This window comes from Hyperoodon ampullatus, assembly GCF_949752795.1.
Source record: "Hyperoodon ampullatus genome assembly, chromosome: 10".
Taxonomy (NCBI): domain Eukaryota; kingdom Metazoa; phylum Chordata; class Mammalia; order Artiodactyla; family Ziphiidae; genus Hyperoodon; species Hyperoodon ampullatus.
In genome coordinates this window covers 43,180,337-43,231,482 of record NC_136923.1, presented here as the reverse complement: position 1 = coordinate 43,231,482, position 51,146 = coordinate 43,180,337, and the positions used below count along the sequence as shown (strand labels likewise).

Below are 51,146 nucleotides of genomic sequence, written 5' to 3'. Positions count from 1 at the left end.
AAATTCTAAACTCTGTACAAACAAAAACAAACAAACGAAAAGCTGAAATCCCATTATGACTCAAAAGCTGATGGAAACTCAACATTTTGACAACCTCCAAATGCAAGCATTCTCTTGGTTTTTCCTGCTGCCATACTGATTTGTATGCATATCATCTATGTCCCCACGATTGCTATTTAAGTTCTAAACCAATAGTTTTATTGGACCACAGCCATACTATTCGATTACACATATTATATTCTCTGTCTTTTCTGCAGGGTTGAATAGTTGTGATGGAAAGACCCATTAGCCTAAAGTATTTCCTCTGGCTCTTTACAGAGTTTGCTGGTTCTAGCTAGTTGTCACCCACAAAATAAATACAGGCACACCTCGTTTTATTTCTCTTCACTTTATTACACTTCGCAGATACTACTTTTTTACAAATTGAAGGTCTGCGGCAACCCTCTGTTGAGCAAGTCTATTGGTGCCATTTTTCCAACAGCATTTGTCTCTGTCACATTTTGGTAATCCTTGCAATATTTCAAACGTTTTCATTGTTATTATATTGTTATGTGATCTGCAATCAGCAATCTTTGATGTTACTATTTGATTAAGCTTAGTGAGAAAGGCATTTCAAAAGCTGAGACAGTCCAAAAAGCTAGGCTTCTTGCACCAAATAGTTAGCCAAGTTGTGAATGCAAAGGAAAAGTTCTTGAAGGAAATTAAAAGTGGTACTCCAGTGAACACACGAATGATAAGAAAGCGAAACAGCTTTATTGCTGATGTGGAGAAAGTTTTCGCGGTCTGGACAGAAGATCAAACCAGCCATAATATTCCCTTAAGCCAAAGCCTAACTCAGAGCACGGCCCTAACTCTCTTCAATTCTGTGAAGGCTTTGAGAAGTGAGGAAGTTGCAGAAGAAAAGTCTGAGCTTATTAGCAGAGTTTGGTTCATGAAGTTTAAGGAAAGCAGCAATCTCCATAACATAAAAGTGCAAGGTGAAGCAGCAAGTGCTGACATGGAAGCTACGCCAGCAAGTTATCCTGAAGATCTAGCTAAGATAATTCATGAAAGGTGGCTACACTAAAGAACAAATTTCCAATGTAGACAAAACAGCCTTCTATAGGAGGAAGATGCCATCTAGGACTTTCGTAGCTTGAGAGAAGTCACTACCTGGCTTCAAAGCTTCAAAGGACAGTCAGACTCTCTAATGCAGCTGGTGACTTGGAGTTGAAGCCAATGCTCATTTACCATTCTGAAAATCCTAAGGCCCTTAAGAATCATGCTCAATCTACTCTTGCCTGTGCTCTATAAATGGAAATGAAGTCTAGATGACAGCACATCTGTTTATAACATGGTTTACTATTTTAAGCCCACCGTTGAGACCTACTGCTCAGAAAAAAAAGATTCCTTTCAAAATAGTACTGCTCATTGACAATGCACCTGGTCACCCAAGAGCTCTGATGGAGATGTACAACTAGATTAATGTTTTTTTCATGTCTGCCAACCCAACATTCATTCTACAGCCCACAGATCAAAAAGGCATTCTGAGTTTCAAGTCTTATTTAAGAAATACATTTCATAAGACTACAGCTGCCATAAGCAGCGATTTCTCTGATGGATCTGGGCAAAGTCAATCGAAAACCTTCTGCAAAGGATGCACCATTCTAGATGCCATTAAGAACATTTGTCCATGCCACTCTCTGATTCACTTTGTTATAAAGCAGAAACTAACACACCATTGTAAAGCAATTATACTCCAATAAAGATGTAAAAAAAAATTTGTGACTGGTGGGAAGAGGTCAAAATATCAACATTAACAGGAGTTTGGAAGAAGGTGATTCTAACCCTCATGTATGACTTTGAGGGGTTCAAGACTTCAGTGTCTCAAGGAAGTCACTGCAGATGTGGTGGAAACAGCAAGAGAAGTAGAATTAGAAGTAGAGCCTGAAAATGTGACTGAACTGCTGCAATCTCCTGATAAAACTTGAATGGATAAGGAGTTGCTTATTATGAATGAACAAAGAAAGTGGTTTCTTGAGATAAAATCTAATCCTGATGAAGATGCTGTGCAGATTGTTGAAATGACAACAAAGGACTTAGAATAGCACATAAACTTAGTCGATAAAGCAGCGGCAGGGTTTGAGAGGATTGAGTCCAATTCTGAAAGATGGTCTACTATGTGTAAAATGCTTTCAAACGGCATTGCACACTACAGAGAAACTGTTCTTGAAAGGAAGAGTCAATCAATGCCACAAATTTCATTGCTGTCTTATTTTGCCACCTCAGCCTTCAGCACCACCCTGACTAGTCTGCAGCCATCAAGGCAAGACTCTCCAACAGCAAAAAGATTATGACTTGCTGAAGGCTCAGATGATGGTTAGCAATTTTTTTTTTTTTTTTTGCAGTACACAGGCCTCTCACTCACTGTTGTGGCCTCTCCTGTTGTGGAGCACAGGCTCCGGACTCACAGGCTCAGCGGCCATGGCTCACGGGCCTAGCCGCTCCGCGGCATATGGGATCTTCCTTCACCGGGGCATGAACCCGTGTCCCCTGCATCAGCAGGTGGACTCTCAACCACTGCACCACCAGGGAAGCCCGATGGTTAGCATTTTTGAGCATTAAAGTATTTTTAAAATAAGGTATATGGGAATTCCCTGGCAGTGCGGTGTTAGGACTTGGCACTTTCACTGCCATGGGCTCGGGTTTGATCCCTGGTCAGGGAAGTAAGATCCCAAAAGCCATGTGACACAGCCAAAAAACAAAAGGAAACAAACAAATAAGGTATGTTCATTGTTTTTTAGACATAATGCTATTGCACACCCAGTAGACTACAGTAGAAACATAACTTATATGCATGTGATTTGCTTTATTGCAAAAAAAAAATTCATGTGACTTGCTTTATTGCAATTTTCACTTTATTGCGGTGGTCTGGAACTGAACCTGCAACATCTCCGAGGTCTGCCTGCTTCCCCTGCAGAACAGCTCAGTGTGACCTAGATGGTCAGTAACGACTCACCCCACCCCAAACCACATCTGTGGCAGTGTATCCTCCTGTCATCTGCTGCCTGAGGGTCATCTCACCACAACCTGTGTACTCCATTGTTCTTCAATTATCATAAACTGTGTGGTTTTCAGAAATGGATAATCACTGAAAATAAATTTTAGAGCAATGCTCTTGTTTATGTACTTCCAGTGATCACATTATGCTCATGGTGTATCTTCAGAGTAGCTGACTGTATTCCATCTGTCCTCTGACAATTGCTCATTCTTGATTGTACATATGGCAATGAGTTGACTAAACTTGAGTTGTGTTTCATAGGTGTGGTTTTCCTGAGGAATAGGCCCTTCCACATAAGCAAATTTCCCACGTAACTGTGGCTTGTTCCTAAGCAGAAACACATTTTAACAATTTGGATGGTTAAACTGGAAATATTAAAAAGTAAAATAAAAACAACAAAAAAGGGATATTATAGCTCTTCCTGTCTTAAGTACAATAACCATCCATTTCTTCGTAATGATTTAAAGTCATTACCAGGAACATCAGTTAATGGAGTGTGTTAGGTAATGATGTCCTCAGGGGGTACAGAGATTCACTGGGCTCTCGGCCTCACACCAACTGGCCTGTGCAGACTATTATAATTGTAATTCTGGCATCTCCTTTGTGTGGTTCTTTGTCTTCCTCCTCCATTCCTGGCTGTCAAATTTCTGTGTCTACAGCTACCAATCTTCCCAACATACCCTCTATTTACTACTGCTAATTGGCTGTGGACTGGAAAAGCAAATAAAACTAAATCTTGTTAGATTTGTTTGTAAAAGAAAGGTATTCATTTTAGGTAACTGGCCTTTAAGGAACACCAGCTATGTTCTCCTACCACACAGTCCTTGAGGGCTGGGAGCCCTGTCTTTTCATTAGCCAGTGCCTGGCATGTAGTAGCCACACACTATCTGTGTTCATTACATGAATACAGGAGTAAAATGCCATGAGCTTTGTGTTCCCCGGCCCACCTCTTGGAGCCCTTGTTTGACTACTTTCAGGGCTGTGGTCATATTTTAGATGGCGAAGGGTGCCCCCAATAGGATTGTGAAATAGGTGGACTGTGACTCTTACTCAAGTTTCCAGATGTTCCACACTCAGACCACGTGAGACCAAAGGGTGGACAGAGGAGCTGTGTTTTCCCACTGCCCCTCACTGGTGAGTGAGAGCCTGTGATCTGGGAAAGAACCCAGCCAAGGGTGTCTGGCAGAGACAGACACTAAGGGCTGAACCGAAGAGCATGTTCCAATCCACGCTTCAGAGTTTCAAACAGTCCAATCAAAACCAAGGAAGGCACGCTGCTCTAAAAAATGTACTTAACCCCCAGCTCCCCCAAAAGCAATGGAAGTAGCTTTCCTTACATTAGCCAAATCTGAAGAATATGGGGGAAAACCCACCTTGAAACAAACTGTACAAATTCCCTTCACTCTGTCCCTAGTGATAACAACAGAAAAGGCAAATATTGACCTCTTTTCCTTTTCGAATTAGGGAAATTCCAATCCTTGGGGTTGAGGCTCTTTGCCAAGGACCCACTCCTGACATGAGTCCTTGCGTGAGAGGAGGTGCGCAGAACTGGCTGCTCAGCCTCTGGGGCAGGTCCACAGGGAGGTTGGTCGGTCCCAGAAGCCTCAATACCACTCTTGCCAGCCCGCTCATACCACTGTGGGGCAGCCTCCTCCAGTTTCCCTCCCTACCTTCTTCATCCCATGCCCTTGCCCTGTTTGCTTTCTCAAGCCCCCTCTCTTCAATTCAACTCAAAAAGACATGCATGAAACAGCCGCTAAACACAAGGAACTGTGCAGGGCACTCACACCCAGGGATGACAATAATGTGTGTGTGCTGCCCTGGTCAGGCCCTGCCCTTCCCTCTCCGAGCTCCCAATCTGGTAAAACTATAGGAGAAAGAGATTCGCAGGACCAGAGGTGTTCTGGAGCTCCCTAGAGAAGGTGATCCTGATGATAAGGCAGAGATGGTGTCCAGAGTGACAACCTGAGCTCTGTGGGGAGCAGAGTGTTGGAAATCTAAGAAAACCATCTAGTCTTCCTTCTTAGAGTTTCAGAAGCAAAAACCAAGAAATGACTGAAATTAGTGCTAACTTCCAAAAAACGCCACTGCTTCTGGTCCAGAGAATTGCCTCCAGATCCACCTATAACACACGTGCTTCATTATGCCTGACCACAATCATGCCCTTCCACTAATCCAGATAAGCAGACAAAAATGTATTTAGTGAAGTGCCATCTAGAGTCCTGTGAGCCCCAGGGACTGGGGTTCTGGATCGGCCTTGCAGTACATCACTTATGACTCAATTCCCATGCTGCCTATCCATGGCTGGGCAACTGAAAGGGTTTGAAAGTGGTGATTCTAAGGCCAAGCTCAGAGGCCCCATTCCACTATGGCCCATAGATGGTTGTTGGCCAGGCTAGCCTCCTGGCCTGGCCTCGTGTTGACAATTAGTGATGGGCAAAATCCAGCTACAGTGACTGTAGTTAATCATTACTTGTTGAGTGGGGGGCAAACCCTTATAAATCCATCACCTGGCCTAAGAAAATTGACCAAAAGCCCATGCTTTATGAACAAGGGTCAAAGGCATGACCATCACATAAAAGTTCAGTACTGGATGTATTAGAACCCCCAAATCCCACTGTTCTCAGTCCAGCGAATGTCCCAAGAACCCCAGATCCTCTCAGATTGCCAGCTGCTTTCCTGAGAGAAGATACTACACTAAAGTCATGGGTGGCTCAGCTATATCTAAAACCAAGTCCTTAAAGGCATCTCAAAGGACTTTGTGAAGATTACTTTCCTAAAACAGCACACCCACTCACATTCTCACATCCACACATGCATTCATGCACAACATACAAGCAGATCTTGGAACTGTATAGATTCAAAACTTCTCACGTTTTAGGGTGATGGACTTCAAGTATTCACAAACCAGCCCCACAGATTTACAGATGAATAAATGGCCCATTCCCTGGAAGCTTTGGAAATAAATCTGATCTAGGAAAAAATGAATTTATCTGAGTTACAAATCTCTTAATTTGTGTAAGGATCCAAAAGGATTGTAAATTTCATACCCATTTTTAGATGATTCTCAGAAAAAGAGAATGAACCATGAATCACTGTTTGAAATGTTTCATAAAAAACCAGAATGAGTCACTCAGCTCTTTCCAAACGGTAAGGGTGTGGTCCAAAGGAAAGGTGCCTTATCTTACCCTCTGCACCACACCTTGCCAGGCAAGGAAGGTGTCCAGACAGGCAGAGCTGCTGGCCTGTGCTAGAAGATCTTTACCAAGGAGTCTACATTGTGTCTCTCTCTACAAGAGGGTCTGTCTCCCTCTGCCTGCCTGCTGTCTCTGTCATACTTAACCTTCAACAAAAAACAGGAAAAAAAGAAAGGAAGGGAGGGAGGGAAAGAGAGAGACAGAAAGGAAGGAAGGAAGGCAGGGAGGGAAGGAGGGAGGAAGGAAGGAAGATATAACATGCCCAAACCAAATCCTATATATATTAAAATTCACTGAGGGAACCAGCAAGTGGTCAGTAAGCGAAATTTGCCTTCTTCCTATAAAACCCACTCATGTGCAAACTCAGACTCCTAACAATGAGTCTCCATTTCAGAAAAAAGTTTGGGGATTTGGAAGCTCATGGAGGCTAACGGTTCCTCCATTTACTACAACTGACGATTATAGTACTACAACTGGCTAGTTTACCACCTCCTAGCTTTCTAGATCTATTAAAAAAAATACACACCCACATATAGGATGACATATGTCACAAACACTGGGGATCAGTAGAAACTACCATTCGTTTGGGTAACGCATTCATCCTTTTTTATGAGCGTGCTTTATCATATGTTGCAACAATGAGAAAAAAATTAAAACAAGACCACGCATAAGATTAACTGGTAAAAAACAATCACTATCTGAGTCAGAATTTTAGAGTGGGAAGGAACCTTAAAGACCATCTAATAGATTTTAGTCAAACTCTTCTGCTTTACAGATGAGGAAATCCAAGTGCAGCTGAGATTTTGCCTAGAACATGCAGTGCTGCTATAGGAATGGAGATGGGCACTATCATTAACTGAATGCCCATTAAGACTGAGGATGTACACAAAGCAGCCCCTCTAAATTCTCACAACAACTTAGCATAGGAGCTTTTATTATTCATTGTAAAGATGGAAAAAGTGAGGTGTAGAGGGTCTTAATAATATTCCCTAGATCAGATAAAGCCAGGATCCAAAACCAGCTGTTTGCCGCCACAGACCACATTCTGAGCACCACACATGGCTGATTTTTCTTTCTTTCTTTTTTTTTTTTTCTTTTTTGCAAGAGGGGGACAAGGAGGAATGACCAAGCAGGAAACATGAGTTCTGCTTCCTGCTCCCTCGCACACAATTCATGGACCTAAGGAGAGGTCACTTCAACTTAGTTTTAATGTCTTCATCTCTCAAGTAAGGAGGCCTAGTTCTCTAAACTTTGTGACTTTTTTTTTTTTTTTTTAAGCGGTACGCGGGCCTCTCCCTGTTGTGGCGTCTCCCGTTGCGGAGCACAGGCTCCAGACGCGCAGGCTCAGCGGCCATGGCTCACGGGCCTAGCCACTCCGCGGCATGTGGGATCTTCCTGGACCGGGGCACGAACCCGTGTCCCCTGCATCGGCAGGCGGACTCTCAAACACTGCGCCACCAGGGAAGCCCTGTGACTCTTTTTTAAAAACCTTAGAAAAGGACTCTAAGCAGACTTTGCTTCCGCTCCTGGGAGTCTATAATACTCATTCTTTGGGGGGGGGGCGGGGAAGAAGGAGCATTCTTTCTTCTATGAGCCATTTTGCTGCTGGTGGCTTCCTCTTTAATGGAGCACAGCACCCACCAGGCCACCTCACACACTTGGGCCCTCAAAAAACACAGCCTTTCGGGAAGAGACCATAGGGACTAACTGACCTCTTCCAAACTCTGGTCCAGCCTCTTCTACAGATGGGTAAAGAAATGAAACTCAAGGAGTCAGCTGATTTCCATAAAATGGTTAGCGAGCTGGCTAACTTCCTATCTAGGTCTAACGGATGGTATCCTCTTGTTGCTTATGCGGCCATCTCCCTACATTAACTCCTCCTTCCAGGAAGTCTGCAACCCAGCAGGAAACTCTTTAAAAAGGCAACAATATATCACTGATTTAGCTACCCAATTAATATTTGTCAACAAGTGTTATACTCATAGTACATGGAACCCTTTGTAATCAGGTGCATGATCTCACCTGACACTGAACTGCCCCTGGCCTCTGTCAGGGTAGGTTCCAAGATGGGCCTTTTGCTTGGCAGCTGCCACAGTGCAGGGCACGCCCAACGTGGAGTGGGGCCCTGACTCTTTTCTGAAGGTCTACTATACTGGGCTGTAGGCTAGACGCACCTCATCCTACTCTATCCTCATAGCTACTCGACCTTATAGGATAAGTCCTCACTTTCCCACCCCCTTTTAGAGGTGAGGAAACTGAGGCATGGAAAGATTACCCTATGTTCATACTGCTAGGAAGCAGTGGAGACAGGCTACACTCCCAAGCCTGCTCTCATTCCAGAGCCTACCTTTAACTACTCACTACAATCATTAACTTTGCCCATTAACTAGAAACAAAAGGGGGAAGGGTGCTGATGTTTCTACCAGTGACCTTGGCTTACTTACTGTTTGAATTTCTTGCCCACATATGGTCACCCAGAGATGGCACTCTCGGGTGGGCCACATGCAGTGCTGTTCATAGACCACAGACCTGAACTTAAGGATTTTGTGCTCTAAGCTGGGGCCCTGGCTGAACACCAGCCACCATTCAGAAGACTGATCCTGCCTTAACTTAGGAAGCAGGAGGGCTGTGAAGCTTCAGCCAGGAGAGTCACCCTAAGATTGAATCCCTAAAATCTGCTTCTGCTGGGGAACACTTCCTGTAGGGCCAAGTTCCAGCACGCTGCTTTTTCTGAGGGAAAGCCCACCCATGCTAGGCAAAGGCTGAAAATGGCACCTGGCCCCACACTGTGCCATGTGCAGATGCGCAGCCACTGTGACATCACCCAGGCAAGAGCGCGGTTTTCTTAGGGACTAAAAGCAAAAGTGCTTAGAGGGGTCTGAAAGAGGAGTTAGGGAAGGAGAAGAGAGAACCAGTTACTACAACTGTACCAGGCTTCAAGGAGGGGAGCCATTTTGCTTTCAGGTCCCTGCTGATCCCACTCACCTCAGGCCCTGTAAGTGGCAGTGCAAGAGCAGAGTCTGGGGAGGAACCTGGGCCCAAGGAAACAAGACTCTACAAGTCCACAGCTCCCGCCTGCCAGGCGAGGCATTTGTTAGAGGCCTTTGGAGATAGATGGGAGACTAGTGCTAAGCAGAATGAAGACTGGGCTTGGAGTCAAGAGGCCAGAATTCTACTCCCCACCCTGCTGCTCACTAACCTCATGATTTGGGGCGAGACAGTTACCCTCCATGGGCCTCGGTTTCCTCACCCATAAAACAAGAGGGAACATTGAGCTGATTGCTAAAGTCCTCTGCAGGGCTGAGATTCTGATTCCTCTGTTCTCAGAAACAAATTCAACATCTTTGTTAATTTCTTGGATTTTTTTATTATCAAAAGTATCCTTTAACTTTCTTTCCCCATTCTTTGTTAATATTCAAAAAGAAACAGTTGTCTGTTAGCAATTTTCCTGAGCATGTTCAATTTTTTCAATGAAGTATGGCATGTAATTACCACTTCCTTTGTTTTTTCGTTTAATGTTTTGCAGAGAGGGAAAAGCACTATCAAAATACATCAAATATTACAAAGTGGTAAAAGAGAGAAGTCTTAAAGTTAAACATGACCATTTTTCAATGTTTAAATGTCTCTATATCCAAGATCTACTGTGACTTCTATAACCTGGTAAGATAGGCATTTTCGTGTAAAATGAGGTTTAGAGAGGTTGACTTACTCAAAGTCACAAAGCAAGTTAGTGGCAAAGTCTAGATCACTGGAATAGATGCCCAATAGTCTTTCCACCATAGATCATTATCTTCCTAGCCAACCTGCCTTTCTAGATTCTCTGCTACTCTTTCTTGGGTTAGAAACGCACACTTTGTACAAAGCAAAGTCAAAACTTATTGCAACAGAACTGAGGCCAGAACTGTACTTGTCCCACTAGGGCCATTGTCCTAAGGTGAAAAATCAATCCTACCCCAAGGCATTCCATCCCCACTGACCCTGAACAGGAGATTTTCATGTCTCAGGTAGACCAGAAAATCCAAAGAGTTCTATCAATGGAATGTTACCAGGAATGCTACAATTTGGAAAAAACAATGAAAAGAGGGAGTTTTCCTGGTGTTTCCTCACATTGCCTGGATGAATGACTGAATTAGGTGGGACATGCAAGGTAGTCTTCTTACCTACACAGTCAAAAGTCAGCAATAACCTGACCATTTGTCTCTGGAAATCTGCTTTTGAAGAGGAAGGCAAATGATTTTAAAATGCAGAGAACAGGAAGAAATTCGAGGCAGCATGGCATTAGCCTTCTTATTTCCCCCAAAAGGTCAATAGCCAGACATCACACCTTCACTGCTGCTTCAGCTTCTGTTACTTTCTATGACTATCAGGGTGTGTACGTGTTTAAATACTTCCAGATTTGCTAATCAGGACATGTGACGCCCTTTTCTCACACATGCCCTAATGAAAGACATAGGAAGCACCCTGCCATTCGCTCAGAAAGAAACACACGTGAAGACCCTTCCTCTAAAGGAAAATAAGCTTTACCTATGTATTCCCATCAATTTTTCTATCACTGGAACCACAAGTTATGATTTCTAGAATGACAAGACAGACAGACCTGCTGGCCTGACTATGACAGGTTATTCATATCGAGTATTCTTTAAGACAAGGCACAGGCAGGACAAATGCAAAATGTTTAAAGGAAACGGATCTGTAGGGAAAACAATAGCTCACTTTTGCTTTTCTGGGGGTGCTGGGCTAATTGTGAGAATGCAAAGGAAAAGGCCTAAAACTTGGCTACCTCTGTTTAAGACTGGGAATAAAATGTTCCCTTGCTGGGCTTTTAAGAGGTCTCTTTTGAGAGCTCTCTGCAACTTCAGCACCACGGACTCAGCACTGCCCCAAGCTCTCCTATAACTGACTTTTTTTGCTTTAATTAACCAAGGCTAGGTGGGACAGATTTACTCCATCTGTGTAATGTTACTGTTATCCGCCAGTGGCTAGGAGCAGCTCCTTACCTGTTGCTCTTGATGCCTGGCCTGCACAAGTAGCATCTTATTACAGGCCGGCCTCTCATCTAAGTACCATGTGTCTCAATTGAGCACTTTATTTTGTCTTGTTCATGTACTAGTTCAAGAGCCTGGGCTCCGCAGTTATAAGAAATCTTAAACTCCTTTTAGGCAGGTGTGTGTTTTCAGTTTCTTATCTCTTCAGGCCCACGAGAACACTAGGGACACACAGGCATGCAAACAAATACTTCCTGATTGTTTGAAGAGCTTCTAGATGTCTATTCTGGGAATAAGCACGTGGTTGGAATCTGGGTCTCCATGCCTATCTCAACCCTCTGTACCTGATCCATTGGCCTTCTCTGCCGTTGAGGGATCTCAGGTACTTTGAGTTAAGCTCTCCTTGGTCTATATGTAACCTTTTCCCTTACCTAAAAGAGTTGGCTGAAACAGACACATGAGCTTCCCATCAGCACCACGTTCAATGTTCCTCTAGGAAAAGGAAGAGATTCCTTGCTTTTGGAATTAAAACTAACTATAACTTATAGGGCATTACCAGTTCCATAACAAACACAGGCCTCCTTCAAATACTCTGGTGAATGAAATGAAAGGGGACAGCTACATAAGGGGATGGTTAGGAATGCAGGTATGGGAGCTAGGTTTTCTGGCCTCAAATCCTGGCTCTACCACTTACTAGCTGTGCGACCTGAGACCTTGGTCAAGTCAGCCTCTCTGCACCTCAGTTTCCCAATCTGTAAAATAGGATAATAGTACCTGCCTCACAGAGCTATTGTTAATAGGACTGAATCAGTTAGTCTTTGTAAAGTGCTTTAGAGTAGTGCTTGGCACATAATAAGCACTATTATGCTTAAGTTACTGTTAGATAAAATTAATAAAAGTACAGAGATTTAGAATAGACAGACCTATAAATCAGTATGCCTCCAAAAGAATCTGACAGTGATGGGAAAACAAGCAGGTTAACAGAATAACATGCCATCCTTGGTGTTTTGATTTTCTGGCAAACATACAATCTTTGAATTGCTTCAGTAAACCAAAAAGAACGCTGGATTTATAGGTTTTTGAAATGTCTAACATGTTATCACAACAAATGTGATAAAAATGTTCTGGCTGCATTGAAGCAAAACAATTAGTGAAGGTGTCATTGTTTTAGTAGAGAATTTTAAATGAACATTCTACTGTTTACACCTCTTATATCTACTTAGTCTAACATGTCAGACATTGTTCATAATGTTATTTAGCAAATACTGCCAACCCTTCTCCAGCAAAGAATCTTAGTCAATTATCAGGGGAACACTTCAAATGTATGTTCTATATTTTAAAAGATTCACTGAAAGATGAATCTTGGGCTTCCCTGGTGGCACAGTGGTTAAGAGTCCGCCTGCCAATGCAGGGGACGTGGGTTCGTGCCCTGGTCCGGGAAGATCCCACATGCCGCAGAGCGTCTGGGCCCGTGAGCCATGGCTGCTGAGCCTGCGCGTACGGAGCCTGTGCTCCGCAATGGGAGAGGCCACGGCCATGAGAGGCCCATGTACCACAAAAAAAAAAAAAAAAAAAAAAAATGAATCTTTATATAAAGATGATTCCATGGTATCTAAACTCAGTATTTTCTTTCGGTGTCTTTTCTCATCTATTCACTGCCACTTTTTAGACCCTCAATCTTCTTAGATATCCTAGCTACTAAAATTCCACATCCAGGGTCTCTCCTTTCTGAGCAATCTCTAGCACAAGATACCATTTCTAACATCAGCAGTCCCTTGTTATCTCACCACGGAGGTCCTCTCTAGAATCCAGGCATCCAACCACACACAAAGGCATCTATGTGCCACAACAGGTGGGGGCACCTGTGCTTTCGTTAGGGAGGAAACACTTCCAGTTTCACTTCTCCTAGTTTCCCTGGAGGGCAAAGTTCAACACTGCAGGATGTCTTCCCTGTAGGTGCACCTGCAGAGAATTATGTAGAGACATCAGAAACAACTAATGTCCAGTCTACTAAGAAGTGATCATCTATTTTGGGCCTCAGCAGTTTAGTGCTTAAGAATGTGGGCAGGTACTTCCTCTCCATACCCTCCTCGGACTGACCTCCCTATCCCACTGTGTTCACTGGTGCCACTGTCATAGCTCTTAACCACCATGTTCTGTGGTTATGCTGGCCCTGGGTCCTTCCCCTCTGCCTGGGGAGCTTCTCTGGGCAGAAGTTGTGCTCCACTTGTCTTAGTGTTCCAAAGCCAGCACAAAGCCCATCTATGCTAAGCTCCCAAGAGTTATGTGTGAAACTGTATTTGAGCTACTATCGGAGAAAACCCAAATGTTCTTTGGATGATCAAGCTGTCAAGGGTTACTTTCACTTTTGAGTGCAGGGAGGTTCCTCAAAAACGGGGCATTTGGAAAAGTCATCAGACCCCCTCTTTGTTTCTGTCGTTTTGGGTTAACTTTCCCCCATTTATCCACGTGGCCCCTTTAAAATTTTTTCGTGCCCTGTCAGCCCCGCCTTAATGGGCTCCTTCAGTGACCCCACATTCACCTTGCAGGTATCCTTTCTGAATATTCAAGGCCCATATCCTTACTTGGCCACTAGCGGGGCTGGCATTTTTTTCGTCCACGGCTCCCAGCGATCACCAGTCACTGCTGGGAAGCGCTGGGGACGCCTGGGCGCTGCGCCCCCCAGCCAGCGCCGACCAAGACTCTCCCCCCACTACTCTCTTTGGGACAATGCTCCGGCAGCCACACAGGGCAAGGGGATCCTACAAAGGTTCCGGGTCAGCGTTCGGTCAGCCAGCCCCAGAAAGAGAGCGGGGGTGGGGGTGGGGGAATCCCTGGGGTGAAGACGCCTCGGGACTAGTGGGCATTCACTTCTGGCCCAGACCCTTCCCACCGGGAACGACCTAAAGAGGTCTTTATCGCCTCTTTCTTTTCCACCATTCTAGGGACCAGAGAAATGCAAGACAGGGGGCAGGAAGGAGAGCAAGGAGACAGCCTCTCAGGCCAATCACGACGTCCGCCTCCCCTCACTCGGAGTGAGTCTGTCTCTCTCTCTCTGTCTCTCTCTGTCTCTCTGTCTCTCAACACACACGACCTGCTACTTCAACTTCAGCTCTGAGCAAACTGCGCCGCACGTCTCTCCTACTACGAGTCCTCCAGCTCCGGCTCCGGCCCCGGCCCGTGCCTCTCGTCTCACCCCAGCTTTTTCACCCAATCCCAGTTTCCTCACCCAACTGACCGTGAAGCTGGAGGCAGTTCCCCAGTCCCAGGTCCCCGGTGGGGCTCGGCTGCCGCCGCCGCCGTCGCTCCCCCTGCAGCCCCCGACCCGCGATCCGGCCTCGGGCTGCAGCGATGGCTCCCCGGCACGAGGCGCCGCGGCTCCCTGGACTCGGCCAGACACAGGGCGGCGCGCAAGAGAAGCCCATCGAGCTCCCGGCGGTGGTGGCGGTGGTGGCGGCGGCGGCTGGAGCGGCCGCCGCGCGGGCTGATGACGCACAGGCGCGGAGGGGGCGTGGTCGGCGGGGGAGACGCTGGCAGATGACATCTGGCGGCGGGGAGACTCGGCAGCATGGCGTTTGTGGCACTGAGTGAGGCGGAGAAGGTGTACATTGTGCATGGCGTTCAGGTAGCGGTAGCAGCGGTACCGGCGCCGGCCGCCGGGTTCCCCTAGGACTGCGGCTGACTGGGTTTACCTTGTGATTAAACCACTCTGCGGCCGGCGTGTGCAGCTCGAAGCCGGCAATGAGGGCGTATTTGGGACCGGGCGGCGAGAATCCATTTAGGATTGTATGCGTACTTGCTTCTTTCTGGGTCTACAAGGTTCCACACCCGGGTAGGAAGCGGTGGGCAGTCCCTGATTCTGTTAAAGACCCTCTCAGCCTTTGAAGGCTGAGCTGTCCCACTTTTGTTAGGTACATATTCTATCATAATTTTTATCCCATTGAATCTTTGTAACAGTCCTGAAGGTAAGTATTATCTCTACTTTACATATAAGGAACTATGCTCAGAGAGATTAAATTACTTGTCTGAGGTCACAAAGTAAGTGTGTGGTGGTGTTACCCGAAAACAGGGTTTGCTTCTTGGTGGGTGTCGAGCCAAAAGACACAACCAAGCCAAAGATTGGGAGAAGGAAGGATTTATTAATTGCAGCAAGTGAGGGGACACTGAGGATCTTTTCCAAAGCAGTGTCTATCCAATTAGCAAAATTGGAGAATAAGCTAAGGGCACATGCATATTCATGTAGGGGCTTGAGCAGAGGAGAACTTAGCATAGAATTGGGGCAAAGGTTAACAGACTCCAAGCTTTAGTTGATTGGAGTCTCCGAAGGTCAAAAGTCAACATCATCCTTCCTCAGGTTGAGACCAGCTTGGGGTCTTATCCTGTGGTTACCATCCTCTAGCTGGGTGGGGGCCTTAGTTCTTATAGAACAAGTCAAAGATCTGTATCAGATTGTTAAGTATATCCCTTGAGGAAAAACTAGGGCTCTGTTTTATCTCAACTGTTATTTCTTCACTGCTTTTCCTTTTTTCCTGCATTCTTTACTTCCCTCAAGATCATTGATTACAGAGACCTGTTCAAGGGCAAGCATTATGGTCAGGCTTAGATCACAAAAATGCTTAGGCCTAAAATGGCTTCTCTTCTGTCCAGAAAGCCATGCCTGGTTCTCTTTTTCTGGGCCCCCCTACCCTCTGATTACAGTGGACCTGGGATATAAATCCAGATATTTCTGATTGCAAAGCCCAACTCTACTTGCATGCCACTTTCCCTTTTTTAAAACGGATTCAAAGCCAAAGGCCAGAGAGACTCCCCACTTCTACTTCTCTTTCTTCTGTCCTCTGAAAGCATGTTGGGGAAATAAGAAGGGGGAGGACAAGTTCTGAACCCCACCATTTTCCTAGACCTTAAATAATATATTGACATATATTGCTGTATTGTTATCTTTTTAAGTAGTACTTTTTCCCACGTTGGTTCTAAGTTTCTTTAGAACCCTATTTTGCATTTCTTTGTACAACTTTTGTTTTACTAACTTGTATCAAACTGGTTTTTATATTCAGGAACTTGGGGGCAGATGTCAGAATTTCCAGAATTAGCATTTAATACTCTTTTGGGGTTTGCTTAACTAGCTAAATATGTGCTTCTTCCTCCATGAAGAGACATTGCTAACCTCCGTCTTAGCCCAGTAATTCTGAAACCTTGAACCGCCTTTTACTCACAAAATACAGCTTCGCGGGCTTTACCTGGACCTTCTGAATCGGAATCTCTGGGGCTGGTACCTGGGAATGGGTATTTTCATAAATGCTGGGAGATTTTGATGCAGTCACCAGACGTTGGGCTATGGGCAAGCCTCTGGCCTGGTCTAGCCTGGAGTCTGCTGCAGAAATCTTTGCCCCCCTGCCTGAGGTTGTTGCAGGAAGGGGGACCCCTTCCAGGGCCCGAGAGTGGGCTCTTGTCTAACACTCGGAAATGAATTGTCTGAGGGGACACACGTGCTGACAAAGCAAGAGACTTTATTGGGAAGGGGCACCCGGGCAGAGAGCAGCAGGGTAAGGGAACCCAGGAGAACTGCTCTGCCACGTGGCTTGCATTCTCAGGTTTTATGGTGATGGGGTTAGTTTCTGGGTTGTCTCTGGCCAATCGTTGTGACTCAGGGTCCTTCATGGTGGCGTGTGCATCACTCAGCCAAGATGGATTCCAGTGAGAAGGATTCTGGGAGGTTGGTAGGACATATTGACTGGTGTCCCCTCTCCTTTTGACCCTTCCCGAATTCTTCCGGTTGGTGATAGCTTGTTAGTTCCGTGTTCCTTACCAGGACCTCCTGTTGTAAGATCACTCATGCAAATGGTTACTATAAGGTCTGGCCAGGGTGGGCGGTTTCCGTCAGTGGTTCCCCTAACAAGGTCACATGACCTCCTGCGTCTGTTTGAGTGAGGACTTGGAGTCAGACTGAGCAGGGATCCTTTCCCGGCTCCACCATTCACAGTAAGAGTGATTCTTACCTGAGTAGCTGAGCTAGCGCCCCCTGTGTAAAATGAGAACATATCCATCTGGGAGCAGAAAGGGATTGTGAGGAATGATGAGAAAAGAGAATATGGACCACCTGGCATGTGGGCAACCCTGAAGAGAAGTTGGCTCCCTGTCAAGATTTTTCCATCGGAAGTGTGGCTTTGTCCGGAACCATCCATACTATATCCGCAGCCTTCCTAGTGACCCCATGTGGGGTTCCGCCTGTGGCTGTTGAGATTTAAGCTCTTTTGATTTGGAGGGCTAGAGATTGTTAAATTGTCTCAGGACAAGGGGGATTTGTGGCCAGGCCTAGAAAGTCCCTAGGCAGCTCTGGGGTACTGCCTTTTCAGGGCTCCAGCATGGATCACGTAGACTGTGTGACTCTGCCTGTCTTTATGTCTCTGGTGACAGCCCTACTTCTCTCTGCTGAAGTATCTCACTTCTCCACAAGCCACTTGCTGTCCAGCTGCCTTCCACCCTGGTACATGCTATCCCCCCACCTTTACTTCTGTGAGGCCTCTCCAGCCTCCCTCCACACCATGACCTGTCAGGTCCTCTTTAACTCCCTTTCCCTCCCAAGTATTTCCCAGATCAGAGGTCAGATTCCAAGGAGAGAATCAGTTTCACGCCCAAAGAGCTGGCCACTCTCTGGATTGTATGCCTTTGGGTCAGGCCCTTTGCAAGGTGAGTGGGATCCCATCCTAAAGGAATGCAGGCCCACCCAACAGGCTTGGAAAGTGGAACGAGGACAACATCTCATTTTGCCTGCTGTGTCTGGGGCCTGGGCCTGCAAAGCTGGCCCTTTCCAAAGTAGGGTGGCTTTCTAGTAGGGGAGGCCATCTGGTCTCAGTTCTCCTCCAGGAAGCTCTGCGCTCTTGGACAAGTCAAAGCAAGGTAATGGGGGTGGGAGGTGGTTAACATCGCCTCAGATGTTGAGTCTAAATCCTCCCAAGTATGTTGGATTAGGAGAGCCAACTGACAACTCCCATTAGGAAGTAGGACTGGGTTACCCGGGTGTGAGGAACAGCAACTCTGGGTTGGGTCATCTGTCTTGCCACTCTGTCACAAACAGGAGGTTAAACTTGGCGCCTCAGTGTCCTTACTTGTAACCTCTCTCTGGGTTGTTTTTGAGGATTCAATGAGTTAATATGTGCTGCCAGAAGCAGAAGAAGGAGCTGCTGAGCAGGGACTCCTGTGTGGTGCACTGTGCTGAGGATTCTCCTATAACTCTGTAGGGTCGGGGTTATTCCCGCTTTCTAGACAAAGAGACAGACTCAGAGCTGTTGAGGAACTAACTTGCTCAAGGTCAAAAAGCTGGCGTGGAACAGCGGAGTTTTAAATATAGGTTGGCGGTGACTCTGTGCCACACCCAACCAGCAGGGTTGTTGTGATCACACAGGTAACAACTTGAAAGTCATGAGGAGCCATCCTAGCATCCAGAAGGCCTTTACCTAGAAAGGTGCTCAGTCCCCTCTGCTGAGAACAAGGTTCCACTCCCTGGTGTGGTCCGTCACCTGTGGACATCTCCATTGATTTTTTTAAATGGAGCTGTCACTTCAGGGCAGCCCATGTTTAAGTGTTCACACATGGATTGATTCCTTAGCTCCTGCGTACTACAGATGAATAAAAATTGTGGTAGGGCGTCAGGCTCTGAGCCAGGCCAAGCAGGTTTGGAGATTTCCTAAGCCTTTTATGAGGAAAAGTGGATTTTTAAAAGTCCTGTGTGCAGTGATTCATGGACTTTGTTTTTCTCCTGTTGTGTGCTTTTTTCTATGAAAAAAATTATACTTTACGTGTCCCTGGAAAGGGAAATTTGTAGCTTTTTTGTTTATCTCTTACTTGTCACCGGAGCCTTCCTGACTGAGCCTTCCCCAGGAGGCAGAGACTGATTTAAAGGCTGGAAAGGCAAGCTCTGGTGAGGCCCAGTTTTCTGACACCCCTCCAGCCACATTTTGGAACAGTGGGTTGTCACTACAAAGGGTTGTGACTAGAGTGAGTGGTAATTTAAAGCAATAGTGGGAAGCCCTGTAGCCTTGCGGCCTCCCTGCTTTCACAGTCGTCATCACCATCATTAGGACGAACTGGTATAGCCAGCCAGTTCGTCCTTTGAGGGAGGCCTGTGCTGCCTCCTTTGCACAGTGAAGAGACTCTTTAGAATGCAGGAGACTGTGTGGAATTGGGGTTAAGAGCTCTGGCTTGGAATTCAAGTGCTATTTACTGGCTATGACGTTGGGCCAGCCATTTAGCATCTTTCAACCTGATCCCCATTTGTAAAATGGAATGAAAATTTGCTCTCTTACATTACAGGGTTATTGCGAGGATTCAACATGTTAAGTGTATAGTGTTCCTAGCACATTATCTGGTCGATAGTAAATGCACATTAAATAGTAGCTACTATTAGTTCTTGCAAATAGTTGTGGCTCTCTTAATTTATAGATCCACAGAATTAGAGACGCACCTTTGAGGCCGTTGAATTCAATCTCTACATCTACAAATGAGGAAATTAGTCTAGAGGGGAAGGGTTAGGGTTAGTCCTAGGTCAAGCAGCTAGTTAATGGCAGGACCAGGCCTGGGGGCCATGACTGATGCTCCTAGTGACTGCTCACACTTGTGCCATACCTACAATCCACCAAGGACTCATTGTAAATGCTGTTTCTGGGCCAGGTGTTCACTTCCTAGCAGGGCACACCTGGGGGATGGGGCAAGCTGAGATTGACCTAGGATGCTTTCATGTGGGTGGGGGTAGGTGGGGTTGTGAAGAGACACAGTTATATAGTTTTGGGATCCTCCAGGGAAGAGAACTCACTCTGTAGAGTTCAGGAGACTCATTCTCCTAGACTTGAAATTCTGTTGCTTTTCAAGAACATGTCTCCCCAGGCTTCAGATAGGGATTGCCTCCAGGGAGGGGATGGCTGGGAGTCGACGGGCTGCAAAAGGACTTCAACCTGATTTAGGATGTTTATTTTCTCTCCTTTAACAGGAGTTTAAAGAGTTGAAACAAACAGGACAGATGGTAGTAGTTGGTACTGTGTGGTGGGAGTATTCAGTGTTTTCCTTTTCTGTATTTTAATTTCTCAAAATAAAAATGTCAATCAGATATGCAGTGAGCCAAGCAGTTTAAAGATAAATCTCTGACAGATACATACTTCAGAACAGTGGTGGCTTGTTTGTTTGGTTTTGGTTTGTTTGTTTGTTTTTTGTTTTTAACATTTTGAGAAGCATTAATCCCTTTGAGAATCTGATGAGGCTAATGATTTTTTTTGCTGAAAGAAAGACCTTTCAAAAAATGTTTGCAGAGAATGAGGACAATCTCTATGAGCTGATGTGGAGTGATTTCCTGCATATGTATTGTTAATTGTTTAAAAAAAGAAGCTATGTGTAAAAGAGTATCTGTAGTATGCCATATTTTATATAAGAAAATAAGGGATATTAAAAATACTCTTATCTGTTCATTTGTGCAAAGGAAGTACATGAAAGATGGACTGGGAACTAAAGAGATTGGTCACCTGCCTGGAGCTGGTGGGAGGGGGTAGGAAGGCAGAGCGGAGGTGGGGGGGGATGAAAAGAGGGATGAGGGGTGAGTGACATTTCTCTGAGCACACCTTTTCTGATAGCTTTGACTCTTAGAGCCCTGGTGATAGTAATTAAAAGTAGCCAGGATGTGGGGGACCCAAAATGGAACCCCAGCAGTTACAAATGAACTGACGGGTACAGATGAGTAACAGAGGCACAGGAAGGATGGGGAAAGACAACTGGAAACAATATTTTGAGAGGGTGCTGTAAGGCTAAAGACAAAAAGAACTCTACACAAATACTGTATTAGTAAATTTGTTTTTCACAGGCGTATGGCGTAGTAATTCTGAAACTACTTTATGTATATACAGAGATTTAACAAATACATAAATACATTGTAGATAATGAGAGCCAGGTTTCTCCCTGTCTGAGAAAGAAGTTACAAATAAGACAAGGAGGTAGGTTAGAACCAGCTCTCAGTATGAACGCATGACTTTTTAACATATATGTGGATAGACACAGAAATAAATATAGGTGTGTGTATGTGTGTGGGTTAGTACACATACGTATATTTTCTAGCACTGTTCTACTGAGACGATCTAGAAGCAATGATACCCCAGTAGCGATGAACCTACTTAGCACCCAGATCCTGGTTTTTAAGTACTATTCTGCAATGAAAGGAACCAGGGCTCCTTGGAACAAGGGCTGATCCCAGGGCTGGGGCAGGTAAAATACAAGTGGCTGGAACACCTCGTATTGTCAGAAGTAAAGAAGTGCTCAGAAGAGATTGGAGACATGTTGAGAGAATGCAAGAACCAACCCAAAGGAGCTCCCAGTGGCCAAATCTGGGACACTTTGAGCAACAAGATAAATAATGGAAGTCCTGGATTACAACCACAGCATAAAATAGTTATCTATGAGTTGTACCGATAGAAGTAAATAATTGAGGAAGTAAATAACTGGGGATAAGGCCAGGCAGTACGTAGGCCACGCTGAAACCCATCCTCTGTAGCAGGGGTTGGCAAACTTTTCCTGTGAAGGACTAAATAGTAATGATCTGGGGGCTGCAGGTCATGTGGTCTCTCTCTTATCCCCTCAGCTCTGCTGCTGTGGTATGAGAGCAACCACAGAACACCTGAGCGAGTGGGCACGGCTGCGTTCCAGTAGAACAGCTTATGAAAACAGGCGGCCCACAGGCCTAACTTTGTTGATCCTGTTCTAGAGAATGCCTGTTTTAGAAGATCTTTTAGAAGATACCAGTTAGTTGTTTTTAGCTGTTTACAGACTAGATCTGATTGGGTTTGGGGGGTAGGAGGGCTACAGCCAAGACAGTTGTACCTGTAGCTCTGACAATCTTCTTGCTCTAGCCCTAGCTCTGACATACTTCTTGTGACTTCAGAATTGCAGATTTGGAAAGAGACAGCTTTTATTTTGTCTTTTCAGATTTTGTTTGTGTGTGCCTGTTCTGTATAGTGGTACGTAGTTTGGACTTTGTGCTCCGACAGACCTGGGTTGGAAGCTGAGCTTTGCTGTCCCTAGCTGTGGGACCTTGGATGTGAGTCGCTTAACTTCTCTGAGTCTCCATTTCCACATTTGTAAAATAGTAATGTTATTACCTATGAGGACAGAATTTTTGGATGAATCACTAAGAGAAAAGGAGTTGTTGTACCACATAGTTCTCTGTGGGGGGAAAGGAGTGAGTCAGTTGAAGAGTCTGTTAGAGGTTTAGGATTATAACCTTAGGATTTTGATTGTTGCACTCAGGAGGACCTCCGCATGGATGGCCGTGGCTGTGAAGACTACCGATGTGTTGAAGTGGAAACTGACGTGGTGTCCAACACCAGTGGGTCTGCCAGAGTCAAGCTGGTGAGTACTGTGGCCACAGTCTGTACCCAGGTAGAGGAATGGGTAGGCTCTAGGGAACCAGTTGCAGGCCCCTCTGGGCTTTTGGAGTGCATATTGTTCCAAGGGAAATCTAAGACCCAAGCCAAACTCTGGGAGGGGGTCTGTATGCATCTGAAGGACCCCTCACCTTCTCAAAGGGCCACTTTCCAAGTCCCGGCACTGATGCTAAGCGAGTCCCCTGGAGGCGTACGTCTGGGAGGGGAGGGGGTGGTCGGGTGCCTGGCTGCCTGCCCCAAGTGAGGACCCTTCTTGCATGTGTCTGCAGGGTCACACAGACATCTTGGTCGGAGTGAAAGCAGAAATGGGGACGCCGAAGCTGGAGAAACCAAATGAAGGTTACCTGGAGTTCTTTGTTGACTGGTCAGTACTCTGCAGATGTTTTTAAAGAAAAATGCTTTAAAAGATAGAAGATTCAGAGAATGAACCTCTGGTTTCTTGTTGAGCCCACTTTTATTTTGTATTTAATCATCATTCACCAGCCGGCAGGTATTTACTGAGTTCTCCTGTGTACCAGGCACTGGAAAATGTGAAAGGAGGCCTTGGCTCAGGTCCTGCCCTTGTCCTAATCAGCTGGCCCTCGCTGGGCCCCATTTTCCCTGTCTGAAAAAGGAGGGTGTCTGCCAGGCAGCCCGGCACATGGTAGTTATGAGAGTCAAATTAAATGATGTCCTGTTTCTCTTCCTGCTCTAGTTTTGCAGAAAACTTTTCATGACTTGCTTGGCAGAGCAGGAACTAGGGCCAGCCAAGCAGCCTGACAGGCCAAGGAGGGTGGCAGCTGGGCAGGCAGTGTGGGTACTGGGAAAAGCAGAGACTCCGCAGTCTCTGCAGCCAGCCAGCCAGCTTTGTTGCTGGCTTCCTTCTCTGGCTAGCTGTGTGACCTCACGCTAGTTACTCAGTCCCTCTGTGCCTAAATTTCTTTATCTAAAATATTGAGATAATAATACTGTTGTGATGATGAGGAAGCGAAGTAATGAAAATAGAGTGAGCATCCAGCACAGTGACTGGTTCAGTGGGCTTTCAAAAGTGTTCTTTCTCTCCCTCGTGTTACCTCCCCTTCTAGGGGTTGGGGCTTTTTATCGGGTTGCCAGCCCAGTCTCATCTTCTACCTGTAACTCCTCTTCTAGCTAGGTGGTGACAGCAGACCTTCTTGAGGTGGGTAAGGTTCTGTCGGCTCACGCTAGGTGCAGGTATATAATGTTGGTACTTTACTGGGAGGGGTGGCAAGACCATCCCCCACATTCACACATTTCCTGAAAGGACTCACAGGACTTAGCATAGAGCATGGAGTTGTATTCAGAGCTATGACTATCACAGAAATGCAGCAACACGTGTGTGATGATTCTGCCTAAGAAAACCCATTAGAGATTCAGCACCCAAGATTTTGACTGGGGCTGGTCACATAGGCACCCTCTGCTTTACACATACCAAAGTTCCAGACTCCCAGAAGGAAAGCAGGTGTTTAGCATAAACCACGTTATTTGCACAGTCTAGGCACAGGAGACCCAGTTTACTGTTGACTGAGTCCACTCGGAGAGCCAAGTGTCCAGATGCCAGCTGAGGACCAACCTTGCAAGCAGACCCTTCTAAAGGTAGCAGCCTTGCACCTGCAATGTCAGCCCTTTTCTGCAAAGATGCTAACCCACATTTGCACAGCGAGTTACAGTCTTCCAGTCTTCACTTCCAAACACAGAAGTTGATCCTCACAACACTCCTGTGAGAGAGATGACAAAAGGGGTTCAGAGAGGGTAAGTGACTTTCCTGGGATCACACAGCTAGTAAGCCAGCTCAGGTCTATCCAGTGCTGAGTCTTTGCTCTTTCTACTTCATGTAGCCTGCAGGAGCCAGCTTTAGAGGGATATCCTGCTTAGAGTTTTCAGAATGTGTCTGCGTTCATCTTTCTGGCCAGTTTTCCTTCCAGCCCATCCCTGCCCCGGCCCTGGCCCCTCCAGAGCAGTCTCCTCTTGTTTCTGCCCAGCTGCTCTCAGCAGTCTGAGTTGTCCAGTGGAATCGGCCCATCCTTTAAGTTGCTGTGCATGATGGTGAACTTGTTAAGGCCTCCAACTTATCCTTTCCTTTGCTCGTGGAGGAAGAAAAAAATGCCTCTCCTGCCTTGATCTGCCTGATTCGGTGCAGTAAACAGTCACTGAGGAGCAGACGCCATGTGTTAGGGGCTGTAATTTGCTTTCCTTTTCTTCCTCTTCATTATCCTTCTGCCTCATTCATCTTAGGCAGACCAAAGGCAGTCAGCCCAACCACACCAAAGAGAGGGTGTTGCACTCAGATGCTTGGTATAGGAGACACGTTTCATTGTGGCTCTGTGTCTGAACATGACTCCAGTTAGCCTGCTGCTCTTGTCCCTTTCTTGTCCCAGCTGTAAGAGGGTGGCTCCAGGGTGAGATGAGCCTTTGAGCTGCCTCTTCCCAAGATCTGGCTTCTAGAAGTAAACCTCTGTCTCCTGGCTGAGAGTGGCTGCCTGCTGGTCTCTTTTCCCCCTTTGTAAGTCTCAAGAGAACCTCACCAGGCCCAGAAACTCCATTTCCCAGGGAGTTCTCCTGAGTCTGTTTCTCAAGGTGGCACCCTTCGGCGTCTTTAAGTGGCTCAGTGTGATCAGCCCAGCGGGTAGAATCACCATGAGAGATTCATAAAACCCCATTTTCCTTCAAAGAAGAGCGGAGGTTACCAAGCACCACTGGCTGCCACCTTTATCAGAACCTCATTTGCATATTCAAGGAGCAACTCATAATTGTGTAAACAAATAAACCCCTTTATTTCAATCCAATGAATAGGAATGGCTTCTGGGCACCTGTGGCTATGCCCAGCCATAAGGGTGCTGCCCCCAACCCCAACCAGGCCCCAGGTGTGGGGCTTCTGCTGGAGAGCTCAAGGCATGCACCCATCCACAGGCCAAAACAGAGTTGTTACCCAGTGGGAGGAAAGTAATTGGGCGGGGGGTGGCTCCTGCCTGACTGAGCCCAGCTTGACTTAACTACTAACTAGCAACTTCCATGTTTTAATTATTTAAATTACCAGTGGTAATTACCAGAGAGGTCACAGAAGACGAATTGCTTTTATGCTAATTCCTTCTACTTCTATTTGTCTACTTGGAATAATATATGGAGCCTGGGGTAGACACCTTCTCCCACCCCAATGATTTTCCCTGGGTCTTAGAAATGATGCCCTTAGGAAAGGGTACCCATGACACAGACCCTGATCCCCATACCGGGGGAGGAGGAAAACCTTGGGGTTCCTGAGATCTGCTCCAGAGATGCCTGGAAGCACTTTGACTAAACTGGGAGCACACTCGGATCTTCTAACTTCTGTCTCTATGTCTTTGTTTTGTTAGTTGTAGCCTGAGAATAGGCCATTTTAAATAAGAAGCTTGAAACTTTGGGAAAAGATGGTTTCCATCTAAAGCCCAGAAGGTAAGAATTTAGTGAGCTGGTGTTTCACTCTGGTTACCACCAGGTGGCAGACCATCAAGTCACTTCTTGGCTCTCTGGCCACCATGTTCATGGGTTTAGGAGCTGTGTTTGGTCTCTCAGAGAGGCTGCGGGTTGTAACTGGAGGAGGTGAGGAGAACACGTTTCATTCATAGACGTTTCAGCGTGCCTGGCACTTGTCACTTCTCTGGGATCTCAACTACTTTTAAATGTGACCACTTGTTTTTTTTCACTAATATTGAACTGAAAACTTCAAGCCCTGAATTGGTGGGTGGAGCCACTTGATCTCTGTTCCTTACCTACTTCGTGCTGCTTGAAGGGGGCACCATTCTCGGCTGAAGGGCTGGGGGTGGGGGCAAAGCAGAGAGGCAACCTGCAGAAGTCATTTGAGGCTCGCTGTGCTCTGAACCTCTCCAGAGCTGACGATATAATTCTCCCAGGAACTTCAAACAAGGGCTTACGATGCAACACTCAGAATGTGCCACTGTTCCCATACCCATTTATAGGGAAGCTTTTGCAGGCTCAGAAGTGAGCACATGTGCTCCCTGAGGAATTGGGACCTACCTGGGGGCTAGATGACTAGAGGGGTAAGGCCCGGAGTCATCCTTGGCCCAGGTACCTACTAAATCACTTTTTCTGCCACGGGCCTGGCCTGGCCTGGCTTGGCTGTAAGTCTTCACAGATTTGCAGGCTAGATTGACAGCAAGGGAAACAACAATGGGCCTAGTGTCTGAAGTCCTGTTCCAGGTAGACATATGGCCTTGATCTCAGCCTAATCCAGTTAAAACAGAGATGTGCCAAGCAGGAGGAGCACAGTGGAGGTGATAAGTCAGGAGGTCAGAGAACTGGGAGGGGCAGCGTTCCCAGGATTTTTATGTTTATCCAGCTCAATAAGCGATTTCCCAACAGCCCTGGAAGAGGGGCTGGGTCATACTTTATGAAGGATCTGAATTGGTTTTGGTAATTGTAATTATAGAAACCACTTGTTTTATGCCAAAAACAAACAAACAAACAAAGCAAACCCAAGTATATATTCCTTTACTGAAAGAAAATATTGTGATGCCTGCGAACAGGAGTCTAGGATTACCAGCCTGCATTCTCTCGCTCTCTTTTTTTGCTTGGCACTTAATAGAGAAGCTTTTTATTTAGGACTCCCTTGGTCTGCATTTGTTGACTCCAACATTTGTGGTCTAGTAATAAGTCCCAAGACCAGAGCACCCATTCATTACCTTGAGGCATAAGACAGACCCAAGGAGCACTAACCTGACTAATGTTAGGCTACAAGCCAAGCATGCTGAATTACACATTCAGAGAGTCCAGAGCAGGAGCTTTCCGTAGTCTCATGAGCATCTAAACCTTCCTTTCTCTGGCCACCAGCTATGCTGAAAGAGTTAACCTGTATTTTAGAAAGGAGAAAAAAGGAAAACCTTTTAAAATGGGAAAATTTTCCACTTTAAACCAGCCCAGTGTCAAAAAAAACCAGTGGGGGGTGGTTTGGTAGGTAGATTATTTAGCCAATTGTCCTGGGAAGTTCTTAAACCATCCCTTTGGGCTGTACAAGTGTTAGTGCGTCAATCCCCAGTAATTAGTCCCTCCCAGGAGGATGTGGCCCACTGTAATCAGGGAAAGGTCAACATTTTAAGCATAAGCATCTCTGCCTGGATTTGTTTACACAGTGATCTATTTAGATGCGTTTTTAAACACTTAAAAGATGGGAGTTAATGGCTTAGCGTTTAAATTAGAAACAGGTTGTCTTTTGCTAGCCGTGCAAAATAATCAACTTGGTCTCTAGTGACTTGATTATTTTACCATAAATGAGCTTCTTTTCGTGGCTTAGTGCCCGAGTCTGGCAGAGGCAGTGAGGTTGCTATGACAGTAATGAAGTTTCTTATAGGGGTTTTAAATTGGGGTTCTGCTGGCTCATAGTAGTAAGGGAAGACTATGAAAGTAGCAAAGTTATTATACAATGATACACTCTCATTGTTTTAGGATTCATCTTACATCTGTATTAGAATGGACCAGACAAAAGGGACACTTAAATATATTAGGTGAGGTTTCTTTCAGCATTACACAAATGGGGTGGGTACAGCCTTGAGCCTTCACATAGGTTTTGCTTTGCCTGGAATCCCCTTGCGTGTCTATGGTCTGACCAGCTTCTACTCATCTTCAGGTTCAAAGCCTCCTATAACCCTCAACACTGGTTGACATCCCTCTTGACCCCCCACTCCTCCTGTTTGCCCACTATCGTGTGACTCCCCCCAGCAATTGGAATTGCTGACTTAGGGTCTGCATTTGCCTTGCTCAGTCTCTAGGTCTCCAGTGCTTAGCATAGGGCCCGGGACCTTCCAGGTGGATGAGTGGATGGACAGATGGATGGGGACCAGAAAGCTTCAATATGTGATTTTGTAGAGACCATACTGAAACAACTGATTTCTTATCTTTCTAGGCCTTATTTATTACAATAAAATGATTACTGGAATGTTTATATATCTCACAAGTGTATTAAGGATTTGTTTTCATTAAGCCAGAACCCTCAAAAATTTCCTGTTAAATACTTTGAGTAGTGCTTAGGGTGGCCAGTGTCGATGCTTGTTCATTCTTTGTTGAGGTGATTTGGCATAAAATTAAAGAGGCTAAAAAGGAAAAAGTTTTCTCTAGAAAAATTAAGGGAAAGAGAGAACCTGATATTTAAATCAGCCAACAGTCTTATTTTCCTGCTTTTCAGTACCATGATCACTAAAGTTAATGACATAACTCTGGCATACTGTTATATATATATATCTTCTAAATCATTCCAGGAAAGTTATTGTACCTACATTGTGGTTTTTGCTTTGAGAGTATCATATCATCATCTAGGGATGGTGTATATAATGTAACCCCTCTGTAGGACGGACTGATTCTCTAGGCCTCTCTGGGCCTGCCAGAGAAGAGTCTTTATTATACCCTGAAGATACGAATGTTCGTTATTACTGGCTGAGGTTCATCTTACCAGCGTTCTTGTTTCTCTTTGGATAAATATGGCTTCTGTATAAGTCAGTGGGAACTCCCACCACACACACTGACACATCCAGGACATGGTCCTGGCCTGGCTCATTGCGGTGTCTGGAGGCTGGAAAAGTGTCAGATGTACCCTTTCCTCATTTCAGTGACTTTCCTCATAGTGCTGGTTCTTCCAGCATCCCCCAGGGACACTGGAACAAAGCCTGCCCTTTTGTTCTTTGCATTCGACAAGACTCACCCCTTTTCTGTTGCCCTTCTATATAGTTCAGCCAACGCTACCCCTGAATTTGAAGGTCGGGGAGGTGATGACCTTGGTACAGAGATTGCTAACACCCTCTACCGGATATTTAACAACAAGAGCAGCGTCGACCTGAAGTCCCTGTGCATTAGTCCTCGGGAGCACTGCTGGATTCTCTACGTGGATGTGCTGGTAAGTATCACATTGCTGTACTGGCCACACTCTACCTTTGTTGGAAACCAGTTGGCCTACTTTCCTCCCACTGCTTTTTCCGTCTTCAGTTGGATGCTTTCAATTTCCTGGGTGAGGTTCGTTGGGAAAAGATTGGTCTCCTGTAATAATTGTTAAATTAAATACAACATAGTAGTGCACGTATAATGCCATCTTACAGTAAAGTTACAGTCATATCATGGTAGTACCTAAAATTATCCACAGAGGCTGTCAGGGGAGAAGAAAACAAGAGATGCTCTCTAGATGGTGCCAAACAGAGTTGATGGGCAGAGTTTAGACAGGAAGGATAATGGAAAGATGATGAGCTCTTTACATGCATTTTCATGTAACCCTTACAAATGTTTTGTGAGTGGGCACTTGTTTTCCCCATGTATAAGTGAGGGAACTAAGACACAGAGAGGTCAAGTAACTAGCCCAGGAGGTCTCAGCTTGTGAGTAGTGGTACTGGGCCTCAAAGCCAGGTCTGTTTAGTGCCAGAGCTGGCTCGTGACCTCACCAAGCCATTCTCCCTCGAAAACACCCTGTAGCCCAGCTACTCTGAGTCCCTCGTTTCCCCAGTGAGGCCCCTGAGGCCCTGCCTCCTCCCTCCTCCAGAGTCTGCGCCTGCAGGAGTCTTTCTAGTCTAGCCCTCCTTTTCCTTCCTGGTGCTTCCCTCCCAAATACTCGTCTGCCCAGATTTTGGCACTTGGCAGTAACTTTTCTTACAGCTGTGATTAATTTTGCCAGTCTCTTGTTCATGTGCAGGCTCTTGTTGTGTCTATTTTATTCCTTTTCATTTAATTTTATGAACCTTGAGATCAGTGGCTACATTTTCCACTTCATATTGAAGTGGAAGGGCTAAGCCAGTGACCAAACAGTTTCTTTAATGAATCTGAAGATAAAGCCCATCTTGTGGACTGATAGTGAACTTCATGCAAGGACCAGCCCAGCTGTCTCTAATTGTCGGCCCTGCATGAAACAAGGCAGGGCTTTCTGGATACTTTTAAATTAATTTGATAATAGGTGGGCACAGCTCACCAAAAGAGAGCAGTGCTTACCATTGTCTAGCAGGTTAGGGCTGTTCTGAATGCTGATGCTAATGGGTAAAAATAATGAAATTACAAGTCCGTTTGCTTTTTCTCATCTCTGGTAAGCGGGATGTATTTGTAGTTTGATTCCTACCAAGCGGGTAGTTTTACACGACCTGGTTTTAAGGAGGCGGGAACTGGCAGCCTACAGTCATTACCGATAAGAGTCAGGCTTCATAGCTGCCCAGGGAGGTGCAGCCCTGCACACTTGTGGTTTGGTAGGAGGCTGGCCCGGTGAGGGGGCCTGATGCTCTTTTGATTCAGGCAAGAAGCCTGTTCTCTCAGTGCAGGCTCTTGAAAAACTGGTGAACATCATAGGGACGTTATCTCAGCTTAGAACCAGCATGCTGCTTCCATGAGCAGGGATATATGGTGAGCAGGAGTGTCTCGGGAGCATTGTGTCTTGGTCACCTGCGGCCCTTACTTTCTTTTCTTTCTTTCTTCTTTTTTTTTTTTTAATTTTTGGCCACACCCTGCAGCAGGTGGGACCTTAGTTCCCTGGCCAGGGATTGAACCCACGCCCCCTGCAGTGGAAGGCAGAGTCTTAACCACTGAACTGCCAGGGAAGTCCCAGGCCTTTCTTTTTAAGACTTTTTGCATTTGGATTTCTTCTCTAATATTTTTTTTAGGGTTTTACTTATTTTGGAAGAAGATGTGAGCTTTTGAAATGTCATCTTCAGAAAAGTTTTTAATGAATTAGAAAAACATTTTAAAAATTACATTATTAATGAGGTAGATTACTTTCTGTCATTCACATAATTGCTTTCAGCCTTGGTGGGAACATACTTCATGCATGTGAGGTAGAAGATAGGCTTTTGTTTGGGGAGTAAGTTCTTGTCCTACATCTAAAAATACATTGAATACATTGAGTCCATGTTTGAAGCAAGATGGTGGAAATCCAGTCCTATCACTGGGATTGCAAAAGATGAATCTCCTGTGATTTATTTTTACCGACTGGTCTGGGTAGTCCTCAGGCAAAGCCCATCTTTCAAACAAATATTCACTGGGCAGCCTTCCATGCTTTCATACTTTTACTGCAGGCACAATTACTTGAAACCTCTTATACTCAGATGATCCACCTGTTTCCAGTATTGGTTTTTTCCCCAATTGCATTATTTTTTTTTTTTTTTTTTTTTTTTTTTTGCATTACGTGGGCTTCTCACTGCTGTGGCCTCTCCCGTTGCGGAGCACAGGCTCCGGACGCGCAGGCCCAGCAGCCATGGCTCACGGGCCCAGCCGCTCCGCGGCATGTGGGATCTTCCCAGACCGGGGCACAAACCCGCGTCCCCTGCATCGGCAGGCGGACTCTCAACCACTGCGCCACCAGGGAAGCCCCCCAATTGCATTATTTTATGAGAGTAGAAATTTACCATCATGGAAACTTCATTCATCTTTGCTCTTCACAGTCTTTAATGGTATACTTTTTACCCCCAAGTGGGATAGCTTTGGACTTCATTGCACTGATGATGTACAGGCGACCTTTGGTGGGGAGGTGGGTCACAAGGCTTGCCTTGCGAGGGTTCCCAGGAGTGGTGATGAGACCCACATGTGGTCTGTGGCACTGGGCATGGGAGGGAAGGTGGAGTGGAGGAGCCACTGCAGCACCCGGCAGTGGCTGTGTGTGGTGCCAGGAGGTGCTCAACAGGGGTGTCTGAGAGGACAGTGGGGGGAAACCCAGGAGGAGCAGGATCTTTGTGGGGAGGCAGGTTTTCTACTTGGTACGCTGTACTTCCTAGCAGTGTGGTTTGGAGGTGTACCTTATGAAAAGAAGGCCCTCATCCTCAGAGGCTAACAGAATAAGATGTCCTGTTCCCCTAAAAGAGCCATTGTAGTATTTGTGCATCTGACGGGAGGTGCATCTGTGACCAAGTGTGTCTTCCTTCCCCTTCCCCAGCTCTGCTCCCGCCCCACCTCTGTTACAGGAGGGGTTTTCTCCTCAGCGAAGGTGGACACCTATGACCTCTCTGGGACCACAGTCCAGTCTTCCTGTAACACTAGTTGCCCGGCACCTCCCCGTTTCCTCCTAGCTCGAGTAGGCCTGTTCAGACAGCCCAGTCAGGCTGCTTTGGGTCTCCACATCCCCCCCACTCTCCCCCTGCTTCTTGGCTGTGCCACTGTGTTTAGCAGAAAGATTCTAGCTAGGCTGGGCCTGCTTGGCAGCAAGAGAGGAAGGTAGGGTCTCTGAGCACCTCTTAGTGCCAGGGATGTAGGGATGTGATCTCATTTAGTCCTCATGGCCACTCTATAGAGAAGCATGGCTTTGCTTCACTGAGGGGGAAACCGAAGCTTGGAGGACACCCGGCCAGCAAGTGGCCGAGAAGAGTGTCAGACACACGCTGCCCGGCCTGGGTTCCTTGTCGTGCGGTACCCTGTGAGGAGCCAGGCAGGCAAGCTGAGGCCTGGAGTTGGGTGCCTGCCCTTCGGGGGCCCCTCAGCAGATACTTAGGGTTCAGCATTCCGCCCTCTCGATTTCATCTTTTGGTGATAAGCCAGAATGTTGCAAACCAGTGTTTGTGTCCGGCCTTAACGGGACGTGGTGCAGGACAGTAGAAAGGGCTCTGACTGGCCGTCAGGCCCCTGAGCCCGCCCGTCAGGGAAGGGTTGGCTGAGGTGCTCTCCAAGTCCTCTCCAGCTTGGAGGCCTCACAGCTGCTACAGCAGACGTCAGCATTCATCTAGCACTTTCCTTGCATAAAGCAGATACTGTGGGCAGCAGAGTGTAAAACGGTGGTCTTCACCCCTGGCCAGTCATCAGGACCACCTAGGACCTGGAGTAAAAAGCAGCTTCCGGGGCCTCACCCTGCATTGTTAATAAGCTCCCTGACCCTGCATAGCCAGGGTTAGGAACCTGGGCTGTCAACAGTGAAGATGGAGAACATGCAGATGCACTCAGACAGTCTGTGAGGACAACAATGGGAAGATGAAAGAGCAAATTAGTATTTATCTTAAAACACTTAGCTGATGCCTACTGTGTGCCAGACACACTTCTAAGGGCTTTACAGATACTAAGTTGTTCAACACTTCTGGGAGATAGTGTGGCTTTCACCCTCCATGAGGCGCAGAGATGTTAGGTCCCACCCCGGGTTATTTAGTTACCCAGCAAAGATAGGAATCAAACCAGACTGTCTGGCGCAAGAGTCTAGCCAGAGGTGGGGGCCATGCTGTAGTCTGTACTTGAACCAGGGTACAGGAGACCTAGTCCAGTTGCTAGACAAACAAGATGCAGTTACAAGCCAGTTGGTAATACAGGCTGGGGGATCATATTCTAATAAGCAGTAATTATTCCAGGCTGTAGGAGAGATGGTGTCTGCACTGGAGGTTTGCCCAGAAAGCTTAAAGATGGGAATTCTAGTTTGCACTGGGTATAAATGAAGTGCGTGAGACATGCCAGGTGTGATTGTTGATTCTTAGTAGAGTTTGGAAGGCCTGGGTTTAGGGCCTGCCTGTCTTCCATAAATAATCACCAGTCTCCTCCTTCCCAGCAGCCCTTCCTCCTGGGCTCTGAAGATAAAGGAATGAACAAAACCAACAGGGTCCAGCCTCACGAGTTGACAGTTCAGATGAAGAGGAGATAGACTCTAAACAAACACACACAGAAGTACACAGCTTTTCTTTCTACATGTGACTTCCTCTCCTCTCTTCCTGTTGGCTTTATTCCATAACTCAGGCCAAGGCTTCTTTAAAATAAGGAAGAAGGATGTGTTGCCTTCCTCTTAATAATGTGCTGTAACCCTCCCCGTTGAATGAGCGCATGAGTACAGTCTACACTTTTGCTCATGGGCAAAAATGTGTGAAAGACCTTAGTTGTTAACTATGCTTAATATAGAACAGGGAGTGTTAGGTGTTTGAGCATCAGATGTACATTGGTAATTACGTGCAGTAGTAACTGCACTAATCAACATGGCCCTGGTGGCAGCATCAGTGGCCACCATTTTTTACTTGTTTGGAGGCCAGGCATATGTTAGCAAAGATGAGAGTAACACTTGCCAAGTGCAACTGAGAGTTACCTGGGGCAAAACGCAGGTGATGAGTTCCTCCTTCAGTGCAGGCCTGACTGGCTGAGGAGCTGCACCGCAGGCTGAGGCCTCTGAGTGGTGGTACCACAGCCAGGGCAACAAGGCAGCGCATGCGGTTAGGGTGAAGAGCCGGTGTGTGTCAGTGAGCCAGGAGAGCAGCCACGCGTTCTTGTCTTTGTAAACACTTGGTTGGCACTTCTCAGGAACCAGTGTCCTTTACTTGGGATAATACTTAAAGTAACAAATGATGCTACCTTCTTCTTCTCCCCCTCACTCCCTGCCTCCCTTAGCTGCTGGAATGTGGTGGAAATTTGTTTGATGCCATCTCCATTGCTGTAAAGGCTGCGCTCTTCAATACAAGGTACGCCTTCCTGGAAACAGCCCCCTGGGCCCCTGGAGAACCTGAGCAGACACCTGTGATGGACCACTGAGGGCACTACTACTGAAGCTCGTAGGAGAAGATAACAAGGGGTTTCAGCATTGACAATGGTGGTATTTAATTTTAAGCATCAGAAAACAGATTTTATAAGTTATAACTAAATATATTTCTGTATTTATTTTTTTGGATTATTATTTTCATAAGTAAACATGTACCATATAGAAAAATATTAGAAAACTACAGAGCAGCAAAAAGACTAGAAACCAGAGACACAGTCAGTTGTCCAAATACTGTCACTAGATAAAGCTCCATGGAGACAGGGGTTTTGCCTGTTTTGTACTCTGCTGTCTCCCCAGCACCATAAACAGTGCCTGACACATACTCCTTGATTGGACACATGAATGTTCTCAAAGCAGGGTTGCAGCCTGCTGTTTGGTTTAAGTTAAGAGCAGGAAATGATGATGCCACTGTGGTTCAGCTTCCCAGACAGGCTGTGTAGCAGAGGACATGGCACTAAGCTTTCTTGGAGTTGACATTCCCTCTGACTGTTTGATGATACAGCCTTTTCCTTCTCTATGCGCAAGGTTCTTTGAGGAAAGTTTGCAGCATCTGAAAATAAATATGTGGAGGAGGGTGTTCATTCCATGAGAGAGCTTACATTATGGTAATGGGGGGTCCTGGGGTACTTGAAAATGAGGATTAAAACTTCTAGGGATATAGCCTAAGGAATTAATTGGATAAGTGAGCAAAGATATTTTTCGAAGATGTTTATCACAGCTTCTTTGTAGTGATGAGAAGTTGGAAACAACCTGAATGTCCCAACATAGGGGATTGAAATCTACACAGCAGCATATTTAGTATGTCTGTAAATATATATATCCCCAGATGGTCATTGTGGTTATTTTCCAGTGCTCATATCATGGGTGATTTAAAATTTATCTGTATTTTAGAGTTTTTCTGTGGTGAATTTAGACTACTTGCACAATTTAAAACAAAACAAACAAAAACAAAGTTAAATAAATGTAGGTCAGAAATTGCAGGATGGAATATTTGCTGAGAATGAAAGCTATAGAGTCCCTTAACCCTAGCTGTGCCACTAGACTCCTGGCTGACACTAGTCAAGGGTGGGCCTGGCACTTGTGGCCACTGTGAGGGCTCGAGTACCAGATGCCATCAGCAGCAGCCTGGGCTTGGGCTCCATTGGAGAAGAAAGGAAGTCGCCATCTGTTGTACCTCAAGCCTCGGAAATTACTTCCTGTCTGCCAGCTGGTTTCCATGGGCACCAGGGCAAAAAGGGAGAGTAGAACCAGATGAGGCTGTTTGGCTGTGGGGGAGGTGTTGGGCAAACTGTACATCAGGATGGTAAACCCAGCTGCTCAGGATGGGGAGGACACCTGTCATGGCCATAGCTGCAAGTCTCATTCCCAGAGCAAGAACAGCCCTGCGGGCAGCAAGGGATGGGGACTTGGCAAGGCACTGGGTCCCTCTAGTGTATGGAGAGACCTTTTGTACAGCCAGGGCCTTTCAGAAGGGTAGAGGCCATTCTCTCGACAGCATCCTCTAGCCCTTCTGCTGAACCATATTGTGGCCAGAGGGTTGGGAAGGGGTGTGTGTGTGTGTGTCTGTGTGTGTACGCTTATTTTTTACCATATCAAAATTCAAACTGGTTACCTGATTTGTTCAAATAGGATATTACTTAGTACTTACACCCTGGGGGCCCCTGACATGGAGACTTCATCCAGGGCAGACCCTGGCAGGACTCCTTAGTCCTTGTGGACATTCTCTGGCTGAAACTCCTTTGCTCTGGACGTTGGCTTGTGTAGGGATGGCCAGCAGGCTGAATCATAAGGGGCTTTTGTTAGAGGCACAGGGAAAAGCACCAACACTGTTTCTATAACAGTAGCTGGCTGGACCACCTCTTCCTTCCTGGCTCCACCCCACACTGGAATGAACTGACTTTATGGCTTAAATATATTTTTAGCACCCAGCTCAAGAAACAGAACACTACCAGCCCCCCAGAAGCCCTCCCACCCTGTAACCCCATGCAAGTCGCTATACCCACGGAGGATAACCACAGTCCTAAAACAATAGATTGGTTTGTGCTTGATATAAATGGAATCACGCAGTGTTTTCTCTTTTATGTCTGCCTCGTTCACTGAGCATTATGTTTTGAGACATCTGTATCGTGGCCTGTAGTCATAGTTTGCTTTTTGCTGTAGGGTGTTCCACTGTGTGAATATGCCACAGTTTATTTATCCATTCTTCTGTTGATGGATCTGAGTAGTTTCCAGTTTTGAGCTGTTGCAAATAGTGTTAGTAGATAATGCAAAACAGTTTTCCAAAGTGCTTTTACCAAATGATACTCCCATTAGCAGTGTATAGAGTCTGAGTTGCTCTACATCTTTGCCAGCCCTTGGATTTCTTTTTGAGTTTTTAATATTAGCCGTTCTGGTGGGTATATCTTGGTATCACATTTTAGTTTTATTTTGCACTTCCCTGATGAATATTTAAGTTGAGCACCTTTCTGGCAATAAACATAGCCAGTATGTTTATTGGCTATGTGAATAGCCTCTTTCATGAAGTTCCTGTTGAAGTCTTTTGCCCATTTTTCTGTTGGGTCGTGTGACTTTCTCTTATGTTTGGTAGGAATTCTTTATGTAATATGTTAGTTTATACACACACACACACACACACACACACACAGAGAGAAATATTTTCTCCACTCTGGATTATCTTTTAGTTTCCAAATAATGCCTTTTAATTAATTAATTATTTATTTATTTAGGCTGTGTCGGGTCTTAGTTGCAGCACGCGGGATCTTCGTTGCGGCATGCGGGATTTTTAGTTGCAGCATGTGAACTCTTAGTTGTGGCATGTGGGATCCAGTTCCCCGACCAGGACTTGATCCCGGCCCCCTGCACTGGGAGCATGAAGTCTTAGCCATTGGAGCACCAGGGAATTCCCCAAATAATGCCTTTTGACAAACAGAAGTTCATAATCTTAATATATATTATACACACACACAGAGGCATATCTTGTTTTACTGCACTTCACTTTATTGTGCTTAGCAGATACTGCGTTTTTTACAAATTGAAGGTTTGTGACAACGCTACGTTGAGCAAGTCTATCTGTGCCATTTTCCCAGCAGCATTTTCTCACTTCATGTCTCTGTGTCATATTTTGATAATTCTTGCAATATTTCGGACTTTTTCATTATTCATATATTTGTTATGGTGATCTATGATCAGTAATCTTCGATGTTACCATGCAAAATGACTACGACTTGCAGAAGGCTCAGATGATGGTTATCATTTTTTAGTAATAGAGTCTTTTTATATTAAGGTATGTGCATTGTCTTTGTTTTTGGTTTTTTAGATAAAATGCTATTGAATACTTAGTAGACTGCACTATAGTGTAAACATAACTTATATGCAAAAAATTCGTGTGACTCACTTTATTGCAGTAGTCTGGAACCAAACCTGCAGTATCTCCAAGATGTGCCCCTGTGTGTGTGTGTATTCAATTATAATATAAATGAATCTGTTATTTTTTTCTCCCCTTTACAGTCAGTACTTTCTGTCCTATTCAATAAATCTTTGTCTACTCCAAGGTCATGAAAATGTTCTTAGTTTTTCTTATAAAAGCTTTATTGTTTTATCTTTCACCTTTACATCTGCAGTCCATTTGGTATGTGTATGGTGAGAGGTAGGGATCGGGATTCAGTTTTGGATATCTGGTTGACTAAGCATCATTTTACATTTTATTTTTTAAATTTATTTTTTTATTGAGGTATCATTCATTTACAGTATTACAGTAGTTTCAGGTGTGCAACATAGTGATTCAGTATTTTTATATATTATACTCCATATAAAGTTATTATAAAATATTGGCTATATTCCCTGTGTGGTACAATATATCCTTGTACCTTATTTATTTCATTCATAGTTCATGCCTCTTAATCCCCTACCTCTTTCTAGCCCCTCTCCCTTTCCCTCTCCCCAGCATCATTTTTTTTTTTTTTCCGGCCACATGGCATGCGGGATCTTAGTTCCCTGACCGGGGATCGAATCCGGGTCCCCTGCAGTGGAAGCGCAGAGTCTTAACCACTGGACCACCAGGGAAGTCCCTCCCTAGCATCCTTTTTTAAAAGACCTCCTTCCCTCACTGCACTCAGTGTCACCTGTACACTTTTGGCAGGGCTGACAGGGAGCTCAGGCATAGCATGACTTCATCTTGTGAGGCACAGGGATTCCAACTCAAGAAAAAGAAATTATCATCCTTCCTTTCAGTTAGTGGGAATTTTAATTGTGCTTCTGCTTCTAGGATACCAAGAGTTCGTGTTCTGGAAGATGAAGAGGGCTTGAAGGACATTGAACTGTCTGATGACCCCTATGACTGCATCCAGCTAAGTGTGGAGAATGTCCCCTGTATCGTCACCCTGTGCAAAGTATGAGCTTATATCTCATGGTTTTTGTCTTCCCTGTGGATATCCTTCAACCCCAACCCGTTAAGGTTACCTAATAGATTGAGAAGTTACAGTTTCACAACCCATATATAAGTAGTCTTAACCCAAATCGAATAATTTTGTTATATTAGAGACCACTACCACGAGCAGCTCTTTCTTTTCAACTGGAAGATAATGGCTCTGGTCCCAGCAGCACATGAGTGGGTTCATAGTAATAGTAGCCAGTTTGCTAAGCTCCTTCTACCTACCAGGCATTTCACCAAAACACCCTGAATGCATATTTCCTTTAATTCTCTCAACTCTATGGTGTCTACGCTGCTTGAGTAGTAAAAGGGTGGTTGAAAGGTGGACACTGTCCCCTCTGTGGCCCTAATGTCCACATCTATGAAATAAGGGGGTTGGAGCTGGGCCTGGGTGTCTAATACGTCAAGTGTGGTTTTTACATTAGCACTGAGGCCTGTGGAGCATAACACCTGGCTGATGCTTATGTGTAACTGGCACCTCCCAAGGCTGTGCAAAGAGCCCTGCTTTGGCTGAGATTGTCACTGATTCCACGCAGGATTCGTTATATAAAAATCAGACTGAACTTCTCAGGTTTAATTCCACCAGAATCGCTTCACCCAGGCTCTGGTGAAGCACTGGGACGCCCGGAGCCACCTGCCCTTGACTCATTCTTGAGCATGTCCCTTAGCGTGGGCCCTCTTGATTCATCTTTGTCATCAGTGAAACTTCCAGGGGCCTGTTAGAAACCCCCTGGTTGGCCTCTGACTTGGAAGGTCTCTGAATTATAATTCCAACCACCCTTCCCCCTACCCCATATTTCCATTTCATGCTTCTGTTACACTGGTTACACAGTAGCCTGTGATAGAGTGATCGAACGGTACTTCAAATATTTTCCATATGAGCAGAAACTAAAATAAGACCCAAATGGGAGATACAGGTTCTTTGCTGGTGTAGATATACCCTCCACGAGGCTCTCAAAAGTGGGGATCTGGGATGTGTGTTGCCCACGCACGTGCACTGCTGCCTGACTTTGCAGATTGGCTATCGGCATGTGGTGGATGCTACTCTTCAGGAGGAGGCCTGCTCCTTGGCCAGCTTGCTGGTGTCCGTGACCAGCAAGGGAGTTGTGACATGCATGAGGAAAGTGGGAAAGGGCAGCCTGGACCCAGAGAGCGTCTTCGAGATGATGGAGGTGAGACTGGTTCTGAGGCAGGTGCTTGGACCTGGCTGGGAGTGCTGGCTGCTTCCTGCCCCCTTGGTCACGCTGTGGGAATTCTCCCCATTGAGCCCCTTCACCCCAGGCTCGGGGCTTGGAGAGCAGCTGGTATGAGCCAGACGTCGCTGAGCTAGCTGAGGGTGGTGGCGGTGAGGGCTCTGGACCAGGAAGTAGCGACCTGCTCAGAAGAGTCTCTTATCCTTTCCCTCTCTCATCCTCAGTTCCACATTTCTGAATGAGAATATTGGACTGATAATGTGAAGAGTCATTTGTAACTCCAAAGTCCCAAGTTTCTGTGATTTGATGAGGGAATTGAAATCCTGGCTGGCTGCTTCCTGTCCCTTGAAGGGAGTGAGCAGAGGTGGAGCCAGGGGGCTGAAGGATGGCCATCTCCCCATTCTTCGTGGGTCTGGAAGTGTTTAAGTGGAGATGAATAGGAAAGGTGGGAAATCCTCTCGAGTGGCGGATTGCTCCCCTCAGGTCTCCTCAGGCCTGGCAGCACCACTAGGGTGCTTTCCAGCTGCTCTGTACTGATTGGTCGACAGGTCTGTCCCCCACATTGGCCTGGAAGCCCCTCTGCGGCAGGGACCAGGTCACGCTGACCTGTGTCTTTCCAGACCTTCCTTCCCTCGTGTCCACCTTGACTTTCCAGAAGTCTTTGAGGACTTTGAGACTGACTGACTGACTGACTGACTGACTGACTGACTGAATTGCCAGGAACCGAGTTAGCCAGCCCCAGTTTTTTGCTTTAGTTAACCACTGCCTCACAACACATGCCCAGAGGTCATCTATACTCTTCTTTCATTTCTAGAAATAGTGACTTCTCACTAAGCACTTAATGTCTGTTTTTATTTTTGTCATCTTACTTGAAAGCAAAAAATTGGCCTTGTGTATAGTGTTTAGGGCCCAAGCATAAGCTCTGAAGACAGACTGTCCGGGTTGCAAATGCGGGCTCCGGGCCACAGTTCCCTCATCTGCAAATAGGGATAACAACAGTAGTCGTGCCTGTTGCTGCGGGTGTTGTGAGGGGTGGGCAGGCTGAGTGGAGGGGAGGCATGTGTCAGAGCGTCTGACGTGTCGTCAGTTTGCAATAAGTGTCAGCTCCTACTCTGTGCCCCATTAAGCACCCTGAGTTCAGGTGTCTCCAACTGTGCATGGCAACAAGGGTTCTTCTTAAACAAAAGCTCTTAAAAAGCTTTATAATAAGTTCTACCAGAGGCCTCTAGATGAATGGCTCTCAAACCTTGTTTTCGAAGGCACTCCCCCCTCATCCCCCACCCAGGAGAGTTTGATGAGAATTGCAGTATCTAAACAACAACAAAAACAATAAATAATAGTTAACGTATATTGTGTGCTTACTAGGTATCAGACCCTGTTTTTAGTGCTTTAAATAATATCGTGTCATTTACTCCTCAACAACCCTGTGAGGAAACTGTTGTTACCCTTATTTTTATAGACGAGGAATTAAGGCACGTAGAGAATAAGGAACTTGCCTACAGGCTTCACAGCTTGTAAATGCGGGAGCTAGGATTCAAACCTGGACTGTGTGCCTCCAGCCAAGAGCTATTTTAACCTCATAAACCAGGTCAGCCGTGGATTGGTGGGAGAACCAGACTGCTGTCTAGTGAGCTGGGCTTCATCCTCCCCTGCGGCTCGGGAATGAGGTCTGCAGACCCTGCTCAGAGGGACCATGACCCTGAGGCCTTGTCTCACCATTTGCCTCACACGGGAAGGCAGCATTCTGGAGATGCCGCTCGTGGTAAAGCTTAGAAACTCAGGTTGTTGTGCGGCTGCCACCCCTAACCTCTGCAGTCTCTTTCCTGCAAGTCCAGGTTCAGACTTCTCAAGTCCTGGTGTCCTGTCTGTCTCATCTCCTCTTCTCCTCTCCCTGCCTTCATTCACATGAATAATCAGTTCCTCTACTCGATCAACTTGGACACTTTTTCTTTTTCCTAATGTCATGATAAAAATCTTTCCAAAGTCATTTTGGACCTTAACCCTGACTTTGCATTTCATAGAACTGATCACTCCCCAGCCTGTAGACTGAGATCTTCTCTTCATATGAGTTTTCAGTAATTCTTGGAGTCTCATCCCTTGTTATAGTCAGGGGTCAGGGGAGAAGGCACACAGCCCTAGGGAGAATCCACCTATGACTCGAAGGATTGGGGTGGGGGTCAAGGCCTGGGTGCCTTTCTCCCTGACATTGTTGGGAATGGAACCAGTGGCACAGGTGAAACTAAAACTGCTATGGGAATGTGGAAGGCTTGATGAAGAGACTTGCAGTTGGTTCACTGTATTCTTAAACTGATTCATGGGCCGGAAAAACAGTTGCCTAAAGAAAGATTTTTGTTGCACAGTTGGGTTTTTTTGCCGGGGCCCCCTTCTTTCTGCTGTGTAGGAAATCTGTGGGTTGTCTGACCTCTTGACCTGTCTTGATTCCAACATTTCACGCCTTTAGCATCTCTGCATGTCAGTAACATCAAAGACTCTATCCGGGTATTGACTTTGGTCCTATCTGAGCAGGTCTCCTTTGGTGGCAGGTGAATTAGAAACTGCTTATTAACATGGGTCCTCAGCATCATCTGTTCCTTCATCAGACGGATTTTTGGATTCTCTGTGGCCTCCCCATGCCTTCTCACTGCAGCACAGTGGCTGTAACCAAGACCTAATTGGGTTGACAGTTTCGCTGCTTCTAGTGGCAGCAGCTAAGGACTGAGGCAGCCTTTGTTGCTTGCTGCTTGCTGCTTTGGGGTTTGCCGCCTTCTTCTTTTCTTTTTTTTTTTTCATTTTTCAAAATGGAGGTTTTTCCAGAATGCAACTACTATGTAGTTGGGGTTTGGGGTTTGTTTTTATATTGACTTGTTAATTAAATAAAAGTCCTGTAAGGCAGATGGAACGCGTGCAGCTTTACAATGGCTAGCTGGCAGGGAGCTTCTCTTGGTCAGAGTGTGTGTGCCTCACAAGCGGGCCTGTGCCCTTTTCCATCCCTTCTCTGTCCTGCAGACCAGCAAGCGCGTGGGCAAGGTGCTGCACACCTCCCTGCAGAGCGTTCTACACAAGGAGGAAAGCCTGGGGCCCAAGAGACAGAAAGTTGGATTCCTGGGATGATTTGCACATCAACCCCCAACTGCCACGTGTTTGTTTTCTACTTTTCCATTTAAGCTGAAGTCTGTATACATTTTTCTTAACTATTATGAATTTAAGGCAACATTTGTACGTGTAAAATTAAAGTCTGTTTTCTCATTTGGCTTGATATGGCTAGAGTTCCTCAGCTGTAAGCCAAGATGCCATTCGGTGACCCCTCGGAGAGTCTGACCCTTGTCTAGTGAATGACAGCTAAGTCCAGAGGTCTGCTCCAATGCGAGGGCTCTGGTCACAGGCCTCCCCAGGGAGACTTACCACCTGCCACGGGAGATCAGAACAACAACATCAAGACCTAGCAGAAAAATGGTTCTAAGGAAATGTTTATGATATGTATATTGTCAATCTTTCTTCCCTGTAGAGCCTACAAAATAAGAATCACACGCAAAAAAATGTAAATTCGGGCTTCCCTGGTGGCGCAGTGGTTGAGAGTCTGCCTGCCGATGCAGGGGACACGGGTTCGTGCTCCGGTCAGGGAGGATCCCACATGCCGCGGAGCGGCTGGGCCCGTGAGCCATGGCTGCTGGGCCTGCGTGTCCGGAGCCTGTGCTCCGCAACGGGAGAGGCCACAGCAGTGAGAGGCCCGCATACTGCAAAAAAAAAAAAAAAAATGTAAATTCGCCTCGTGTATTTGGGGGCTTCTTGGTGGGGGAGATGGAGGAGGCGCTCTGCTCCAGGTACGGACCCAGGGCTTCTGCCTGGCTGGTGAGCCTTCCCGAGTTTTGGGGGAAGCCAAGTTCTTGCTTCTTGCCCTCCAAGAGATTCCCAACCTAGCTCCCCTAGAGTCTGGGGCTTAACATGTACTTTTGGTCCTTAGCCAACCTTTCTTATCACTCTTGTTTAGAACTTGCTTTGTGTTTTATAGCCACTCCCTGGTGTTTTGTAAGATTTCCATGTTTTATCAGCATTAAGAGGGCTGCTTCAGCGATGTTGTCATTTGATTACTCAGCTCACCTTCCTACTCTGGGGACAGAAGGAGAGGCCATTCTCAATGGCGCCAGAAGGCTCTTTCTATAAGCCTCTGTTCTACTCACAGTGCAGTGTGTTGGAATTAAGTCTATTCATGGGTTGAGCAGTCTTTATTTTTTCTCCAGGGGAACTGAAACTCCCCAATCAATCTTAAAGAGAGCCCTGGGGAAGGAGCTGATTCATGAAAGAGCGTATTTCAGCCGTGGCATTTACTCTCTGCATTTCAGTTAGACAAATAGGGTAAGGAGTTAGGAAGTTATTGCCTAATGGAAAGAACATAATGCGAGCTGAAGCCCTTAAGGACTGACTCCAGAGGTCCTGGCGTGGGCACCTCCTCCCGGCACGGCCAGGTATGTCCTGTGGAGAGAAGCAGCTGCCTAGACTTGGACCTGGAGCTGCTGCCCTGTTGAGAGAATAGCCTGGGTTCTCTTTTTTCTTTATTTTTTTCCCAGTGATTGTCCTTACAGGCACCATGACAGTGCTCCCAGGGAGGCAGCAGTCAGCCTGTTTCTCTCCCCCTGCCCCTGGTTGACTGACCGTGCTGGAACATTAACAGTGGGACTGCACTGATGCAACTAGAATGTGAATAAAGTATAGAAACCTTCAGTTTTGATGATTAAAGACATCAGATAGTTGAGGCAGACAGGTGGGGCCTTCCCAGGCCAGTTATACAACAGCTACCCAACTGGGCCTGCTGGCTAAGCAGTTACGGTGCAAATGAAGGGAAGAAGTAGATGTTAGCGTCTGTGTCTACCACCCCATCCGTACCTTCCCTTGAAGGCCACCCCACCTGGAAGAAGCGTGCATCACAAATGAAACAAAATACCAAATGAGCAAGGTCTCTCCAGGAGAGGCTTTATTAGAATTGTCTGATGGTTGCAGCTCTCAGAATAAGAGAAAACTGAAGGCAGAGACTGGCAAAGACTTGGAAAAATATTGTCCTGGGGAAATCCACTGCTTCATCCAGCAGAACCAGAGCTGTCTTTAGTGGCCATTAAATAAACGTCAGGGAGAAAAACTAAAGTCAGCCAAAAGGCAATCAACAGCTTGTGGGTGGGGAGGGTAAGGGTGGGCATAGAAGGAATTAAATGTTATAGAATATTCAAATTGGTTTTATTGTTTCTGTGATTCCTTGGTCTCTCAAATTGTGTAAATTCAAGCCTGCAAAACACATGAATTTAGAATACTGACAGCAGTTTGCATTTTGCTCAATAAAGGCTATGGTCTCATATAACTGCCAGTCTAGCGTAAATCTGTGCTATTCGAAACTTTTTGGAAATAATCTGGCAGTGGGTATTAAAAGTCTTAAAAATTTCATGGCCGCTGACCTAAAACTCCACTTCTGGAAATGTAACCAAAGGAGAGTAAAAAACATGAAGTATAAAGTTCATGCCAGTATCACCGCTTGTGCAAGAATGGCAGAGCTGCAAAGGAGCCTGAAGGTGCATCCTTGGCAGGTTCCTTTGCCAGAGACAGGGCTTTCCTCAGGAAGAAAGGGACTCTGACCTGGGATAAAGACAGGATCTTGGTCCCTCATTTTCCCCGGAACGCTTTAGGCAGGCAGAAGAAGCCTCCACCCCTAGCTAAAGGAGAGCAGCCATTTCCCAAAAGAAACACGATAGCAGTTCCCATGCAAGGACCATACTGAGGCAGATGTCCCACAAGGTGATACTTGTCAACCTCTGCCCCACCTTCCCTCATTGGCTCCAGACCCATAACTAGGGTCTGATTACAGCCCATCCTGAGCAGGGAAATGCAGTCCCTGCCATGGGAAGAAAGATATTACTCATCAAAACAATTGCAAGACCTGGCTTGGCAGGTACCAGGGAAATAGAGGTGGGAGTGGGTCTGAGGGTGTTGGACCAGGGCCAGGGCTGAAAAGGGGGTTTAATGTCCTAGCAAGGAGGTCTGAAGCTGTCCTAATTCACTGCTAGGATAGCCCCTGAAGTTGGACCTGGCCAGCACCTGAAGTAAATGAGGAGATACCAGAACTGAATAAACTGAAAAAGCAACAGTGCTTCTTAGATCTGTAAGAGAAGTGAGGTCACAGGGCAACCACTGCTCCCCAAATCAGAGAGACCAACAGGCAAATCCAGAGAAATTAATATAGCTATATGAAGCTTACTTTAAATATGAGACATATAGATTAAAAATATCAATAAATGGAGAAAGAAAGATAAACCATGGTAACATTAATCAAAAGAAAGCTAGAGCAGCTATATTAATTTCAGACAGAGGAGACTTCAGAGCAAGGAAAGTTATCAGGAATAAAGAGGAACATTACATAATGATAAAGGGGTCAGTTATCCAGGAGGACATAAAAATCTGTAATGTGTATACGCCTAACAACAGAGCATTAAAATACATGAGGTAGGACTTTCCTACTGGTGCAGTGGTTAAGAATCCGCCTGCCAATGCAGGGGACACAGGTTCTATCCCTGGTCCGGGAAGATCCCACATGCCGTGGAGCAACTAAGCCCACGCACCACAACTACTGAGCCTGCGCTCTAGAGCTTGCGAGCCACAACTGTTGAGCCCGCGGAGCCACAACTACTGAGCCCGCGTGCTGCAACTACTAGGCACAGGTGCACCTAGAGCTTGTGCTCTGCAACAAGAAGCCACTGCAATGAGAAGCCCACACACCATAATGAAGAGTAGCCCCCGCTCGCCACAACTAGAGAAAGCCCACGCACAGCAACAGAGACCCAACACAGACAAGAAAAAAAGATGTTTAAAAAATAAAAATACATGAGGTAAAAACTGATAGAACAGCAAGAAGAAATACATGAATCCACTATCATAACTGGAGACGTCAACACCCCTCTATCAGAAATGGACAGATGGAGCAGGCAGGGAATTGGTAAGGACACATTTGGACTCAGCAACACCATCAATCAACTGGACATAATGGACATCTATAGACTGCTGCGTCCATCAACAGCTGGATACACACATGGAACATTCACCAAGATAGACCACATTCTGGACTCTAAAATGCACCTTAACAAATTTAATAAAATAAATCACAATGATCTGCTCTCAGAACACAAAAGAATTAAACTAGAAATCAATTACAGAAAGAGAGCCAGATAATCCCAAAACACTTGGAGATTAAACAACAAACTTCTAAATAACACCTGGGTCAAAGAAGAAATCTCAAGTGAAATTACGTATTTTGAACTAAATGAAAACGAAAACACAACTTATCAAAATTTGTGGGTTGTAGCAGAAGCAGTGCTTAGAAGGAAATTGATAGCCTTGAATACATATATTAGAAAAGAAGAAAGATCTAAAATCAATCATCTAAGCTTCCACCTTAGGAAACTAGAAGAGCAAATTAAATCCAAAGTAAGCAGAGGAAAGAAATAATAAAAATTAGAGCAATATAGATATCAGTGAAATTGAAACCTGAAAATAAATAGAGAAAATCAATGAAACCAAAAGCTTGTCTGAAAAATTCCAGAGAAGGGAGAGAGCTTTAGAAGGGAGCAGTCTGTCACCAGTCACTTCATTCCCTGGGGGCATCTGCAGATTCTGGACATGGGCTCTATGAGGAGTTCCATGGGGGTGAAAAGAGAAACCAGCAAAACTTAACTAGTGAGGTTATGCAGGGCTAGTGTGATAATTTGGAAACTTCAGGATCCCTAAATGCACAACTGGGTTTATATCTCAAATTTTAAGGCCATTTGTGGAGGGGTCAAGGGACAGGTGTCAAAAAGGCAGATGGAGGGCTTCCCTGGTGGCGCAGTGGTTGAGAATCTGCTTGCCAATGCAGGGGACACAGGTTCGAGCCCTGGTCTGGGAAGATCCCACATGCCGCGGAGCAACTGGGCCCGTGAGCCACAACTACTGAGCCTGCACATCTGGAGCCTGTGCTCCGCAACAAGAGAGGCCGCCATAGTGAGAGGCCCGCGCACCGCAATGAAGAATGGCCCTCGCTTGCCACAACTAGAGAAAGCCCTAGCACAGAAACGAAGACCCAACACAGCTAAAAATAAATAAATAAATAAATTTTTTTTTTTTTTAAAAAAGGCAGATGGGGCCTCCCTGGTGGCGCAGTGGTTGAGAGTCCGCCTGCCGATGCAGGGGATACGGGTTCGTGCCCCGGTCTGGGAGGATCCCATATGCCGCGGAGCGGCTGGGCCCGTGAGCCATGGCTGCTGAGCCTGCGCATCCGGAGCCTGTGCTCCGCAACGGGAGAGGCCACAACAGTGAGAGGCCCGCGTACCACAAAAAAAAAAAAAAAAAAAAAAAAAAAAAAAAAAAAAAAAAAAAAAAAAGGCAGATGGAAATCTATAGTATCCTACAAAACTAATCAGATTTTCTATTTCTTCCTGTGTGCGCTATTATAGCTGAAGACATCAGGTAAGTGCAAAACGGCCACACGCCCAGTTTACTCTTCCCAAACTTACAAGTCAGGTCATTTACTGTCTCAGCCCTGGAGTGGAAGGAGTAAAGCGGTGGCCAGAGGCCATGGATCTCTGAGGGCGGTGCAGCTTCTCTCACCAGTCCTCCTTTCCCACACCTTTGCAGGTGGCCCAGCTGCCTCACACACAGGGTCTCCACATGCTCCTTACAAGAATCCCATTGTGTAGGCAGAGATTATTGCCCTATTTATGAAAGAGGAATCTGGGTCTTGAATAACTTGCCCCAGAAGACACAAGTGCCAGGTGTCTGAGCTCCACTTAGAATCCAGGACTCCCGGTTCTATTTCCACTAGGATACTGCTGACCTTTAGGGACAAAACAACAAGGAATGTGGCCCCATGGTGCCAAGAACTTGGCTAGGTGGGGTATTGCCTCCCCCAGTACTGTGTGCCCCAGGGCCTGGCACACAAGGACAGAGGCAATACTTGTTGAATGAATGACAACAAGGTTGTCAAAAAGGGTTCAGAAAGGAGCAAATGACTTTCCTAATGACGGTCATTGAGACCATGGTAACAGGCCATTTGTCTTTGGTTCTGACTAAGGGCCAAGACTGCCCTTGCAATATTCTTGGAATGTGCACCCTGGATGTTCACCTTTGAAGAGAGTGTGGAAATTCTCTGCTCCATAGGCGGGGCCCCATTTGTGCTGATACAGGGCCAAGGGAGCTAAAAGGAAACATCTGTGCAGGGAGAGGGTAGGGGTGGGGGATGGTTCCATGCTGGGCCAGACGTTTTCACGTTGTTTGGGATGACATGGGTGGGGTGGCCAGAGCTTGTTTTATATACTCAGACTTCCAACAGCTTTGGAGGGAAAAAAAAAAAAAAAGCTTGAAACCTGAAATGTGCCTTTTAGAGCTCTCTTCAGATTTTTCTGCCTCTGGCTTCATTGTCAAGATGATTCTTTGTGCAGGGAAACTGATGTGAAAAGACTGGGCCCTGAGGGTGGTGTGTTAGCTCACAGACTTTTCCTTGAGGGTCGGTCATTCGTGAACATTAACCCAGCATCGTTCTCCTGGCTGAAACCACCCCCACTTGCTGCCCTACCGGCTGGTAGAGGCCTCCGAGAAGGTGCCACCAGATCTTTTACGCTGGGAAGATGAAATCCATAGACCACCGGGGCTGCTGGTGAGTCCACTGGAGGTGGCTGCAGTGCTGGTTCTCACCTGGCCAGGGAGAGCTGGGGGTGGACAAGAGGACCTGGGGGTTCAATGGCCATAAGCTGATTAACACTGGCAGCAAGTGAGGCATGGTGGCTACAAAGAGGTGGGTTCTGAACAGCGTGTCCATTCGGACCACAGGAGGCACAGGCCCCTGCCCATGGCAGACTGCTTGAGAAAACGCACACCACAGCGAGGACAGTGACAAGCAGAATTCTATCCAAAGGTGATTTGGGGAAGATAAAGAAGTCCAGGAACCATATCTCAGAGGAAAAGTTGGGAGGAAGCGGGGAAGGAACACGGAGAGGAGACAGTCAAAGAGGGACAGGAAGGCCAGTTGCAAACATTTGCTGGCCTCTTAAATGACTGCTCCAGAGGCCGGTGCCAGGGACCACAGGGTGATGTTTCGGAGGCCTGCCTGCCTCACCACAGGGGGACTTTATAACAAGCTGAGCGTCTAATGATGGAACCAGCTGCTTTGCAGAGTAATGAGCTGCTCGTCCCAGGAAGGATTTAAGCAAGCACATGGAGACATCTGACAGGGTCAATGGAAAAGGACAGCCCATATCGAGTGGTGGTTAAACCAGGTGGCCTCTTCCCATCTGCTTTTCATCTCAAAGGTTGAGGGACGGTGGGCCACTTGCCTTTGTTGAGGCCCACCTCAGTCCCACTGTCACAGAGGGCCCCTCACATTGCACTCCCAGGGCCTCACACAGGCCTGGGCAAATTGTGAAGTGAATGAGGGACCGACGGGGC

The 51,146-nt window shown here is 46.2% G+C and overlaps 1 protein-coding gene across 1 annotated transcript; it reads left to right on the top strand.

Moving 5' to 3' along the window:
- Nucleotides 1–14,790: 14,790 nt before the first annotated feature.
- On the top strand, nt 14,791–43,940 carry EXOSC7 (exosome component 7; the record flags this gene model as incomplete). The annotated part of the gene is made up of 8 exons (XM_079712198.1): nt 14,791–14,847; nt 22,503–22,604; nt 22,909–23,003; nt 29,348–29,513; nt 34,925–34,995; nt 39,337–39,460; nt 40,518–40,673; nt 43,701–43,940. The coding sequence occupies 8 exons, from the start codon at nt 14,791–14,793 to the stop codon at nt 43,803–43,805; spliced, it is 876 nt and encodes a 291-aa protein (XP_079568324.1). The 3' UTR covers nt 43,806–43,940.
- Nucleotides 43,941–51,146: the final 7,206 nt, after the last annotated feature.